Raw genomic sequence first — 72,089 nt, forward strand, 5'->3', positions numbered from 1 at the left:
TTCGACTCCCCCGCCCGACACGTGGTGCACGCCGACTGATGGAGATGCTACCTCCACCACACGTCCAAAGCTCATTAGCCGAAGAAGTGCTCTGATTGCTTCTCGCGCATGCGGCCTCGATCAACGAATCGACGCACGTTCAGGACGACACATGATTCCTACGAACATTAAATGTTCCATCATAATATCGGTCTCCGGTCCGAGCTGACCCAAAACTCTTAACTCCTTAGCATCAACACAGTTGACGCAAGGAGTAAGGGGGCTTACTGTTGGGGAAAAATATGATAAGTCTGGAGACCCGGTTATGGAATGGACTAACTTTACTGACGCGGCCAGGATTCCGAGGCAATAAACCTGACCGAGGCAAAAGAACTAAATGCCCCAAGGAGAGACTTAGCTCGGATTACAGGGAATAAACCTCGACTGAGACTTATAAAGTCACGAGCCAATGACAAAGTATATAAATGTATGAAGTTGACTCGGAAGACGAGGCAGCAACATCTAAAAGACCGATTAAGGCCTGAAGCTTAGAAGCCACCTGACCGACCATAAAACTGACCCAATTAGGTAGGTTATAAGGTCGGCTAACAAAATAAGAGAGAATGTCGATTACGGATCGACTCCATCTCGTTTGACAGATGGCGAGCAAATCGATCCATAAAGCTAGCCTAGACTAACTCATTATTGGAGTCGGTCAGGACTGGACCGAGTAAGGAAAAGAAGGCGTGAATGAAAACGTTGTCCCGAAAATCTCGTAAAAGGATCCCCGATCTCGAGGATCTTAGGATCAAATGGAAACAAAAAAACGGATTGAAATCAAATCTCCAAGATATCAGGAGAAGAATCCTTGCACGATGGGACCCTTGTATTCCTATAAATACAGGAGAACTCCAAGCTCAAAGGTACGCAGAAAATTTCTCACAAAACCCTTCCTATACGGTCCTATCACTGACTTTACCATCGAAGGGTCCCCGGCTTTAGCCAGGGTCTCCTTTGTTTCTTCCTTTTGCAGGTGGTAGGACGGCAGAGGGTGAACCTGTTTTTTGCATCAACAATTCCCTTTAAAAATATTGTGGTATTTCACTGTCCAATCCCATATTTGGGATCAAATTCTTCCCTTGGGAAATACATTGTATTAAGTAAAATCTGCATTTGGTGGATGATGAAAGTGTAATTAATAGACCACATTTCATAATTAATGTCGGTTATATGTACACATATGCAACTTGAATGTCATGTGTAAAGGGCACATATGGATGGGCGACATGGATAAAATACATGCATGAATGTATAGCTCACTGATGTAGTGGATTTCGATATCAAGTAGAAATCCTGCAGTATCCACTATTAGCTCTTAAATATATGATATCGGGATTAATCCAATCATTCATGTTATTTCCAACCAATGGATGGAATTTAATGAGACCAAATGCCCATACCACCTAATCTCATATAATACCATACACCAAACAACCCTTAAGGCCTGTTTGTTTATAAGTTACTGCTCGTAAATGTAGGTAATTAAATAATCATTATTTACTATTGTAAATGGTATAAATTTTCTCCATTTCGCCTATGATATTTTTCATATTTGATTTTAAAAGCAAATGTTAAAATTAGTTATCGTTGTTAATTCCCAGCATTTGATTCTTGGTTAAAGGTGGGAAATGCAAATGTTTTCCATGGTATGGTACTCCGCAGACCATCCGCTAATGTCGTTGAACGAGGCATATATGATTGGTCCTTGCCGAGATCTTACGCCAAACCGATGCAGCCATGTACACGGTTTGGCTGGTGAGCTTGCCACTAGCCAAGTGGGGTACTAGTCGGTGCTCTTAGGGCTTCACCATGATGTATGTGTTATATCCATGTCGGAGGTCCATATTTCCAAATCATTTTAGGGCTTGCTTCCAAAAAATGGAGTAGATCTAAATCTTGGGTGGACCAGACCATAAGAAAAACGTTTGTGGCCTCCAAGAAGTTTTTAATGGTGAGCGTTCAATCAGCATTGTTTCTTGTGATGTGGTCCACTTGATTTGGATGTCACTTAACTTTGGGCTCATATCATAAAATAATATGAAAACACGATCATCAAGGTGGGTCCTAATATATAGGCGGAGGGAGTTCGATTTTATTCGAAATCGTTTCATTTTTACATAGGTCTAAATGAAGAAGGACGTGGATTTCTCCTGAAATCATTCATATTTATTCTTTACAGTCGGATTTTCTCTGACTACGTTGAGATCATATGAGAGGCCCACCATGTTGTGTCTAAACGTTAAACTCACGATCACAGTACATGCGACAATAAGGAGAGGATTATTGACCTATTTCGTTTTCAGAGCTGCCGCCCATAGTCAATTAAAACTTCCAAAGAGAACACCAATTTGTGGCTCACGATCGTCTACAAAGAAATTGGATGAGAACAGAAGAAGGAAGAGGTTTAGTACAAATGAGCAAGCTGACATGAGCCGAAGAGCTCCATTTATATGTAAATAGGTACTTTAAATGGAAACTACAAAAAACTTACTAGGCGTTTGATGACAATTCAAACGCGAGAAGAGTAAACCCCTTTGGCACTGTAGATCGTCTGCTGAGAAAGAAGAACAACGACATAAAGAAGAGAGTTAGTGCCAGTGTAAATTTGCATCTATCGATCAAAATAAAGAAGATGGAGAGGTGGTGCATATAATTTGTGTGGCAACAAAATCTACTGTAAAGTCACCCGAGCATAGATGAAGATGAGTAAAAAAGAAATAAACTTCTTAAAAAATAATCGTTAGGTGTGTAGAGTAACAATTCAGGTGCGTGTTAAGACTACCAAAGCTGTAAAGACGTCTTGTCTCAGCCTCGAGAACCGAGTGGGATTTCTCTTGAATTTCTAATGAAAATCAGAAAGATATCTCCTGCCAACGACTGTAAATACCAGGTTGAAAGTTGTAATTATGACCTCTACCAAATGCTTTCCATTTGCAATAAATTATGTAGTTACACCTTACATTTAATTCCCACCATTTATAGTAAAATAAACACCCCCTTAGTGAAATCTTTAATCCAAAATTGGATAGAATGGGAGTTGTAAATAGCTTTAATAAGTTTTTACCTTTTATAGACTTTTGTGAAATATATTAAGCTATGTCTAAAGCTCGTATGTGTGTATAAGCCCGGCCCGATAGAAAAACATGACATGAAAACCTTTAATCGGGTGCCTATCAAGGCCCATCTGAGTTCGATGGGCCTTGATGGGCTTAGTTTTACCCAAATTTAGAAATATTTTTTTATTCTTTGTTTGATCATAACCGTTAGATGTGACCCATTTGATTATGTTGTTTTCACCATGAGGTACTTTTGTTATTGTGTGATATCAGTGTTGGGATTCTTGTAGGTAGTGCATGCTTTAGAAAATTATTTACTGGGGCGTTGTATCCTAGGAAATAACATGTCAACGACCTTTTATACCGGTTCAGCATACCAAGGGGTGTGAACTATTTCAAAGATAGCGACCACAAGTGTACCTCGACCCAACAACTATTTCGGATTATCGTCATTCGAGCTATTGTTGCCATCATAGATCTCAAGTGCAGGTATTTAGTTTCTTTATTCCATTTCATTACATTTGTATATTTTTCATTTCCATTGTTATAGTTATAATGAATTTGTGATATGTATGCCCTCTGCCTTCAGGAAATTTGAGTGACAAATCTGTTCGCCGTAAATTTTTTTACAGTAAGCACATTAAAGGGTGAAAGTAAAAAAAATCAATTTTTTACCTTACCACCCTTAATGTTGTGTATATCATCAATCAGCCTTAATCGTCAAGTCTTCTCAAATTAAGCCGTCAGTGGTTTGTTAGAAATGAGATGAAGATAATCATCTATGCAAGAATTATATTTTAAGTGTCATGTCGAACTAACGGTATGATCTTTATTGCGACTATGATACATCTGCTGAAATCTTGAAAGCTTTATAAAAGAAGTACAAAACCAAAGAGGCGGGTGTGAAAAATATATTGTTAATCAATACTTCAAGTTCCAAATGGTTGATGACAAATCGGTGGTACAACAAGCATATGAGTTTAATCTCATAACCCATGAGATTATGTTCGGTGGAATTAAGTTATTCCAAGTGACTACCATTATTGAGAAACTACCGCTCATTTAGAAATATATCAAAAACTCTTTTTAACATAAAATTAAATAGCTAATGATGGAGTAACTAATTGTTTGTATTTGAATTAAGGAAGAGGCGAGATTCTATAATAAATTAGAAGATAAGAAAGACGATGTATCTAATGTTTTAATGATTAATGAAACACATAACCAGAATCAACATAAATGAAAACTCAAATTTAATAACCTAAAGTCAAACTAAAATCAGTTAAAAAAGAATTTCAAACCCAAGGCTAAGAAAAAAATGATGACCAGAATAAATCACTCAATTGCTATGTGTATAGCAAATTAGGTCGTTTCACAAAAGAGAGTTATAAATGAAAAAAACCAACACTTACACCTCACGCAAAAATTGGAGAATCTGATATTGTGACTATGCTCAAGGAAGTTAACATAGTTCACATATAATCGTGTGACAATTGGTAGATTAACACCGGTGCTAGCACACAAGTGTGTTACAATTACACTTGGCTTAAAAGTTATGAGGAGGTTCCTTCGGGTAGAAAAGTCCAAATGAAAAATGTTGTCACAACAAATGTTATAGAATAAGGAAAGATTGAACCTGTGTTCACCTCTGAAAATATCATTAAACTAGTTAATACTCTTCACGTGTTATATATGTAAAGGAACCTATTTTGGACATATCTTTTAAAAAAAGGTGAGTTTGAACCAAGTTATCGAGTCAGACCAAATCATAATAACTTAGAATGGCTTCTTTGTACATAAATGTTATGATGATCATGGTTATGGCATGTTTAAATTGAATGTGGAATCGAATAAAGCTTATTGTTCTTATGCTTACATGTTGTGTACTGCTTCATTATGGCATGATATACTATGCAATGTGAATGTTAAGTATATTAGAAATATGTTTACTAGTGGTATAATACCTCATTTACAAATTAGTGAATTTTAAAAATGTATATCCTCTTCTTAATATAAAATAATCAAAAAATATTTTCATATTGTAAAAAGGAATTCTAAGCTGTTAGGTTTAATTCACACTAATATATTTTATCTTAAAGAAAATCTTATTAGAGAAGGTAAAAAATATTTTGTTACCTTTATAAATTATCATTCTAAATATACATATGTATATTTGCTAAGATCTAAGGACAACGCATTCTTCAAATTTATAATTTGAAAAAATGAAGTAGAAATTCAATTAAATGGAAAAATTAAAATCTCCAAAAATGATAAGAGATGAAGAATACGCTTTAAAGGATCTTGATAATTTTTGTGAGTCGAATGGTATAATTCATGAGGTTACTGCTCTATTCTCTCCTCAACAGAATATAATGGTAGAATATAAAAATAGGACTCTTATTAATATAATGAATGTTATGTTGTTAAGTTTTAGTATTCCTTTCAATTTTTAGGGTGAAGTCTTGTATTCAACTTATTATATCTTAAACAAAGTGCCTACAACCAAATCTAAAATAATTCCATATGATTAATGAAAGGTAGAAAATCAAATTTAAATTATTTTAAAGTTCGGAGTTGTCTTGCGTATGTCAGGTCAATTGATCATAAAAAACCTAAATTAGTATATAGAACTTTTAAGTGTGTACTTGTAAGGTTGATTTCATAGTAATGTTTATAGATTCTTAGATATTAACGAAAATTTATTGAATATATAAATGTGGCATTTCATAAAATTATTTTTTCTTATAAAGTAAACAACAGTGAATGTCAATATAATAAAGGTTCCTCCTCTATAAATATATATGAACTTTCATACTCTCACCCTAAAGACTTCGAAGATTCTATGTTTGAATTTGGGATTATATATGAGAAGTAAATGATCAAGGATTGTCAAAAACTTTGGTCTTTATTTTCAAGTGTTTTTATCCTAATTAGAAGGTGATCTTATAATATTTAGAAAGGTTATGTCTACCATGATGCTACCTTTTGGAATGAAGTAGTCATAAATGTAATATATTCTATTAAAACTAATAACAATTGTAAATTAGTCGACCTACCTCATGAGAAAAAAATCTCGAGCTATAAATACGTAATTAAAAAGAAATGAATGGTTGATGGTTCAATTAAGAAATATAATGACATAATAGTAGTCAATGAGTTTAAACAAAAGGAATGAGTCAACAACTTTGACACATATTTTTCTATTTAAAAAGTGATATCCATTTATATTTTATTTGTCATCGTATTTGTAAATAATTATGTAATTCACCGAATTGATGTTAAAATTGTTGAAACTTCAAATGAGGAGAGAAAAAAGAGAATTGAGTAATGCCCTCAATCTCTATATTATATATACTAAAATACAACCCTTATCTAAGAAGAAAATAAACTAAGATAAGAAAATAAATGAGAGATAAGGAGATGAGGATGAGCTATGTGGAAAGATATGGATGATCTACGTTGAGAGATAATGAGATAAGGATGAGCTACGTAGAGAGATAAGGACGAGTTACATCCCCGATGGATGATACGTCCCTTTGACTGCTTCTCCTTCAATAAAAACTGCATTCCTGAATAGTGAATTGAAATATAAAATATATGTGGAGTTACCTAAATAGTTTGTTGAATCAGGATAAAAACATAAAGTATGTAAGGTTTTCAAATTTTTATATAGACTTAAGCAAATTTATAGACAATGGCATAAAAAATTTGACCAGGTGATGATGTTCAATAGATTTATATTCAGTAAATGTGAAAGATATCTATTTTTTAAGATGTCTGATGACTTTAGAGTTATAGTGTATGTTTTTTTTTTTTAATCTTTAGTACAAATATTGATATTATTAATGAGAATAAATATTTTCTATATTTTCACTTTGACATAAAAGATTTTGGAGCGTTAGATGTCATTTTAGTAATTAAAATAATTAGGTATGAAAATGGTATAACCTTAACTCAACCCCATTATGTAAATAAGATATTTTGAAAATATAAACTCTTCAATTATGGATATGCGTGTATTCCTTTTGACCCTATAATTAAACTAGAACAACATACTAGTGAAGGAATATTTCAAATTGAGTATGCGAATATTATTGGTAGCCTGACCCATGTTATGAATTGCACTTGACTTGACATTGCCTTAAAAGTTAGCAAACTTAGTAGATATTCTAATAATTCAAGTGAAATGTATTGGAATCCTATATATAGAGTTTTAATGTATCTTAAGAGGACATTGAATCTTGGTTTTTATTACCAAAGATTCTCAGTGATAGCAGAAGGATACAATGACGCTAATTGAAATTCTGGGTAAAATAATTGTAAATCTACTAGAGGTTATATCTTCACCATGGCAAGTGGGGTTGTTTTATGAAAATCAAAAAAATAAATCTCATTCAACAATTGAATATGAATTACTTGCTTTGGCAATAACTGGTAAAGAAGTAAAAAAAAAGATAAATACACTATAAATAGATATATCTTTCTAGGTGAAACTAGTATGGTCTATATCAATTCACTACAATATTTTAATTGTCGTATGAATAACTAATAACAAGTATTATAATAGAAAATCCAAACAAATCCATATAAAATATGGTTGTGTGAAACAACTATTAAAAAAATAGTATAATAAATTTAGATTTTATATGATCCAATGTAAATATTATGAATCCTTTAACTAATGATCTAAGTAGAGAAAAAGTTTGGAAAATATTGAGGGAGATGATACTTGAATCCATAAAAAAATGAATTATTGTAAATGATGACCCAACCTAAGGATTGTAGATACAAAATTTAAGTTCAATGAGAAAATATAAGTTTCACATGATTCTTTAGTTGAACTACATTACATGTTGAAGATAAATTATTTCTTTATGTCATTCTTTATAGTGTCAGTAATGTGAACCTCTGTAATGTATTAAGGTTGGGTGAATCCATTTATGAGTTTATACACTTGTCTTAATATGGAATGATGAATGTTATAAAGATACTCTCGATGAACTCACCTATATGAGTGTGGAAGTGGGATCACTTCCTATGAGAATTGTGCTAATTCTCTAGAGTAGTTATGAAATAAGGATAATGCATATAGTTGTAACGTGCAACTCTAAACATATTGGAAAACACTAAAACTACCATGTGTGTTTATTTTATGATCCACTTTAAAAGAAATTTAGTTCAAGACTTAATTCACTAATTTCTTGTTGTCCAAACACGTTTCACCAAGTGAGGTTTAAAATATTTTGTCGCTGTTAATTATGTATAGTAGCTATTCTTTTGCATGATTTTATATTATTTGAAATAAGTAGAGAAATGTTATATATATTTTAAAAAAATACAAAGAAAATAAAAGCAACTTTGTATTAGTTTTTTGTCTCTAGTGAAATCTTTAGTCCCATATTGGATAGAACATGAGTTGTTAATGGGTTTATAAGCCTTTGCCTTCTATAGACTTATGTGAAATATGTTGAGGTATGCTCAATCCCGTATGCTATGTAAATCCGGTCCAGTAGGAAAACTTGGCATATGTAACTGGGTGTGTACACACGTGCACACTTTTGTATACTCATGCCCAAAGGTGAAAGGGGGATCCTCCTTAAGTTGAGTCTTAACGGGCTTGGTTTTGCCAAACTTATAAATCTATTAAATTTTTTTTTTTTTAAAATTTTATTGTGACCGTTAGATGTGTCTTACTTGATTAGTCCGTTTCCACCATGAGAATGTGCCTCTTAATTCGCAGTGTATTTAAAATGCCACGACATTTTTTCTCAATGGGGCTAATCACATTTTTATATAAGAGGATTAGGATTAGGGTTTTTTACACAACGAAAATTGCAATTATTCTTTCCTCCATAATATGCTATTTCCTCCTCTTTTTTATTTTATTTTATTTTATTTTTTTGTTTCAAACTAGATTTTTCTCTTTTGAGCTTAAAGAAGGAAGGTGGTGTTACTATTGTATGTAATTAGCATTGGGATTCTCACAATCAATGTATGTTGTAGAGAATCGTTTGCTGGGGTGTTATATTTAGGTAGATAGCACGTTTTCGACCTTCAGCACAAGTTCTACGACCGAGAGATGCATACTATCTTAAATATAGTGACCAAATGTGTAAACAGTATGTGTCTCAACTTAGCGGCTATTTTGTATCATCATATCTATTACTGCCATCATAGATCTCCAATCTAAAGTACTCTAGTTATTTTATTTCATTTTGTTATATTCATATATTTTTCTTTCCCATCGCTACAGTTACAACAAAGGCCTCACCAAACCAAACTTAGTGGTTCCGTCGCCGGTCAATTCCTTTCCTTTGAAAGGGATTTTGGATTCCATAGTGCCTCCTCCAGGTGTTCTGATAGGTGCTGGCAATGCTCTCTGGGCCACCATGATGTAAATGTTTATTCAACATGGTTCATTCATTTTTTCAACTCATTTCAGGGTATAAGCCCAAAGATAAGATAGATCCAGATCTCATGCAGACAAGATGATAGGGAACGGTGGTGATTGATTGCCCACAGTTAAATTTTGTTGGAGAAATGTTTTGGATCAATATTTGTATTTTCCATTCGTCCAGGTCTGCCTGACAACATTACAGTGGGCCCCGGAAAGTTTTTAAAGTTTAGCGTTCAATCACCACTATTTCCTATGGTGTGGTTCACTTGAGATTTAGATCTATCTCATTTTTGCGCTAATAGCCTGAGATGATCCGGTAAAATGGATGGACGGAGTGGATAAAACACATACATCTTGGTGGGGCCCACAGCAACTGGAGGGGTCACTACCGAGTCCGAGTCCAGTTTTAAGCGCTGCGTTTGAAACACGCAACCAGAGTATTAAATGTGCCCCTCGCCACGCCTCCGAAGAGCAGTCGATGCAAGAGAGAGAGAGAGATGGCAAAAGGAGAGGTACAGTCGTACTCGACCGTCGTCTGTGATCTTCTGAGCTTCCTCAACGCTTCTCCAACAGCCTTCCATGCCGTTGGTAACCCACCTATCTTTTCCTTTTCTGCTCTTCCTTCTCTCTCTACCACACCTGGTTCAGTAGTCCGCGGGCCATCCGAAATTCCACTCCAGCCTCATCCCCCGTCAACCTGGGCTGCAGCACCATGACCACACCATCCTCACTATCAAACAATGGACCTTTGCTTCTAGAATGCAAGCGTGCGATGGGCGTGATGCCTTTGACAGCCTATGGTCGGAACAGATGGCTTTGATGGAGGAGGGTGAGCCATGCGTGCGGAGGAGGGCTACAATTTAATTAAAATGGAATGAAAATAAATTGAAGGGAATTTTACAAAAAACTACCTAGTTATATATATAATTAACATTCCGGTGCCTTTTTGAAAATGGTTTTCAATAAGCTACCATTAATCTTAGGGGCCATTTGGATGGGAGTAAATGGGGGAATTGAGAGTAAAAGGAGGTAAATGGCATTTAAGGTGTATTTGGATGGGAGTAAATGCATGTAAATGAAATGGGAGTAAATGAGCTGAAAATGGAATCCTCTCTGTGATAGAGGATTTAGAAGTAAATGGGGTGAAATGCCCTTTTGAGCTCCCTTGGAGAGTGGCACGAGTAAGCAAAGGTGCCGCTACGCACATGTCCGCCATACACGTGGCATGCTGATGACACTCCAAAACAATCCAATTATCGGCCACATTCCTAAAATCACACCAATAGAATGATCCAAACCGTGTAAAGGTTGGCCATCTAAATGGACGGTAAAAAAATGCCGGCAAGTTGCTTGTTTGTGATACTTACATTTGTGGCCCACCCGAGGCTCAAAATTTCCTCATTTTTGGCTATAGTATATATTTCAATGTGCTTATTGCAATCATTCTATTAAATATCACATATGTACACTAACTTGGGATATTAAAGTTGATTTGGTATACCACATATGTTCCTATGAATATATTGGAAAATTGAAAATTTCCAATTCTTTCCAATTCCTCCCGTTTACTCCCAGCTAAATAGAATATTTGAATTTCAAATGCATTTCATTTACTTCCATCCAAACACAACTGAGTAAACCATTTACACCCAATTCATTTACCTCCAATTTCATTTTCCATTTATCTCCATTTACAAGCTCCCAAACAAGCCACAAGTAATTATCATTGGAGCACCTTACATCAAGCAGAAGTTGGGGTTGGTCGTGTGAGCAAAGGGGTTGGTGGCTTGGGTGGGCCCCACCGTGATGTTTATGTGAAATCTAGTCTGATCACTAGGTGCTTCACCTCATGTCAGGCCTAGGGCCCAAAAATCAGCTCCATCTATCCTTTAGGTGGACCACATGATTGGAAACAATTTACAGGGCAATGCTCACCCTCCAAATTGTTCCTTAATGTCGCCCACGTGAATCACGGATGAGCCTGATTTTTGGTGCTAGGCCTAAATTTTGATGTTGCATCTTATGGTTGGAGTGGATTTCATATAATCATCAAGGTCAACCTTGTAAAAATCAAGGGTGTACATTTCTCTCCCGACTATTCCCTTTGATGTGGCCCACTTGAATCACATGTCAACCTAATTTTTTATTTTTTATTTACCTTGGGCCCTAATAGAGGATTACACGTTTAATGGTTAGACTGGATCTCACACACATCACAGTGGGCCCTACGAAAAATCAAGGGGGGTGTCTTATAAAATTCCCTTAATATATCAGTGGAAATTTGGGAACAGTTAGGAGAGGGACGCTCACCCTTGATTTTTTAAGGGGCCCACAGTGATGCATATGTGAAATTCACTCCCTCCATTAGGTGTGTAATCCCATGTTAGGCCCAAGGCCAAAAAATCAAGCTCATTTGTGATTCAGGTGGACCACACCAAAGGAAACAATTGAGAGAGAGAGAGACGTCCACCCTTTATTTTTATATGGTTCACTGTGATGATTATATGAAATCCACTCCAATCATTAGATGTCACACCAAAATTTAGGCCTGGGGCCCAAAAATCAGGCCCATCCATGATTTAGGTGGGCCACACCAAAGGAAAGAGTTTGGGGGTGAGTGTGGCCCTATACACTCTTTCCAACCATGTGGTCCACTTGAATCACAGATGGGGCTGATTTTTGGTCCTTAGGCCTAACATCAGGTGATGCACCTGGTGGTTGGTGTGAATTTCCCATAAACATCATGTTGGGGCTCACCCCAGTTGCCGACCCCTTTGCTCACACGATCACCATTTCCGTTAACGGAAGGTACCGCAATGAATGATAATTACTTAAATTAAAGTTGGTAGCTCATTGAAAACCTTTCGAGTATGCTGCCTTGTTAGTGTGATTCTTCTTCTTTGGCTCTAGCCACTTTTGATAGATCCTTGGTAGGTGAGGATCTTCTAAATTTGGAAAATGCCTTTGCCTCCTCTTTCTGAGCCCTTGAGCATAAATTGGTTCTCAATAGTCAACCTTCTTCATGAGCAGTGGCTCCTTCCTTTCTGCGTGCATATCTTAGTCCAACCATATAGTTGTTGCTTTCTTGTTGGTCACATCTTTTGCTACCTTAGCTAGTATCACCTTGTCAGTGCTTAGAATGTCCTTGGTTGCCACAGAAACAATCTTCATGCCATCATTCTTTTGGGGAATGCCATTTTTCATTGGCTCGAGAGTGACATCTCTCACATCAGTTTCCCGCTCGTTAGATGAGCTAGTAGAGACAGTGTAGTCTGTGTGAGTGATCCAGGGTTCAATCCTTGGTGCTCTTACCTTTAAAAAAGATGTCTTTCTCATCACACAAACAAAAATCTAAGTATTCGAAAACCCCCCTGTTTTATGCAGGGACCATACATCCATGGTTGGCCAAGTAGGAGGTGACAAGCTCTTATTGGGACAGCGTCACACTACAATGACTCAATATAATATTGCCCTAGAAAGCACGTAACTAGAGATTGATAGGTCACTCGCATGATCTCACTGCTTATTCCAGATGGGGTCATGGGTATTTTTCTGCTGGCAATTGTAATTGGTCAACCATTCTCTATGGAATGAGGTTCAAGCTGCTGCCATTGTCAATGATGACCTTGATGGGCTTTTTCTCATACATACCCCATGTGTGGAAGATTTGGCATGCAACTAGTCTTCTTTTTGCTCTTCTGTAGGCATTGTCTTGTTATGCCTAACAAAATATGAGTTGGACTTTCCTTTAGGCCATTAAGTGATAACTCAACATTTCCTTCACTTGTTTGCTCATTTGGTTCTTCCTCATTGATAGTCTCCTCACAAATGTTGATATTCTTTGTTGGGCACATGGTGGTGAGGTGGCCCATGCCTCCAAATTTGTAGCAAGTGGAATTATGATGGTTGCCTTTCGATGCCTCTTCTGATTCTTTTCCCACCTTAGGGCAGTTATTTTGTAAGGTCCTTTGGTGGTCACCTAGGATGATAATGAGAGACTGTAGATGGTCAGCAACAATTCAAGGCAATCAATGCCCTCCAAATTGATAGTTATTGAACCCATCTGTTATCCATCTGTGATTCTTTTTTGCCCGCAGTGCAATGTGATACACTTCAACTACATTCTTTGGTTGAACCGCTATCATGTTCTTTTGAATATTCTTCCTAGCGCTTTGCAACAATGATCTACCTGCTGTACTTCTAGTTCCATTAAATCACACCTCAACATCACCTCAACATCAAATGATAATACTTTTGAGTGTAGTCCTTAACATTTAGGCTATCTTGTTGCAGATCTAAAAGCTCTTTGAAAATTTTAGATTCATAACCTGATGGAGGGAACCTTTGCCTCATCTTGGCCTTCATTTTTAACTCAACTGAAATAGGTGGAACGCCATAGTGCCGTGGATCTCTAACTATCGAGTTTCGCCATTTCAAGGCTGGACCTTTTAGTTTCAGCACAACAAATTTTATCTCTACTTCTTCGACCACCTGAAACCTTTTGAAGTAATTTTTGAATGATTCTATCCAATTGTGGAAAATGTTTGGGTCTATGCTACCATTGAACTCATCAATCTCCACTTTTACGTGCCCTGCTGGATCTTCAACATGAGGAGGTTGGACGTATTCATGATAATCACGTCAATTACATGTAGGTCTCCAAGATCCTTGCCTAGGTTATTGGGGTTGCTGATATCTTTTATGAGTGTCTTGCTCATATCTGTGATCACATCACCTTTGCCATTTATCTATAATCCTGGATACCATGGAGATTGGTTTCTTGACTCCTGATAAGGATTAGCTGTCTCGTCAATTCCCCATAAAGTAGTCACTCAAGTGCTCATCTTGTGTTGTTCTTCCTCAATCGATGCCAGTTGGGTGTTCATTTGCCCCAATTGTTGTATAATTTATTGAACTCCAACAGAATGACCTTCTCCTTCCATCTTAGGATTTTACGAAGCCCTGCTTCTTGTGGACATAAGCAAGTGGTATCTAGGTGGGCAATAGATTGCATATTTGTATTTGGAACTTGGGGCATGATCAATGGAAGGGATGATTGGGATTTAGTTTTTTTGTTCCTCGATTTGCAGCTGTGAATGAGATGAGGTTTGGGACAACTTAGGATTGTTTTGGATGCAAAGTGGGGGTCTGATTTGGCTGGGGAAATTGGACATATATGGGGAAAAAAGGAAAAGAAGAATAGAGAAAGAGAAATTATAAAGTTCTCCCAAGATCAGAACTTGCTTTGATACCAAAAGTAATGCAACTAGAATAAAAATAAATTGAAACTGATTACAAAAGTAAGACCTGCATACTGGATTGAATAAGCAACACATGCAAAGATTCAAAAGGCAACATGAGCCACCATTATTTTATTTTTATTTTTATTTTATTGTTTATTTTTGAGAGACAACAAAATTTATTGATAAACCCCCAAAAAATAGGAAAAGAATACAATGCAAAGCTAATTAACCCAACTAGAGGAAACAGAAGCAACTTTTGCTACATTGACGTATGGAGCTCAACTCTTCACGAAACCTTTGACCCTATCACTCTTTCCACCAAGGTCCCGCAATTCCTAAAACATCGCTCATTTCTCTCCTTCCCATGGTGTGCCGTAAAGGTCATTACGGGGCCGTAAAGGCCGCTATGTAAAGGTAATGGTAGCAACCGTTAACAGCCCCATAATGGACCATTACGGGACCAATTCAGGTATTTCAGATTTTTTTTTTTTTCAACAAAAAAAGAGGCCGTAACGGCCTGCTACGACCCCCCCCTAACGGCCATTATCCCCTGCATCGTAAAGGTAATGGTGTTGACTGTTACGACCATTGTTACTGTTACGGAATACCTCCTTCCAAATTGCCCAACAGATGGCCATAGTGATGAGACCCCCAACAACTTTCCCAGCTGTACTGGCACCGCCACAATGCCACGCTCATAAAAAGCATATCCATGGATTTTGGCATGACCCAAGATAGCTGAATCTCGGTCAGGGACGAGTCCCACACCTTGTGGGTGAAAGGACAATGGGTAAACTTTTCTTCCTTTCTTAATATTCAAGCTCTAAAAAATCACATGATCCATAGTGGACATTTATAACCCATAAAAAGTAAAAAGGTCGATAAAGAAAAATATGAAAACAAGTATTTTTCCAATCAGCCCTTAAGTGAGGGTATTTAGACCTTTTTATATTTATTTTAACACAGAGACCAAAATAAAAAAGAAAAACAAAAATTCCTTCTCGTGGACCCCATGTTGGGCTCACGTGTGACCATGTGCGACTCACAGTTGTGATCAAGTGGGTACACGTGTGAGACTCAAGATCTACTCACATCACAATTTTGGGCCCATGGCTACTCGATGTCCCTCCCTTCGTTACTGTAAAACTAGTCTCTTCATTTTCCAGATGAAGCCAAGAGGCGTTTGAAGGATGCTGGGTTCGAGCATGTGTCGGAGCGAGAGGATTGGAAGCTTGAAGTTGGGAAGAAGTATTTCTTCACCAGGAATTACTCGACCATAGTCGCATTTGCGATTGGAAAGAGGTAAAAAAGAGATGGAGTTCTACGATTTTGTCATTGCCATTAGAATTTTGTTTAATTTGCTGTAATTGTTGAATTTTTGGTAGATATGTTCCAGGCAATGGATTTCATATTGTTGGGGCACATACTGACAGTCCGTGCTTGAAACTCAAGCCGGTTTCGAAGGTATTTATGTTTTTTTAATCTTTTCTAAAGTTTTGGTTTTTTTTTTTTTTTTTTTTTTTTTGAAATTTTTTCTAATTTTATTGGAAGATCATTCGTGGGTTTTATTCATTAAATTCAGATTTACTGTAAAAATTTGGGCTAGCTTTTTCTTTCATCATGACATGTATCCAATGCATCATCGATGAATTGTGAGGAAATGCCAAGGTTAAGTTTTTGAAATTCATCGATATGAAGTGGTTGTTCTTCGTTACTGATCTAAAATGTGAGGAAATATACTCCAGTTAAGCAAAACTGCAATGAACAACTTCATCGTTCTTTGTTTCTTTCGTTATGTTTTGGTTGGGAACTATACAGGTGGGAGGCACCTGTTAGGAGTGCAACTCGGGTGGGTTGGACCAGGTTGAGGGTCAAATCAAGCCCAACCTGACCTCAAGAGGACCCAAACCGCAACCCAACCCAACCTGAATTCCAACCTGAGGTGCCAACCCAAATCCTCTATGCTTGACCCCACCTGACCCAACTGAACCTGATCCAACCTGATCTGAGTAGACGTGATTATTCCCAAACTGACCCAACTCAACCCAACACGAATTTGCTCAACCTGTATCCAAATGGGGTTGGTGTTTTCCAACCTGAACCCAACCCGAGGACCTTGACAACCTGACCCAAACTTGGGTAGGGTAAATTGAGTTTGGTTTAACTTGAACCTAAGTTGCAACCCTAAGCACCTGCTCCCAGTCTGTTCCTTCAAATGGTCTCTGAGATGAATGAGCTATGTGCCAAAAATCTCTTACACCTGAGAATTTGTGGCTTCTTCTTTTTTCTCATTCCCCGGCCAAATATGCATCATTGGCTAAGTTATTGCATTGTCCAATGGAAGATGTTTTTGAGACATGGCTTGTGCATGATGGGGCCCACCACATGAATGCCCGAGATAAGAGGTGGGTGCTACCTGTATGGGTACGGATGTTGGGTAAAGCAAAAAAATGCTGTTTTCTTTGGTTACATCACATGGTATCTGTCCTGAGATTTGATTACTGTCAGGTAGCAAAAGGGGGCTATTTGGAGATAGGTGTGCAGACATATGGAGGCGGGTTGTGGCATACCTGGTTCGATCGCGACCTGACTGTTGCAGGGCGACTGATCATAAAGGAAGGGAAAGATGATTCTATTTCCTACTTGCATAAGCTTATCAGGATTGAGGAGCCGATTATGCGGATACCTACTCTGGCTATTCACTTGGATAGGTTTGTTGAGGGTTGTTTTCAACATCTTAACTTGGATTTGCTTAGTGTAAGGCTGTTTGATTTCAATCTTCTGAGGCAAAAAATATAAACTTATTAACATTCTAGATTAGTTGTTGCTAAATTAGGGCCAGGTTGGGTTTGAGCCTGTAGCTCAATGGTAACAATCTCTGCTTCAACACTCAATGTAGATAGTACCATGTGGCCACCATGGCTCCACTTCCATAAAATGATGAATCCATGTTTTTTTTTTTTTTTAAAAAAAGAAAAACTGCATTGGCTCCTCCTGATATGCTATATACAGGCTGTTTGGGCACCATTATGTGGCCAATATGGCAAGTATAGTGATGCAGGACATAGAAAATTAAATATGATATGCAAGATTGCAGGCTTAGATCACACCAATTCAGAAACAATCACACAAATTCCACATCCCACATGAAAATCCAAACATTCAATTAAAGGGGAATCTATGCGGGTCCAAGCCGACACAGGCTAGGACTGGACCAATAAAATTATAAACCAAACAATGTCAAAGGGAAATAAAATCAACTAATCATGCATAAAAATCAGTCCCTAATCTAAGGGATTCCCTAATTTCAATTCAAGGAACCCTAAGGTGGTAAAAAGGGGCAAATCAATTAGGGATCATGTAATATAGGATTAGGATTCATGAAAAAATGACTATGAGAGGATAAAGAGGATAAAAACCTGAGCCAAAAGATGATCCCGCGTGTGGACAACAACAATGGCCCAAACGGACGTGCTTGTGATCCCGGCCGCACGTGTGTGGGGCCCACTATTCAGAAAAAGGCTACCTTGGCCCTGGTCAGCCAGGGATGGACTCCAAAACCTCCAAATTTCAGCTCGATCCGATGTACGGTTTGTGGGTGGTGCTCCTCCAAAGTTTCAGCTCGCCTGCGGGCCGAAATCTGGAAACCTGCTTCAATGAAGAAATCTGATGTAACAAAAGGACATTTAAAGTACGGATGGTAGGGGAAGATGAAAAAAAAGATGATGGAAGATGGGGGTGAATTGGGATCGATGTGGCTTCGCACCATGGTAGTTAGCCCTTCGAAAAGGGAGGGCTTCGCACCCACTTTTGAATTCTTCCACAACTCACGAAGAGAGCAGAAAAATAAAGCAGGAATTTTTTATTAACTTCAATGAATGAAAAGAACTACAAGGGGTGCCTATTTATAGGGAGAACCCTGTACCTAAAAACTCGCACCATGTGCGACACTTATTACTTGGCGATGAAGTAAACTAAAATAAAAATCAAACGAGAAAATCTAAAGCGTTCACGATGTTCGAAATAATAACAATAAGCAAAACCTAAAATATAAAACCAATCTGACGAGTAGGCCACGATCATGAGATCCCATGGTGAGCTTTTCTTGACTATCGGGCTACTTTCTGAACCAAAACTTGACTTCTAGTTAAGAGGCCCTCCCTGGACGTCGTCATCGAGCCAGATCGATGGTGGGGTCCTCCTTCTACGTACGTACGTGCGTAGGGGGGGCGGCGTGAGTGTGCGTGATGTCCCCATCAATTCTCCCCGGCTGCAAAGATTTCGCCACTGGCGAAATAAAACTCCTGAACCGATAAAGTTTTTGAAGCTCCTCCTCAGTGAGCCAAGTGCTGTCTGAAGTTGGGCGTGACTTCCATTTAACCACGTACTTCTGAAACCCGCCGTCTGACGTTGAAACTATCTGATGGTCCAGGATATCCTCTATTTCCTTTTTGGGTGTGTGAAGGTTAGGTATGGGAGATAGAGACTGGGAAAATGAGTCGGAAAGGATAGGTATGGGAGGTAGAGGCTGGGAAGATGGGTCGGGACGGGTAGGTATGAGAGGTAGAGGCTGGGAAGATGGGTCGGGACGGGTAGGTATGGGACGTAGAGGCTGAAAAAATGGGTTAGGAAGGGTAGATATGGGAGGTAGAGGCTGGGAAAATGGGTCGGGACGGGTAGGTATGGGACGTAGAGGCTGGGAAAATGGGTCGGGAAGGGTAGGTATGGGAGGTAGAGGCTGGGAAGAAAGATTAGGAAAAGTAGATATGGGAGGTAGAGGCTGGAAAAATGGGTTGGGAAGGGGCCATGGTTCAAGGGATAAATATGAGGAATCGGGATGGATGGGCGAAAGGCCGGACAAAGTATCAGTGGTCCCCTGAAAAGTAACTAAATCATCCACATCGGATGTGAAACTAATTTCCATGGAAGGTGGAAGATCTACCTCATACACATTGAGACCATTTCGTTTTATAATTTTGACGGGTCCAGCGCTACACGTGTGTAACTTACGAACGGCCCTCGAAGGATACCGCTCGGGCCTGATGCAGACCATCACAGAGTCCCCAATATTGAATCCTTTGAAACATTTATACTGGTCTGTATAAAATGTGCAATGTTCATTATTAGTCATGATCTTCTGCCTGATTTCTTGATGCCATGAATGAATGTGATGCGCAAAAGACTTTGCAGACTCTGACGGCCTATGGGACAGTGACATAGGGACAAGATTAATAAGTTTCCTAGGTTTATAATCAGTAACGACTTCACAAGGACTTAGACCTGTGGACCTATCGACAAACTTATTCAACGTGAACTCGGTTGTAGGTATTACGATGTCCCATATTCTGGTGTGCTCTATATCCTTCATAGGGGATTCATCCGGTAGATCATCAGGAAAAATATCACGTAACTCATCCATTACCGGAATGGCCTCAGTGGGTAACTCTACACTAGCCGCTGGTGCACTCTCTCCAGCCACAAGGCCACACATGTTGTATCCCTCAAAATAGTGGTCTTTATGTCTCTCATGGGGTGGGTGTCTAGGTGCACACCCATAATTGATTCCTTGACCAACTCCATTCATTGGTGTATCCTCCAAGCCACCTGCTTGAGATTGGACATCTACCCCAATGGTGGGGTTTGTCCTAGCGATGGTCTTTAGTCGGGTAATGCATATATCAAGCTGTTCATAGCATTGGTCCATTTCCAAGCGCTTAATCATAGACTCCAACGTCTGAGATATCTTGTTTAGTGACTCTTGCAATTGTTCCATGTTTAGTGTAGGGTGCAAACCGAAACCGCGACCCGTACGTGTGGGCATACACTGACTTGCTCAACCTAAAGACCTTCTATGACAACTATATGCGTCTAAAAACTAAATGACCCTACGAGACTCTATATGAAGGAGACTACACACTGTTACTAAAATTCAGCTATATATGATGGACTGAATGCATGAAGGACTCAAACAAACTAAACCCTAAATATGTGGTAAATTCCCCTATAAGAACCCTAGGCTCTGATACCAAATTTGATGCAGGACATGGAAAATTAAATATGATATGCAAGATTGCAGGCTTAGATCACACCAATTCAGAAACAATCACACAAATTCCACATCCCACATGAAAATCCAAACATTCAATTAAAGGGGAATCTATGCGGGTCCAAGCCGACACAGGCTAGGACTGGACCAATAAAATTATAAACCAAACAATGTCAAAGGGAAATAAAATCAACTACTCATGCATAAAAATCAGTCCCTAATCCAAGGGATTCCCTAATTTCAATTCAAGGAACCCTAAGGTGGTAAAAAGGGGCAAATCAATTAGGGATCATGTAATATAAGGTTAGGATTCATGAAAAAATGACTATGAGAGGATAAAGAGGATAAAAACCTGAGCCAAAAGATGATCCCGCGTGTGGACAACAACAATGGCCCAAACGGACGTGCGTGTGATCCCGGCCGCACGTGTGTGGGGCCCACTATTCAGAAAAAGGCCACCTTGGCCCTGGTCAGCCAGGGATGGACTCCAAAACCTCCAAATTTCAGCTCGATCCGATGTACGGTTTGTGGGTTGTGCTCCTCCGAAGTTTCAGCTCGCCTGCAGGCCGAAATCTGGAAACCTACTTCAATGAAGAAATCTGATGCAACAAAAGGACAAATTTAAAGTACGGATGGTGGGGGAAGATGGAAAAAAAAGATGATGGAAGATAGGGGTGAATTGGGATCGATGTGGCTTCGCACTACGGTAGTTAGCCCTTCGAAAAGGGAAGGCTTCGCACCCACTTTTGAATTCTTCCACAACTCACGAAGAGAGCAGAAAAATAAAGCAGGAATTTTTTATTAACTTTAATGAATGAAAAGAACTACAAGGGGTGCCTATTTATAGGGAGAACCCTGTACCCAAAAACTCGCACCATGTGCGACACCTATTACTTGGCGATGAAGTAAACTAAAATAAAAATCAAACGAGAAAATCTAAAGCGTTCACGATGTTCGAAATAATAACAATAAGTAAAACTTAAAATATAAAACCAATCTGACGAGTGGGCCACGATCATGAGATCTCATGGTGAGCTTTTCTTGACTATCGGGCCACTTTCTGAACCAAAACTTGACTTCTAGTTAAGAGGCCCTCCCTAGACGTCGTCATCGAGCTAGATCGATGGTGGGGTCCTCCTTCTATGTACGTACGTGCGTAGGGGGGGCGGCGTGAGTGTGCGTGATGTCCCCATCATATAGCCAATGGCCATAAAAGGCTCCCTTTCATTTTTTTTTTCTTCTCATTTTTCTACCTTCATTTCAAGCATAGAGGAAAGCTTAGAAAGACATTGTTGGCATATTTGAGTGAGATTTGATGAATCAAAGAGGCATGGACCATTTTGGAAAAAATCAGGAGAGAAGGGGTATGCCGTCACCTTTTTTTCCTCGTTTTTCATATATATTTTTTATTGTATTTCAATGTATTGTGTTGGAATACGACCTATTTGGTTAACTTTTAGCAGGTCAAACCAATAGACAACGTTATCATCAGAGAATGATATGATACCATTGAATACATGTAAAAAACACATTAAAAGATAGATCCCGGTGTCTCACAAAATTTCCTATTTTCCCAACAAATTTTAAAAAATTTTGGCCTTTTTTTTTTCCTATGGATAAGGGTCCAATATACCCCATATCGTATTTTCTTTTGGGCCCTGCTGATGTACTCTCTGATACCTGTATTTAGAACTTTGGATGGATTGGAACTGATTGTGTTCCATTCTCATCTAGGGTATATCCAAAGCAACCCCAGCCATGTAAATGAAATAAGAATGATCTTTCTGATACTTGTTGGTGTATCTCATTTCTTTAGTTGCATTACAAATTCCTTTCTCACAATTGAGGTTGTGGATTTTCAAATCTACCATGTAATTGAACAAAAATTTCATAAACTTGTGAAATTTAGAGTTACTTGTAACTTAATTTGTAAAATTTTCTTATATTCATTTCAATCTTAGGGCCTGTTTGGATTCGTGGAAAAACATTGGAAAAATGGTGTTTTTCGGGAGACACGGTTTCTAAAGAACAACGAGAAATAAAATGCTGTTTCCCTTGATTATTTCTCAACAAGATTTTCTTGAAATTTTTTCTTCATCTACTCAAAAGACAGAAGGTGACACATGTATTTGCTAAAGATGAATAGTAGAACATATGTCACATTGTCACACATGACAAATTGACACATGTGGGACATTGGCACTTGTGGGATGCTTAAAGATGGATGGGGGCACATGTTGCATGTGCGACACACGTGGAGCGCTTAAAGGTGGATTGGCGCCACATGTGGCAGAATAGCACATGCAGTACATTTGCACCTGTGGGGTGCTTGAAGATGAGGGTTGCCCATTATATGTTGCACATGTGGCACATTGGGGCATGTGTCACATTGACACACTTTGCAATGGGTAGTTGTACATGCCGCACACGTGGCACGTTGGTATGTGTGTGGTGCTTTAAGATGGATTGTGTCACATGTGGCACATCGGCACATTTGGGGCACTTGAATGGATGTTTGCAATCTAGGGCACTTGAAGGTGGTTTGTGGCATGTTGCATGTTTCGCACATGGACACGGGTTGTGCATGCAAAGCGCCTAAAGATGGACAACAATCATGTGACCCGGTAAGGCATTTAAAGATAAGAGTGGCACATGCTGTGCATGGCATATTAGGGTGTGTAGTGCATTGAAATGTGGGTGGCCAATGACACATGTTGCACATGTGGCACGATGGTGCATGTGTGATGCTTTAAGATGGATAGTGGTACATGTAGATATTGGCACATTTGGGGCACTTGATGATGGATGGTTAAACACGTGGGATGTAGGAGATGGGCAGTGGCACATGTGACTACCAGTTGGGGCACTTTACAAAAAAGGGGTCATTTTCTCCTATTCCCCTCAATTTCTTGGAAATGGTGTTCCTCAAGTCTTGGCAAGGAAATGAAAAAGGGGATTTTTTCAAGAAATGAGAGGGAAATAGAAATGGTGTTTCCAATAAATTTACAAAAGCAAACAATGGAAACACCATTTTCATGGAAATGACTTTTCCTCAGTTTATATTTCAATGAATCGAAGCAAGCCCTTGATAAATTTCCTCACATGTTCTGTTTGATTAAAAAAAGAAAAGAAAAAGAAAGAAAGAAAGAAATTCATTTCTTCTTAGAACGTTCTCTTTGTGTTTTGCAGGGATGTCAAGGATGCCTTCAAGGTTAACACACATAGTCATCTTGTCCCTGTTCTAGCGACATCGATCAAGGTGCACACTCATTCATGAATACTAATTAAGATGGCTTTTACTTCCTACTGTAGCTATTAGTAGATTTTTTTCCCCCTGTTTTATGATGAATAGCAGGTTACTAATAAAAGAGCAATTTACTTCTATTTTTTCCATAGCTTGTCTGATTTCCTCGTGGTGATTCTGAATTTAAGGCGGCTTATTTGAAGCTTGATGAAGTTCTTTTAGTTATCTTCAAAAGTGTCACTGGGTGCTGTTGATGGAGTTTTTTTTTTTTTTTTTGAAATTCCCTTTCTTCTCATTCACATGCAGGCAAACCCTCACTGCATGATTTGGGAATTTCTCCACTTCCCTTCATTTTGGTTCCCCTTGGCGGAGATTGATGAGCTGATGGATAATGAAGTGTTAGAGATGGGTGTTGTAATCCTCAGACTGTCCTAGCAAATACAGGCTTTTAAGGACCAAAGAGGCATATGTGAAGGTAGAAAAAAAAGGGAAGAGGCTCTTGGCAACTGGCGAATTAACCTTTTTCATGTATGAGCAACAAGGTTAACTGGATCATGGATCGCTCCAGTATGGTGTATAGGAATGGGTTGCTAGTGGTAGGATTGTGTGGGTTACTTTATTACGTACACTTAAGTATGTGCAATCTTGTATTATATATGAAGTGATATTTTAATTTATATATTAGCGTTATATTATTTTTTTGAAGATTAATATTAGCATTATATTAAATTCATGCTGCTACATAAATCAAGCACAAATGTCTACTTTCAAAATTGAAATTTATATTTCAACTTAATCAACAGGAGTATTAGAGTTACAATTTCAGGTTCAGTAAAAGTAATGATCAAGATTGCAAATTATTCTTAATCCAGATTGTGGGATTTGGTGCAGAAAATGTAGTGTGTTTGGTGATTTAGGTATACTTGAGAGCTAACTTGAAAATCACAGGTGATCAACAGAGTAAGTGGGACCTCTTTGTTGGCAGGAAGTGAAAATCACCAGTGATCAACTTTGGATGCTCTCTACCCTTGGTTGGGAAAATCCTTGCTGGCATGGCCGAACCCTGTCAGGAATGAGAGGTCAGTGCAATCGGAATTGTATGCAGCCAATATTGTGATTTGGATTCTAGGTGGCCATCCCTAGGTTCCACTGATGGGCATATTGTGAATCAAAACTGGTTCTTGGTCATTTGTTCAAAACCTGACTAAAATAAAGGAAGGAATTAAGCAACTCACGTCTTGCCATCCTAACCCCCAATGGGAGAACTGCACGAACTAAATGACTGTTCTACTTGGTCCACTCTTGGGAGGAGCCCCTCCTTCCACTCCACCTTATTGAGCCAAGGGATGCAGTGATGTACAAGCTCTATCTATGAAAAAAGAAGAATCCCTTTGTACTTGCCGAATTAAAAGGACCGAGCAGCGAGTCGCTCATAAGTAAGCACAGAATGAGCCCTTATAGTTGTGAGAACTCCATGAGAAAAAAGGATATTCAGTAGATATGGATGCGGAACGAGCATATTCAATAGAGAGTTCTGTTCAGGAACAATCATATTCAATAAAACAAGTGGAGTGCTTTAGCATGTAGTGAAGCTAAGGGAAGCGAAGGTTGCTAAGCTGTAGCTATAATGCAGATATTTGCTTGGTCAAATAGAAATATACTCTCTCTGAAGTATGACATAGAAGATAGAATGTGCTATGTGAACATTAACTGTCCCAACCCTTTGAACATTTATGAATAGCTGATATTGGTTGCTATACTATGAAATATATCTACATTCTACAGTTAGGTGCAAGAGCATTTGAGCCAACGCCAATGGGAATTACCCGCTCACTTCTATGAAGAAAATTCAAAGAAGTGGTTTGCAAATCAATGTACTATGTCAACAATCCTGTTGGGGATTGTGATGTGTATGTTCAAGAACAGATCTGGTCTCATCATGATTTGGTCATACAAAGTTCCCAAGAACTATGTCATATTCAAGAAAACATTCTCCGCCAGATTTCTGTTGCATTTGAAGCCGTATGACACCAGAATTGGCCTGAAAAGTTCTCCACAAAATTCAGGTATCTTCCACAACAAGCTCTCTAGGATTTTTTGGGGATTCGTGTGCAGTTCCAATATGAGAAAACATAGATATATTGATTATAACAGCTGGTGATAGGATTTGGGCATCTTTTTTTTTTTTTTTCCAAAAGTTGTTTTGATCTTTACTGGTTATAAATTTATTTTTTCTATCGGCGGTTCTTGTGTATCCTTCATTCCTTATTCACCTATTCTATGTCATATGAAGTTAAGCTTATTTCAATCTGTGTGTGTGTGCGTGCGTGCGCGCTCGCGCGTGTGCAGAGTAATTTTTTCCTTCTTCATCTTAATAGGATAATATTTGCAGGCTGAGCTACAAGAGGTGGCGATAGAAAATGGTCCAGTTGAGGACGGAGTTCAAGGTGATGGAAAAGAATCACATGGAACAAGGAATGGCAATATGAAGAAGCATCATACTACTCTATTACAGGTGGAGTAATATTCAGTTCTGGGTGCCTCGTTTCAATGATAATTGCACAGATGAATACATCTCAACAGTTAAATAGTTTTTTTTTTTTTTTTTTCAAATTTTCTTTTACATAGATTTCATCTTTTGATTTTGAATATGAAGTTATCTGAGTGTTCGAAATATCGGTATTGTGTTACGTATTGCATCCTTGGGATACGGATACGTATCGGTTATCTTATGGGATATATCGGTTGTATCACGTAATGTATTGTTGTTGTTGGAAACATGGGGATACATTAGAAATTGGTCGAATTTTTCAATGAAATTTTAGTGATTATTAAAAAAGACATCAATACACACTTACAAATCAAAACATTACAAGAAACAATTGCACATAATAGGTATTCTTTATATGGGGTCCTAATCTATGTGTTGTCTAACTGAATTGATGCAAGTATATTCAAAGTATATTCATATAATTTATAAATGTAAGAAGACGTGTGGAAACACAAGTAATACATTCAAAAGCAAAAGAAGAATCAGTAAATCAGGTTACATACATGTTTGATTTTATGTTTGGACACAGAATGCAACCGGTTTGCAAGAAATTGGGAAAATTTTAATTTTTTCAATTTTCCGCAACTTGATCATTCTCCTCCAAATCTCAAAATCGAAGCTCTCAATCCATGATTTTTCCATGCAAAACATGAAAAAACATGGATTTGTAACATTTTGACACTGATTTAACATGATTTACAGAAAAAGAAAATGATTGAAAATAAAAAATGCTCACCGGATCGAACATGTGGGATATATCCCACTATTTGCGTGTTTTGTATCGTACAGGTGGGATACAAGAAATATCGTGGGATACATCGGCCGATATCATCAATATTTAAAACACTGATCTGGATCTTGCCTGATGGTAATCTTTTGTTTTTGTTTTTTTTTCCAGCTGCTTGCAGATCAGGCTTGCTGCCAACCAGATGAAATATGTGATTTTGAGTTGCAAGTCTGTGATACTCAACCAAGTATTGTAGGTGGTGCTATGAAGGAATTTGTATTTTCAGGAAGGCTCGATAACCTATGCATGTCGTTTTGCTGTTTGAAGGTCAGTAATATAATTTAGTTTATAGAGCCAACTGAAAAGCTTTGGTACAGTTCATATTGTCTATTGTCTAGTGGTGTGCATTTCCTGCAAGAAGTGGGAGAATCTCACAATACAAAATATAAGCCACGTGTTCATTTAACCTCGCAGTCTACAATACAATGACAGTGTTGCATTTACATTCAATTCTGGTTGGCGCCCTTATGAGTTAGTAGTCCTTGCTAATGATGTATTTTAGAGAGAGGGGTTCAAGCCCGTAGCTCAATGGTAGACAAGGCATGTTTCAACATTGAGGCCTTGGGTATGAGCTCAGCTCACCTATCCACCACAAAAAAAAAGTATTATTTAGAGACGAGGACCATGCAAAGTACATTGCTCATTATAAGAATGGTGCTTTTTTTTTTTTTGGGTTAGAATGCAGCACAGAAATGCTAAGATATGATTCTCAGTTCTGAAAAATCTGGTTTAAACTTTAATAAAGAACTAGATCGCATGAATGCTGTTTAGGTCCAAAAAGCAGTATGCACGAGGAAAATTACCTTTACAACATATATGTGATGCATCATGCATGGGCTGTGTTCTTTTACATCTCCCTCAATACAAGGGATCGTGAGAAAATATTTGGGAATGGGAATCACTATATGAGAAAAATGGCGAATTGGCGACCATACATGTCATATAGTTGGAATTTTTCTTCAATTCAGGCTCAAATTAGAAGTTTAAAGTTAGCTGAATGAACAGTTACTCAGAGCTCCATTTCCCTTCACAAATACATGTTTTCCTGTCTTTCACTTTCTCTGTGTCTACTTCACTTATCTGGTACCAGAAGATGTCAAATGAGATGTTTTCTGCATCATTTCCTGCATCTGCTTCTTTGACTTCTAACCATAATTCATTTATTTTAATCTCTCTCTCTCTCTCTCTCTCTCTCTCTCTCTCAACCAAAAAAAAATGTTTCTGTTAGGCAATTATTATTATTATTATTATTTTTGAATCTAATTAAGCTTTTGCTGTACTATTTAGCATAATTTGCATCCCACATCCAGTGGCGCTGTGCATATCCATGTGCTTTTCTGTCATTTAGAGATGTCAATAGCCATCTGGGATTATCTTGTCAAAGTGTCTGTGGACGTCCATGATTGTCTTGCAAAGGTGTACGTGGACATCCATAGACTCCATACACCATCCTCAACCTGAGAATATGCATAGTATCCTTGAACCTTGAGTTTTTACATGTGGGCACATGCTTCCTTAATCCAGATTGTCAATCCAATGGGCTCCACAGTGGATAGACCATTCCCAGAATCCTACTTAGCTGTATCATTTTCGTCAGGCTATAGTTTCGTTTTTAATGATTGTGCAGAGAAAAAACAATTGTTTTGGCCTTTTGGCCATTGTCAGTGTATAATTATGCTGCATGCTTCATCCTTAATTTTAATTTACGTAAACTCAATTTCAGGCATTGATAGACTCAACATCTTCTGAAAATTCTCTTGATAATGAGCCTGGTATAAGGATGGTGGCTTTGTTTGATCATGAGGAAGTGGGATCTAATTCAGCACAAGGAGCTGGTTCTCCTGTAATGTTAGATGCTCTATCAAGAATAACAAACTTCTTCAGCTCTTCAAATTCCCAGGTAGAATCGATACTTGCTAAAAAGTTCCAAGGTAGAATATTTTAACTTTCTGTTTCTGCATCTAATTTTGCAATCACATTTTTTTTTTTCATGCATTTTGACGTGGAATACGATGCCATGAGTATGCGCAGAAGCTTGGTGGATCTATAGAATGAATGTCTATGTCCTGTGGGGTGGGTTGTAAGGACTAAATAAAATTAATTATGTATTTCAACACACAATTGCTTACTTAAACTAAGGCTTTCAAGCCAATAGAGGGTCCAATCACATAAAATACTAAAGATATGCCAATTATGCAACTAGTTTATAATTGATAGTGTACATGTGTGTGGGATGTGCTAACTGTTTAAATCCTAGCATTCATCTAATCATGCATACATTTAATTCAACAAAATAATCACATAAGCGTAATTAGAAAAGTGCTCAAATGACAATTCTAAACACAAGCATGTATAGTGGTTCAGTTTCCCTACTCCACTCCCGGCGGACGCACTCTCCCTGAGTGTACCGGATTTCACTATCGTAGGTTTTAAACCAGGTTCACTTTTAACCTTTATAGCCCTACACAAGGACCGCGATCCTACATAAGAACCTATCTAGCGTACACTCTTGTTGGAGGCTCCCGCAAGAGACTTTTAGTTGGTTTTCTATCGGCTAACCAACAACCTCAGTCCTAGTCCAATGACATACGTTCACTCCTGCCGGAGGCTCTTACGGAGATTAACACGTAAACACTCATGTCCGGTGAATTTGGCTACACAAGAGCCTAAGTCCTACGCTAGAACCTATTGAGTTTGAGTTACAAACTCTCACCCTCAATCCTACACAAGGAAAGAGAGTATGGGCTCTTTAATTGACACTTGTCGAATTGAGCCCCTTTAATGCGTCGTCTCAGGTTACTTGATCGATGCTCTCCCGTGCTTCATTTAGCTCTCATTTTATTCCCCCGATCGTTGATGTCGATGCTTTGTCAATGCTTCAGCTCCAAGATCAAACACCTTGTATGCGATACTCCATTGAGGTGACCAAGGTGGTGGGAGGTTGGGTGAATCCCCTATTACAACACATGGAAATGTTATAATTCATAGGGGATTCACGTAAATGAGTGTTCTAGAAGATTTAGACAAAGATTTTACTATTGGTTCAAGTCTAATTTCTAGAACAAGGAAGATGACTTAGATCTCATGAACAAGGAGATCAAGTTCATCTTCTTCAACGAGGTTAGATTCCTCTTTCAAGTGATGAATCACAAGGAAGATGACTTAGATGTCATGGACTTAGGTTATGAATGTGGGATATGAGTGTGGAATCTCTTAAGCTTCTATTGCACCAAAAACTTATCATCTTACCCAAGAAGCAAATGCCATTTTATAAGAAATAGATCTTCAACGGCTATAAAATGGCTAGTTAACGGCTTTGTCGATCTGATCGAAAGGCCATTCGATTGGATCGAAGGTCCTTCGATTGGATTGAACAGTCCGTCGATCCCATTGAGAAAATCTAGGAATATATCTATTGGGTTGCTGGACTAATTCTTTGATCGGATCGAGTGGTCCTTCGATTCCATTTAGTCCCATCGATAGCCTGTCGATGGGATCGGGGACCACTTGAAAGCTGCTGTTTTGGGCTGAATTGTTTACAACAACTTTGCACCTCCTTTTGCCTTACTTATCATGTTCCAATTGGGCTTATAAAGCTAAGGGATGATCACCATGGCTTTACCTATTAAGTTAAGGATCATCTAGAGGTGTGGGTTGTATTGAGTCAAGGTTAGGGTCACCAAGGCACCTCATTTACTTGCTCTTTAGTCAATGTTCCACGTCCTCTTGTGTCTTCGATCTTCAGCTTCTAAGGGCTCAATTGATTACATGACACACAGACTCACGTGATTGATAAACAGGGTGACACAAATCAGTGCACGAACACATTTTGCTGGCCATTTATTCCTGCTGATCCAGAAAAAAGTCTCCCTAAGTGAGCTACTTAAGAAATCCAGTACAATTACTGATTTTCAGATCAGAAAATATATTCTAGTTTTTTTTATTCTTCCCCCTTTTGCATTTGTGCTATTTTTCTAGGACCGACAAAAAGTGTTTTATCAAGCTTTAAAAGCTTGAAAAATCTTGTGAGATATCTGTTTTGTACTTGTCTGGCTATCCTTTGGGCTATTAGGGAGGAAAGGAACACTTTTTATGGTATTAGTGCACTGGTCTTGGACATCATCACCAAAGTTAACCGACTTGTTTGCTCTTGGGCGGAGTATCGGGTTTCTTTCCTTCAAGTTCTGGGGTTGAGCTCCTCTGTTGGTGGGTTGTTTGGTGTAATACTTTCGCTTTGTAATGGGCCCCTAGGGCTCTTTTTTATTTTAATAAAGCATTAACTGACGATACATACATACATACACATATGTATAGATATATATGAGGAATGACCCAATACAGTTGATTGGTTTGTAGCTGTCTGTCTGGGCCTCACTGATGCATGCATGACATCTGAGCCAATCATTAAATGTACCCCAATGAATTAAGCGCAGGGTCCATAATCTGGCCAATCTGTGATTCAGCTGGTCCACGGCACAGGGAAACAGTTGGGAGGTGATGCCCTCCCTTGATTTCATTGGGTCCCACCTCCTGTGCAAAATGACATGGTTTTTCGGGGACACGAATTGCCTGTAGCCTGACAAAAAAGCACGACGTGTGTGTCAGAGGTGGGGCCTGCAGTGAAAAGCGAAGATTCCTTTGAGTCGAATGATGTTTTTGCTCTTTTGACTGTGCCCCCCCCCCCCTTTTGAGACGTGCACTTGGGGCTTTTTCATTGGCCTATGTCAAAGGTTAGGGAAGATTCTTGTAACACCTTGTTACAAGCGATTCACTTCCGATTTTTGGCATGCCCTTTATCTAGTGCAGAGGAAAGGGCTGAATAGCGCATATTCCACATACACAGCAGGGTGGGCCCATACAAGAGCAAGGATGGGATCCCCTTATCTATTGCTTCCCTTCATGCGGTGAACCTGATTTTTGTGCCCTGGGTAATATGAAGGGATACCCATGATGGTCAACTTGGATAGCATACACATTGCAGCAGGGTCCACAACTGTCAACTGGATGGTAACCTTACCATCTGGCTGACTGTATTGGATGATTTGGATCATTCCCTATATATATATATATATATATATATATATATATATATATATATATATGTTTATGTACATATATATTTCATGCACTTGATCAGTTTTGCTTTTGCATACCTGAGAGTTTCTCCAGTGCTCAATTGAGATTTCAAGCGTTTGAGCTTTTTGAGTACTCGATCAGTTTATTTTGGCTGGTTTTGGTAAAACCATTCACCACTTTAACTTAACCAATGACTTGATCGAGGGGAGCTGACTCACTGAGTTTCTTTGAGCAATTGATCAAAAATTTTAAATAATGCTTTATATTCTTATTGAATGAATCCATGCATGTGATTCCTGTTTGTTTTGTCTTCATTTTTCTTGAGTTGATCCATAACTCTGATGTTTTAGGCTTCAGTTACTTTGTTATTGCCATTATACTTCTCTTTTATAATAAAATGCTTGTTGCATCCAATGCTGTCAGCTGCTCGAGAAAGCGATACAAAGGAGTTTCCTTGTTTCTGCTGACATGGCACATGCCTTACACCCCAATTACATGGTATGCCATGTCCTTATTATTGTTGTTACCACCAATACTATTATTATTTTAAATTTCAAAGGTCAAATGCTTGGAATTTGCTCTCTTGATGCACCTCCCCCATGTCAGGACAAACATGAAGAAAATCATCAGCCGAAATTGCATGGAGGCCTCGTCATCAAACACAATGCTAACCAGCGCTATGCCACGAATGCTATCACTTCTTTCATATTTCGGGAGATCGCTGAGACGCATAACCTTCCTGTTCAGGTCAGTTCTTATCTCATATTGGATTATCTTGTGCCATTGTCATTGTGAAGCCTCGTTCTGAGAAATATGAAATCAACCATAGCTTTGAGAACTGGGGAAAAGAAATCAAATCTAATTAGTTCTCATGATTTTTGGTTGCACAGTGAAAGAAAATGATGAGGGCCTTTGTGATTGACCATTATTTATATATATATATAAAAAGAACAAGATGGATGTCATTTGCCATCACAGTTGAGAGTATTACCCTTTTGGTATATTTTTGGAACCTCTAAAAAGGTGCATGCATGAATGGGCATGCACTCTTCTTCTTCTTCTAACAGCTAAAAAGGTGCATGTGTATAGGCCTGCACTCTTCCTTTTCTTCCCATCTCTTGGAAGCTTCTTTGGTCTTGGGTCTCATGAAAGCCCAACCAATTACCACAACAGAAATTTTCCTTTGATAGCTTCTGCCGTCGAAATTGTCCCATTTATTTCTTTCTGCAAGCTGACATCATTTAGTTGGTATAAAGCTTTCATGATGATTATGATTTATCTTTCTGCACCCTTCACAAAATGGGAAGTAGCACCATTTTCCATAAGATTTTTCCTGTTTTTGTCAGAAAAAGGCCAAGTTGACCAGCCCTTAACCATTGCCCAGATGACCAGAGTTGTTGATCAAATCATTCAGGATCCCATATGTAATCTTATCAACTCCAAAAAGCTCAAAACCTAATCGACTCTGAAAAGCTCCAAGAGGTGGTTAACACACATATAACTCAATCTATGATGCATCACAAAAGAAAGATTCTGAATTTAGGACAAACTGAATCCAAGTTAGTAGATCAATTATTGGACATGATTGGCAACTCAAATAGAAGTACTGCTGGTAGTGACAATGGATGGAAGTGGTATTGGGACAGACATTCTGCATAAAATTTCTATTTTCATGTGGAGATGTGTTACTCTTGTGTGGCTCTTGACTTAGCTGTTTAGTGTATGGGCATTGATGAGGACATCGTGCACACGCACACCCGCACACCACTACCCCTACGCATGTACGTACGCAGAAGGAGGACCCCATCATCGATCTGGCTCGATGACGACGTCCAGGGAGGGCCTCCTAGCTAGAAGACAAGTTTTGGTTCAGAAAAGTGGGCCCGATAGTTAAGAAAAGCCCATAATGGGATCTCATGATTGTGGCCCACTCGTCGGATTGATTTCATATTTTAGGTTTTACTTATTGTTATTATTTAGAACATTGTGAACGCTTTAGATTTTTCTGTTTGGTTTTTATTTTAGTTTACTTCATCGCCAAGTAATAGATTGCGCACATCTTGCGAGTTTTGGGGTATAGGATTTTCCCTATAAATAGGCACCCCTTGTAGTTCTTTTGATTCATTGAAGTTAATAAAAAATTCCTGCTTTATTTTTCTGCTCTTTTCGTGAGTTGTGGAAGAATTCAAAAGTGGGTGCGAAGCCCTCCCTTTTCGAAGGGCTAACTACCATGGTGCGAAGCCACATCATTCCCAATTCACCCCCATCTTCCATCATCTTTTTTTCCATCTTCCCCCACCATCTGTACTTCGAATTTGTTCTTTTGTTGCATCAGATTTCTTCATTATAGCAGGTTTCCAGATTTCGGCTCGCAGGCGAGCTGAAACTTTGGTGGAGCACCATGCACAAACCGTACATCGGATCGAGCTGAGATTTGGGGGTTTTGGAGTCCATCCTTGGCTGACCAGGGCCAAGGTGGCATTTTTCTGAATAGTGGGCCTCACACACGTGCGGCCGGGATCACACGCACGTCCGTCTGGGCCATTGTTGCTGTCCACACGCGGGATCATCTTTTGGCTCAGGTTTTTATCTTCTTTTATCTTCTCATAGCCGTTTTTCATGAATCCTAACCCTAGATTACATGATCTCTAATTGATTTGCCCCTTTTTATCACCTTAGGGTTCCTTGAATTGAAATTAGGGAATCCGTTGGATTAGGAACTGATTTTTATGCATGAGTAGTTGATTTTATTTCCCTTTGACATCGTTTGGTTTATAATTTTTATTGGTCCAGTCCTAGCCTGTGTCGTCTTGGACCCGCATAAATTTCCCTTTTTAATTGTATGTTTGGATTTTCATGTGGGATGTGGAATTTGTGTGATTGTTTCTGAATTGGTAGGATCTAAGCCTGAAATCTTGCACATCATATTTAATTTTCCATGTCCTGCATCAAATTTGGTATCAGAGCCTAGGGTTCTTGTAGAGGAATTCACCACATATTTAGGGTTTAGTTTGTTTGAGTCCTTCATGCATTCAGTCCATCATATATAGCTGAATTTTAGTAACAGTGTGTAGTCTCCTTCATATAGAGTCTCGTAGGGTCATTTAGTTTTTAGACGCATATAGTTATCATAGCAGGTCCTTAGGTTGAGCAAGTCAGTGTATGCCCACACGTACAGGTCGCTGTTTCGGTTTGCACCCCACACTAAACATGGAGCAACTATAAGAAACAATGGCCAAGTTAGCCCAGCAAGTTGAGTCCTTGAATAAGCATTTGGAACAACATATAGATAAACGCCTCAAAGAAATAGAGGCCTCCTTCAGGGCAAACCCCACCACTGGGGAGGATGCCCAATCTCAGGCAGTTGGTCAGGAGGTTAGACCAAGGAATGGAGGCGGTCAAGGAGCTGGTCATGGGCTCGTACCTGTGCACCCACCTCGTGAGGTACATCATGATCAATATGACCCAGATGCACAACTCCTCAAGGGAGTTACGGTAGATGCCCCTACTTTTGATGACCACTTAGACCTTAAAGCTTTTTTAGATTGGTTGGCGGATATGGACCACTATTTTGAGTGGTATGATATGTCGGATGCTCGACGAGTTCGATTCACCAAGATGAAGCTTGTGGGTCAAGAAAAGAGGTTTTGGGTGACGGTTGAGCGAAAAAAAGAAAGAGCGAGGGAACTCCCAATAGTCCATTGGGGAGAAATGAAAGAAACGCTGAAAGAGAAGTACCTCCCTTCCTTTCGCATGCGGTTGATTGAGGAGTGGCAGTCTCTTCGACAGGGTTCCATGAGTGTTGCTGAATATATTGAGAAATTTGAAGAGTACTCGACCCGCTGTGAGGTTGATGAGGACCCCGTACTCATCCTTGCTCGTTTTAAAACAGGCCTCCGTCCTGACATTAGGAGAGAATTGCTAGCCAAAGACATAGATACTATCGAACAGTTGTACAAGTAGTGTTAGATGTCGAGCAATACCTTAAAGCATCTGTGGGAAGGCGGTTTGACTTTCGCGAATCCGGTACTAAGGCCAATCCCTCTGGGGCTAGACCTAACACGGGATTCCAAAACAAACCTTCCCCTAATGTTCAGCTCAGACCTAAGGATGATAAGGGTAAAGAGATTGTCAGGTCTAGTTCACGTGGAAGTGGGGCCACTAGGTGTTTTAGGTGTCAGGGGTTTGGTCACTTTGCTCACTAGTGCGGCACGAGAGAGGGCACCAAAGTACTCCTTATTGATGGGCAAGTAGAAGTAGTGTCCCCAGATAATGATAGTGAGGAGGAGGAATATGAGCCAGTCGGAACCCCTAGTGATGAGGAAGAGGGAGCACAAGAGTCTGTGACCCTCGCAATTGTGCGTTGCGCCCTGACTCAAGCCAAGAACACTGATGACTGGCGTCGTAACACGATCTTCTACACTTATGCAAAATGTAGGGAAAAGAGCTGTAAGATGATCGTGGATAGTGGTAGTTGTGCCAACGTGGCATCGATTAGCACTGTGAGTCGTTTGGGCTTGAAGCTGGAAGCCCATCCTCAGCCCTATAGAGTCTCTTGGGTTGATGAAACATCCATTCCAGTCTCGCACCGCTGTCTTGTTCCTATTCAGTTCGGATTTTATAAAGACACAATTTGGTGTGATGTTGTTCCTATGGATGTGGGCCATGTCATTCTGGGAAGGCCGTGGCTCTATGACAGGGATGTTATCATATTTGGTCTTTCAAATGTGTGTACATTGTGGTTTGAGGGCAAGAAGGTCAAGCTAAATCCTCTGCCACCCAAGAATACAACTGGAAAAGAGTTCACCACACAGAGTGGTATGAGCGGCCCAAAAGAAGTGAATGAGTCGAAGTACAAGTGCAAACCGCTCCATATTTTGAATGCCAAAGACTTTGAGCGAGAGACGGAGGCGGACTCGATGATATATGCCCTTGTGGCTAGGGAGAGTGTACCAGAGACTAGCGTAGAGTTACCCACTGAGGCCATTCAGGTAGTACATGAGTTTCGTGATGTTTTTCCTGATGATTTACCGAATGAGCTTCCTCCTATGAGAGATATACAACATGCCATTGATTTAATCCCTGGGGCAACTCTACCAAACCTCCCACATTACAGAATGAACCCGAAGGAGCACGCTGAGTTGAAGAGGTAGATTGATGAACTCCTAGAGAAGGGTTTCATTCGAGAGAGCATGAGTCCGTGTGCCGTGCCCGCCCTTTTTACACCTAAGAAGGATGACACATGGAGGATGTGTGTTGATAGTAGGGCCATCAACAAAATCACAATCAAGTATCGATTTCCCATACCACGTCTTGATGACATGCTAGATGTGATGGCTAATGCTACTATCTTCTCAAAAATTGACCTTAAAAGTGGGTATCACCAAATCCGTATACGCCCTGGTAATGAGTAGAAGATGGCCTTCAAGACGAAGGATGGGCTATATGAGTGGCTAGTTATGCCTTTTGGGTTAACTAATGCCCCATGCACTTTCATGCGTGTGATGACCCAAGTGTTGAGACCCTTCATGGGGAAGTTCCTGGTCGTATAATTTGATGATATCTTGATTTATAGCATGACTAAGGAGCAACACCTCAACCATTTGAGGCAGGTTTGTGGGATCCTTAGGGCCGAGAAGTTGTACGCTAACCTAAAGAAGTGCTTGTTCTTGTCTAGTAGTGTGATCTTCTTAGGTTTTATTGTGTCAGCTGAGGGCGTATCGGCGGATCCCGAGAAGGTCAAGGCCATCGTTAATTGGCTTGAACCCTGTAATATTCATGAGGTGTGCAGCTTTCATGGCTTAGCCACTTTTTATAGGCGGTTCATTCGAGGCTTTAGTTCCATTGTGGCTTCCATCACGGACTGTATAAAAAAGGGAGAGTTTCAATGGACAAAGGCTGTCTCGAAGGCCTTCAAGGAAATAAAGGTCAAGATGACCGAAGCTCCAGTCACGCGACTTCCAGATTTTTCAAAAGCTTTTGAAGTTGCATGTGACGCGTCAGGAGTCGGCATAGGAGTACTTAGCCAGGAAGGGCACCCTATCGCCTTTTTTAGTGAGAAACTGAATGAGGCGAAGCAAATATATTCCACCTATGATAAGGAATTCTACGCGGTAGTGTAATCACTACGCTATTGGCGACATTACCTGTTACCGCAAGAATTCGTCTTATTCTCAGATCACGAGGCCTTAAGATACTTGAACTCTCAAAAGAAATTAAGCCCCAAGCACGCGAAGTGGGTTCAATTTCTTCAAGAGTACACTTTTTTGCTTAAGCACAAGGCCGGTGTAGAGAATAAGCTTGTCGACGCGTTGAGTCGTCGAGTCGCATTACTCAACTCCATGAACGTTGAAGTTACAGGCCTTGAGCGTATCAAAGAAGAGTATTCTGAGTGTCCAGATTTTGGGGTTGTGTATATGTCTTTATTAGAGAATCCGTCAAGAGCTAACAGTGAGTATTTGATTTTGGACGGATATTTGTTTAGGAGTGACCGCTTGTGCATACCACGCACCTCCCTTCGCGATTTTCTTGTCTGGGAGTTACATTCAGGGAGGGTTGCAGGTCATTTCGGTCGTGACAAGACCATTGCCCTAGTGGAGGATAGATTTTATTGGCCAAGCGTCAAGCGGGACATGGCCAAAATTATAGGGCAATGCCGTACTTGTCAACTGGCAAAGCAGATGAAACATAATACAAGATTATATACACCTTTGCCAGTCCCATTCATCCCTTGGCAGGACATCAGTATGGATTTCATGCTTGGACTTCCCAAGACTATTCGAAAGCATGACTCTATATTTGTTGTCATTGACTGTTTCTCTAAAATGGCCCACTTCATTCCTTGTTCTAAGACTTCCGACGCCTCTCATGTTGCCAAGCTGTTCTTTAGTGAGGTTGTCAAACTGAATGGGTTACCAAAAACCATAATGTCTGATCGTGATGTGAGATTCATGAGTTACTTTTGGAAGACACTATGACACATGATGAATACTAGGCTCCAGTTTTCTTCTGCCTACCACCCTCAGACCGATGGCCAGACTGAGGTGGTTAATAGGAGCCTAGGGAGTTTACTTCGATGTTTAGTGGGGGAGCATACTAGGACATGAGACGCAGTACTACCCATAGCCGAGTTTGCATACAATAGTTTTGTCAATAGGTCCACAGGTCTAAGTCCTTTTGAAGTCGTTACTGGTTACAAGCCTAGGAAACCTATTGATCTTATCCCCATGTCATTGTCCCATAGGCCATCAGAGTCTGCAGAGTCTTTTGCGCATCACATACATTCATTGCATCAAGAAATCAGGCGAAAGGTCACTACTACTAATGAGCATTATAAATTTTCTGTAGACCTAAATAGATGTTTCAAAGAGTTCAATATTGGGGACTCTGTGATGGTCCGTATCAAGCCCGAGCGGTACCCTCCAGGGGCCATTCGTAAGTTACACGCGCGTAGCGCTGGGCCCTTCAAAGTTATAAAGCGAAACGGTCTCAATGCGTATGAGGTAGATCTTCCACCTTCTATGGGAATTAGTTCCACATTCAATGTGGAGGATCTAGTTGCTTTTCAGGGACCCACTGATACTTTGTCTAGCCCTTCGCCCACCCATCCTGATGTCCCAACCTTACCCTTTGATCCATGGCCTCTTCCCGACCTTTCATCTCAACCTCTGCCTCCCATACCTAGCCATCACACACCCAGAGAGGAAATAGAGGATATCCTGGACCATGAGATAATTTTCACGTCGGATGGCGGGTTTTAAAAATACCTAGTTAAATGGAAGTCACCCCCAGCTTCGAACAGCGCGTGGCTCACTGAGGAGGAGCTTCAGAGACTTGATCCCGACATCCTAGAGCGGTTCAGGAGTTTTATTTCACCAGTGGCAAAATCTTCGCAGCCGGGGAGAGTTGATGAGGACATCGTGCACACGCACACTCGCACACCACTACCCCTACGCACGTACGTACGCAGAAGGAGGACCCCACCATCGATCTGGCTCGATGATGACGTTCAGGGAGGGCCTCCTAGCTAGAAGACAAGTTTTGGTTCAGAAAAGTGGGCCCGATAGTCAAGAAAAGCCCATCATGGGATCTCATGATTGTGGCCCACTCGTCGGATTGATTTCATATTTTAGGTTTTGCTTATTGTTATTATTTAGAATATTGTGAACGCTTTAGATTTCTCTGTTTGATTTTTATTTTAGTTTACTTTATCGCCAATTAATAGATTGCGCACATCGTGCGAGTTTTGGGGTATAGGATTTTTCCTATAAATAGGCACCCCTTGTAGTTCTTTTGATTCATTGAAGTTAATAAAAAATTCCTTCTTTATTTTTCTGCTCTCTTCGTGAGTTGTGGAAGAATTCAAAATTGGGTGCGAAGCCCTCCCTTTTCGAAGGGCTAACTACCGTGGTGCGAAGCCACATCGATCCCAATTCACTCCCATCTTCCATCATCTTTTTTTTTTCCATCTTCTCCCACCATCCGTACTTCGAATTTGTCCTTTTGTTGCATCAGATTTCTTCATTACAGCAGGTTTCTAGATTTCGGCCCGCAGACGAGTTGAAACTTCGGCGGAGCACCACCCACAAACCGTACATCGGATCGAGCTGAGATTTGGGGGTTTTGGAGTCATCCTTGGCCGACCAGGGCCAATATGACATTTTTCTGAATAGTGGGCCTCACACGTGCGGCCGGGATAACACGCACGTCCGTCTGGGCCATCGTTGCTGTTCACACGCGGGATCATCTTTTGGCTCAGGTTTTTATCTTCTTTTATCTTCTTATAGCCGTTTTTCATGAATCCTAACCCTAGATTACATGATCCCTAATTGATTTGTCCCTTTTTATCTCCTTAGGGTTCCTTGAATTGAAATTAGGGAATCCCTTGGATTAGGGACTGATTTTTATGCATGAGTAGTTGATTTTATTTCCCTTTGACATCGTTTGGTTTATAATTTTTATTGGTCCAGTCTTAGCCTGTGTCGGCTTGGACATGCATTGATTCCCCTTTTTAATTGTATGTTTGGATTTTCATGTAGGACGTAGAATTTGTGTGATTGTCTCTGAATTGGTAGGATCTAAGCCTGAAATCTTGCATATCATATTTAATTTTTTATGTCCCGCATCAGGCATCTAGATGGTCTGGATGTGCTCTTGCTGTGAAAAGGATAAGCACAATGAGTTTCAACATCACCTGTTCATTTAATGATGATTTTTAACAACCATGCCCTAGTGACCTTAAGTAAATGATGATTTTTAACAACAATGCCCCAGTGACCTTAAGTAAATGATGATTTTTAACAACCATGCCCTAGTGACCTCAAGTAAATGATGATTTTTACGCTCTGCCATGCCATTCTATGGTGGTGTGTGAGCACATGAAGTTTGGTGAAAAGATGCCATTGGATAGGAGATGGGAGTCAAAAGTCATGTGATGCATATTCCCTAGCTTTGTTTGACCTTAGAATACACACTTTAACATTAAAATAAGTTTGTATTTGCATATGAAATTCCTTAAAACAAGTGAACACCTCAATGATCCTTCATCAAATATAACTATGTCATTCTAGAGCAATCGTTCACAAAGATAACAAAATATTTATAATATGGTAAACTAAAAACACACACTATACCCCAAACATTAGAATGTATCAAATAGAACAATTTATCACTTACTTTATGCTCCCATCAAATATAACCATGTCATTCTAGAGCAATCATTCACAAAGATAAAAATATTTAAAATTGGATAAATCAGAAACATGCACTTGGCCCCAAACATTAGAATGTATGAAATAAAACAATTTATCACTTACTTTATCCTCATGAGGGAGGAATGACACTTTCTGATGCTTGCTTAACTTGCAAGTGATGCAGGATGGTTTTTAAACCTAGGATGATAGATGAAATCAGATTTTCAGTTTAAAACATGAGTTCAGCAACCTCATTATAAACCAAACAATAAGCAATTACATGTAATTCTAGTCTACCACATGCTCGTACAAACGAACTAGTAAGATGTTAAATCGAAATAGGCCCAATGGAATTAAGAAATTCCATCCAAAACATGAGGGTGGAACTATTTTAAAGGGAATCAATCACCTAAATTCTAAAGGGATTCTAAAGATTTTAGGTTTAGGGAAATTAGGGTTAGGGTTAGTGTTTGGAAATTGGGGAAATCTGAAATTAGGGTTTATTTGAAAGAGGAATCTAGGGTTTTAGGTTAGGGTTTGGTTAAAGAAAGAAGAATAAGGATGTAAGAAAAGGACTGAAGTGAGGTTCACAAAAAAGTACATACGAACTGTTCGTACAGTCGTACGGATTCACATGTATGGCTGGACTTCTTGTTCAACTATGGGTTGGGATGGTTTGGGTTTAAGAAGAAAGGGGAAAAAAGGAGAAGAAGATTTGAGAGGAAAAGAGAGAAGAGATGAGAAAATACCTTTGGAGCTTGAGAAGAGAAAAAAGATGGATGAACAAGGCTTCACACTAAGGTAGTTTTCATTTGGATCACACTAAATGGGGTTTCACACCACATTCTCTATAAACACAAGAGAAAGATAAAAGAACTTCATGCTTTTTGATTAACATCATATAAAAAGGCTAGGGTTAGACGTCCAAGCCTTTATAGTATAAAAGTTGGTCTTTTACAAAAAAGACAATTAATGAAAAACTTGTTTGCTTTTAACCGCATACTTTGTAAATTACAAATACCCCCCACTCGGTAAAAGCATAAAACCAATAAAACATGTAAATAAAATCTTAAAAGTAAACTAAGTGCTCAAAACAAAAATAACTATTATCCTAAGAAATTAAGACTATCAGTTGAACTTTGAAGATGTCCACAATCACGGCAGGCCACAATCAAGTCACATCCAACGGTCTGATCGTGAAGTCCTCAGTGATCCAAAAGCATCCTCTACGCAATGCACATGCTATGTGGGGTCTCGGCTCCTCAGTTCTCGAACGGGTACTCGCCTAGCCACAAGGAAACCGGGGCTCAAACCCTCGTCTGATATGTACATAATGATGTCCGTAATGTGATGTCCCCATCAACAAGCCTCACACTCTAGCCTAAATACATAAGACAGAAGGGACAAGACTCTTTAAATCATTTAAAGAAGGATGGCCAAGCTTGGAATGCCACTAATGAGGAGAGACTTCAGCCCGCAATGTAGTTTCAGCTTTAGATATTCCGCTATCGAGGTAATAGTGCTTATTCACTTCATGTCCTCCAATCATCCTCTCCGTCTTTAGATCTTGGAATTCACAATAGGAGGATAGAATTTAATAGAACAATTTGAATATTTGGTTAGTTTACTTACTGACAATAAACTTAGAGAAAACTTAGGAATGTATAATATTGATGATAATGAAAGAGTTGGAGTAGGATGAACAACCCACCCTAGATACATGAGTTGAAGTACTATAAGCTATTGTTAAGGAAGAAATAAGTGAAGACTAAACTGACTGAGACAACACACTGTGCTTATGGGTCATATGATCAGAAGCACCAGAACCAATTACCCAGGGAAACTTAGGAGTGAAACAAGCTATGCCTGACTGGGTAAAATTAGATATGGAGGATGAAGTATGAGTGGAGCAATCTTTTAAAGCTTGGCATACTCTTTCTTGGACAACTTGATTTGCCCAAGCTAGTCTTCCAACAAGATCCCAACATATGTCAGCTGTATGATGGGATACACGAGTTGAAGTATTATCAGCTAATGTTATGTAAGAAATGATTGAAGATTAAACTAACTGAGACCACGCACTGTGCTTCCCGATCGTATGATCGGAAGCACCCGAACCCATTACTCATGGAACCTACTTGGAAGAAGTGAAACAAGCTATACCTGAGTGGGTAAAATTAGTTGTGGAGGATGAAGCATGAGTGGAGCAATCTTTTAAATCTTGACATACTCTTTCTTGGACGTAGTAACTTTGTCAATTGATGTACTTAGCTCAGTATGGGTGGAGGCAGACTTGGAGACAAGTCTTGTAGCCATCATCCAATGAGCGAACTCGATTTGCCCAAGCTAGTTTTTCAACAAGATTACATGTGTCAACTGTATGATTAGTGAGACCATTTATAGCCTGTTGATTATCATGGCCATTTCCACCACCAAAGTTTGTGCCAGGACCACCCCATATACTCCTGCCTCCCAACTCAACCTCCTCTAGAATCTTTACCACCAAACCGTCCGCCACGACCATGACTACCTATGTTCCCCCCATTTCCTCTACTAGACATAAAGATAAATGCCGATTGATCAAATGAGGATGGACCTTGCAAATTCATATTGGCTGTATGTTGAACTCTAATGAATGCTTTTCTGACGGATGGAATTTCACTATGTCCTAGGATCTGAGCTCTTTCAAGCTCAAACTCAAACTCAAAGCAGAGTCCTCAGAGGAATTTATCAACGTGAAATTCTTCTTTTTGCTGTCAGTCTTATATTCTGTTGACAAAGGCTGATACACATTTAGTTCTTCCCACATGCCTCACAACACATAGTAATACTCTCACACACTCATATCTCGCTGCTGGAAGGAGAAAATATTCTGGAGTAATTTATAGATATGACCATACAGGTCAAGTTCGTCTTACTTGAATACATCTCCCTCAAGTTTTTCCAAACTTTTTCCAGTCCTGAAGAAGATATTTGCATTGATGTGGTTTCATGCAATTCCACAACAATGCTTTGATCAGAGCATCTTCTGCCACCCAATGTTCATACTTTGTTGAAGTCAGTGTTTTAAATATTGCTAATGTGTTGCATAGCATTCAGCCCTCTGTAGTGTGTAGTGTAAGTAGCATCGCGTGTAGCTTACGCTACACGACACTTCTATTTTTAATTTAGAAGTAGGAAAAATATGATAAATAGTAAGAAAAGACAAAAAAAGCCTGAAAGATGATTAAGTTTTTCTAGTATAAGCATGTTCAAACAAATTATTAATTATCATTTACCAAAAGCCAATCCACATACAAATCAAATCAAATCAAATCATTAGCACATCAACAACTTTCTAAGCAAACCACTTAAAATTAATAATGTCTAATTGAAACCACAAGTTACAAGTATGAAAATAAATTAAAATTCTACAAGTTGAGAATATCAAGTACTAAATACAAAATACAATTATCATTTATAAAAAAGTAACTTATGCTACATTCACTATGTGTGCACTACATACGCTACATACACTACGAGTATGCTACATACGCTATGACTCTTGTAGCGTACACTATAGGGGATTTATGCTATTTGCTAATGCTACGTAGCATTGTAGCTACGCTATGCTATGCTATGCTAGGTCTACTATTCAAAACACTAGTTGAAGTTTCTATAGGTTTGGAGGAAGTTAAATACTTTAACTTTCTCTTTCCTCTAAGAAAGTCTTCTATAGATGTGGCCCACTGTAGGTAATTTGCTCCATTAAGTTCTGTTGTTGTGATTTGCAAAATCATTGACTCAAATGGAGACATGATATTATTTTTTGTCTCACTCGTGATATTCATATTCCATTAAATAAGAAACTTGAACACACACAGTGGGAAGAGCTTTCAACTTAATTTTACCACAAACAAACTTCCAAGATGATAGGTATCCACAAACACAATCACTTAGAACTTTATGTGCTGTATGGCTTTTATTCGTGCACTTGCTCTTCAATCATGACCATTAAAAAACTTAGCACACAACTCATCTTCAAATATGACCTCTTCCACTTTGACCCATCACAATGGTAGAATATAAAAGTGGACCTTACACACCTTTATAGAATATATGATTACACAACCCACCAAGTGGTGGTACAATGAGGGAATGGATTTAACATTGGTAAGCTCCAAACACGTCAGTGTTTCACGACAAGGGGAAGAAAGAAGTGAAAAAAAAAATGGAAGCGAGACAAGATATCGGATCAATCATGCTCCGATACAAAGAGGCAAAGTAGAGAGGACAACAAAATAGCCCCTCATGCCCCCTATTTATATTATATTTAGGGCTCCACCAAAAGATGTAAAATGATAAGCATACCCCCGCACTTAAAGTTATTACAATACCAATGGTCATGATCATTAATGGGCCCCAAATATTAAAAACAAAAAAACACACACACACACACACACACACACACACACACACACAAAAACCCACGAGAACCAAGAATAGCTCACACAGTCGCACAAGGGACACATGTGGACTCCATGAAGGCCATCAACAAATACTATTGGCCTCATATTCGCTGTGACATTAAATAGTTCATAGTATGATGTTGGTGATGCCAAGTGTCATAACGTCGTGTGTAGAATATTGGCCTTTATGCCTTGCTTCCCATTCTGGTCACACCATGGGTGGACATTTCTATGGACTCAATTCTGGGTTTTTCTAAGGCTTGAAGGGGAGCAGATTCGATTTTTGTTGTGGTGGATGATTTTTCGAAGATGTCACACTTCATTCCATGCAAAAAGACAATTGACACTTGCATATTGCCAACATATTCCTCACAAAAATTGTATGACTTCATGGGTCATTGAAAGCAATGACTTTGAAATGCAATTTGAAGTTTGTGGGGGCACTTTTGGCGCATGTTATGGAAGTACTTGGGGACTAGGCTTTAATTCTTTAGAGCATGTCATCTTCAAACAGATGACAAAATTTAGGTAGTCAACATGAGCCTTGGTAGCCTCTTGAGGAGTATTGTGAGCAACAACCTATCTTAGTGGGACTTGGCCTCCAAGCTGAGTTTGCCTACAACAACTCAGTAAATCGTACCACCAGAAAAATTCTCCATTTGGGATCGTATATGAGAGAAGTCCACATCATGTACTTGATAGTATCATTATTGGTATGAGATCAAGGGAGCGATAGGCATTCTAAATTTTCCGAGTTTGAGTTTTCTTAAGTATTGTAAGAAGAAGTTCGATATCATTAAAGTTATTTCTTCCTCTCTACTCAAATATTCTTGTGGTCGTACTCTTGTCCATTTCTTTGTGATCCAGGTGTTGAGATCTCATTGATTCGATAACTGGGTTGCACTAGAACACGATGCATATGAAGGCTCCTCAAGAACTCCAAAATAAATCCCTAGGAGTATTCAACACTCCCACTCCCATTAGCTCTTCCACTCTCCCAATTTCGGCATCCTTGAGATGTCAATACCATGATGTTCCAGACAATCACACCCTCAAGGTTTCATGGCAATCTTCAATAAAAAGCCCCTCTGCAAATGGATAACAGCCTACATTTTTAGAAGGCAAGGTAACATCTCTAACCCAAACATCCTCCCATAAATGAACTTTGTCACCAGCCCTAATCCTTAAGTAAACACCTCTAGGGAAAAGGAAAAAGGGAGAAGAAGGGGGTGGGGGACTCCCCACCTTGTAAGAATGATCCCTACCACCCCATTAGTAAAATCTCCTATTTACTGATCACTTGCCACATCTCCAATCCATTCTCATTAGAAGGCAATTGGGAGCCATTCCCCATCTGCACAGCATCGTATTTTCTAGTGGTCAGTACCTTCATTAATGCCTTGTTCTACGGCCAAACCACCACCACCATTTGCCAAGGAGAGCCCAATTCCTTTTCCTCACCCAAACCGTCTCGATATCAATATCGTTTCCTTTTTCATAAATGAAACATCTCTCTAATTATTTTAGTGACACACCCCTGCCACCTCACAAGAAATTCCTTTGGGTGTGCTCAATCTTCTTAGTCACAACAGCCTACATTTTTAGAAGGCAGAGATAGTACACTGTAAGATTCGTCACTGTTGATTTAATCAGGGAATTCTTCCCCATGAAATAAAAAAGCCTGAAGTTTCCAGCCTTTTTTTTTTCCCCAATCCTTTCAACGATCCCCTTTGATAACCCATTACCAAGATAAAGGATAGCACACTCCTTTTGCAACCCAACCTGCTGCTAGACAAGGAATTGAAACCAGGTGTTCAACACTCGGTAATTTATGTCGACTTCAGCCCCATAATAACTTGGTTGCCTTGCTGAGTTGGGTAAGACTGGCGACTTGCTGTGATTTGTTTTTCTGAAGAAAAGGATGAAAAATAAATTGAGCAAACAAGGGAATTTATCGAAAGTAATAAAAAAGTACTAAATGTTTGTTACATAGTGTACTCTTTCTAATTTTTATGTACCGTTTTCTACGCTATTCTAATGAAAGTTTTTGGCTGGAAAAAAGTTCCCACAAGTAGCGAGTCCAAAGTCATTTACTTGAGGGTTGATAGGGTGTTATGGTAATTATGCATTTGCCGTGTAGTGGGAAGATATCACTAGCTTTCCATGAGAAAGTCAAAAATCAAAAGAGAATGTATTGTACCCCGTAGCATGTAACGAACTGTACACATGCACAGTCCTGTGGACGCCATTTTAAACTGTCAAAATCATTGATCCTGTTATAGATAGACTCGTATCTAATAAATCATAATAGTGGATCACCCTAATTACTAATTGGTAGCTATCAAATGAAGGGTTAAAGTTGAAAATTTTCAACACTTCCTAGTTCGACAATAAATGAGCAGTAATAAGAGATCATGAATATTTATTCTCCATCTGAAAGTTTCTGTCCCATCTATACTGAGGCTGTGATCTGAACAGCTTGGATTGACTTGTGCATGCTGCATGTACAATGCCTATATGTAGGCACGCATATATTAATGATCTGCCAGTGCTAAGAATGCCCATGGATGGTCATAGTAATAATCGTAACAAAGTCTTTGTAGAGAATGCCCTTCCCAAAAAAAATGTAGAAGCTCATCTCCTAAGAGCAAGAATACCCAAAACAAAGGAAGAAGAGAACAAAAGAACTTGCCTTTTTTTTTTTGAAATTACCCGACAATGCTCGTGTCTCAGCCATGCATTCGTTGCCCAACTCAGACTAACTCGTTGGCATCCATCTGATTTCGGTTGGTACACAAAGCTGCCTGGATACTTTTTCTGAGTTGACTTGGATCATTCTTGAATGTTTGATTGATTTTCTTTTTGTGGGCAGCTGAGAATTTATCTGTTTCTATTTTGTTATTATATATTTGCAGGATTTCGTGGTTCGCAATGACATGCCTTGTGGCTCGACCATCGGTCCCATACTTGCAAGTGGTGTTGGAATCCGCACCGTAGATGTTGGCGCGCCGCAATTGTCAATGCATAGCATAAGGGAAATGTGTGCAGTGGATGATGTAAAGCATTCCTATGAGCATTTCAAGGCATATTTCCAAGAGTTCTCTCAGCTTGATGCCAGGATTAGTGTGGACTGAGATAGCTCCCTACAATAAACCCCACTTAATGGTGCCTACTCATATTTTAAGTTTAGACCAGTAACTTATCCGCAGATATTCATGAATGCTGTTGTGCTTTTTTTTTTTTTTCCAAATAATATAATTAAAGATTATCTGAACGGTTTTCCTAACTCGTTTCATGTGGTTTACGGCCTTAACATGTGGCCTCAATTGACATTGGACTTGGCTCACAGGCTTGAGATCTATACCTTGTGGTTTAACATTCTTCCAGACATTTTATGTAACTGATTCTTCTTTTTCAGTGGGAACTAAACCCATCTGCATTTGAGTTGGCTCCGAAAACTGAGACTGCATTAGGCATGTTTTAGGTCTCGTTTGGATGCAATTTCCATAAAAGGCGTTTCTCGTCGACCCATTTTGTCTTATCACCCCATGGTCACTTGAACCTTGACCTGGTGTTCAAACTCTTTTGAGTCTACACCAGGGTAAGTACCCAGGTTCCTTGTTATTATTGATATTTCTACCATATATAAAGCATATATAAAACGAGTTGCTTTGGACAGTCTCACCCATGCAATTAGTAGGAAAGTCGCAAGCTTTTAGGTTTAAGGGGACATCAGATGGAATTTTGAAAATGGAAAAGGGTGTTTGGATCATCCATATTTCTGTGCGCTTTTCAACTTATGTTTTAATTTACGACTGCTTTGTGTCACGACTCACCACTGGTTTTTGATGCTCCTTCCCTACCTCTGCTTTTCAACTTATGTTTAAGTTTATGACTGCTTTGTGTCACGACTCACCACTGGTTTTTGATGCTCCTTCCGTGCCTCTGCTGGTAGCCACCCTTCTCTCCCTCTCTCTCTCTCTCTCTGCTCACCTTGGATGTTGGCTGTTCATGACGTAGGATGTTTTATTTGGGTTGTCTATCATGTGGGGCCCACCTTGGATTTGGCCATCCATCATGTTGGACATTGGATTTGGGCCGTCCATCATGCAAGGCCCACCTTTAATGTGGGTCGTCGATCATGTAGGGCCCAACTTCGAAGTGGGTGGTCCATTATGTGGGGCCTGCCTTGGATGTGGGTCGGTCATCATAAAGGGCAACTTTTGATGTGGATGCCCGTTATATGGGCCTACCTTGATGTGGGTTGTCCATCATGTGGGTCCAACATCAATGTTATTGTTGATCATGTGGGGCGTACCTCTGATGTAGACCGTCCATCATGTGGGCCCCACCTTCAATGTGGGTTGTCCATCATATGGGGCTTGTCTTGGATGATTGTTCATCATAAGGGGGCAACCTTTAATGTGGATCGTCCATTATGTGGGGCTTACCTTCAATGTTCACTGCATCTTGTGGAGCCTACCTTCAATATCTACTATCCATTATGTGGAGTCTACCTTTGATGTGGACTGTCCATTGTCTGTTCATCAATGTATCAGGATTATACTAAAAGCTTTAGATTTGAGGATGATTGATTTAAATGGCTTATGCCTGTTTGGAACATGTGATTAAATGGTATGGATTTGTGTTATATGGAATTAACACAATTATTGTACAATGATTGCATGTCTATAAATACCATGCTATTTTAACCGTCCATTCCCAAGTTTGAGATCAAATTCTTCCTTTAGGAAAATATGTTATTAAATGAAACCTGCATTTGGTGGCCCATGTAATTATAATCATTGGACTAGATTTCACAATTGATCCAGTCACTTGTACACATATGTAAACTCAAATGTCATATGTAAAGGGTGCATATGGATGAACAACATGGACAAAACACGAGCATCAATGTGGTTTTACAGATGTAGTGAATTTCACAATATTTATTAGATGGACTGGATGATATGATACTTTGCTTAATTCAATTCTTCCCATCATTTCCAAACGTAGGATGAAATTTGAATGAGACCAAATGCAATACCATACCACCTAATCGCATGTTTCAAACAACCCCTTAAATGAAATCTTTTTATTTTTATAATGATGTAATGGTCCAAATTGAAATCATGACAGTTGGATAGCTTATTTAGGTTTAAGATTGATAATAGTTTAAGTGGATAATGATATGTAAGGTCGGGAAGTGATCTATCCAAAAGGATGACAATCCTAAGTGTAAGGTTGCGATGTAGTTTTAGCTCAATAAGATCCAGATCGAATCTACAAGGACTTATATTTGTGCGTTCTCTAGAATACTTTAGAATCATATGTAGAACTAAAATTAATTATGGAATTGGATTTTAAGAAGTAATGATTGAAACTAAGATAATTTTGAAGGAAAATCAATGAAGTAAAAGACTAGAGCGTTAAGGATCCACTTATATTCATTCTTAATGTCTAATTCACTTAATTCAATTAAATAACTCAATCGGAATTGAAGTCGTATCCTATCCGGCTAGATAATAAAATGGTTAATTTATTATTCATAAACCAAAATAGATTTGAACTTCAATCGATTCAATTCCCACATGAAATGTCAAAGTATTGATAGCATGGAATTCAAAGCATTTATTATGTCATTAGTCTATAATAGATTAATGAATTTTACAGATTAATCCCTTGTAAAATAGATAAGTAATCACTTTTAGTGTTTTTAAGCATTTAAAGTGCCCAAAGCCGACAATGTATCAAAGTAGAGTAAAATTAAAACTTTATTCAAACCAATATCAATGAATTGTTTAACATTTAAATCAAACTTGAAGCAAAGTAAACTAGAACATTAAAAACCACTATAAGTTTCACTTCTTAGCCCTGGCTAAGAAATTTAGCTAACCATAGACATAATTGAACTAAACTCAAATAAAATCATGAAAAAGAAATTTAGAACCGAAATTTTAGAGAGGAAGAACGGCTCTGTAAACACTTCACAATTCCTTGTTTTTTCTTCCAAACCCTAAATCCTACTTACAAAAGTTTAAAACATTCATTTAAATAGACTTGATTTACATTGACTTCGAATTGAATTTGAATTTGCGCACTTTTATTACACTTCGGTCTCACCAACAATAACTTTTAGTCACACCAAAGTTGCACTGATTCCAGTTGAATATTCATTTAGCTGTAGCCGAATTTCATCAAAATCTGTTAGAAGTCTCTGTCTCCTCTAGGTCGCACCGAACACTCCTTTGGTGGCACCGAACATCACTATTCACAGAGACTTATATTTGTGCGTTCTTTAGAATACTTTAAAACTAGAACTAGAGTTAAAACTAATTATAGAATTGAATTTTAAGAAGAAATGAATGAAACTAAGATAATTTTGAAGGAAAATTAATAGAGCAAAATACTAGAGTGCTAAGGATCCACTTATAGCAATTCTTAATGTCCAATTCACTTAATTCCATTGGATAACTTAACTGAAATCGAAGTCTTATCCTATTCATCTGGATAATAGAGTGGTTAATTCATCATCCACAAACCAAAATAAATTTGAACTTCAATTGATTCGGTTGCCACATAAAATACCAAATTATTAATTGTAGGGAATTTAAAGCATCTATCGTGTCCTAGGCTATGATAGATCAATGAATTTTACAAATCAATCCCTTGCAAAATAGACAAGTAATCACTCTTAGCCTTCTTAAGAATCTAAAGTGCCCAGAGTCAACAATGGATCAAAGTAAACTAATATTGAAACTTTATTCGAACCAATATCAACAAATTGTTTAACATTTATGCATCTCTTTACTACAAGAAACAGATATAGTTATATCTTTTCAATATAGTTATAAGATCATAAATACAAGAAATAAAGAATAAAAAAAAACAAACTAAGACCTATCTCCACTAAAAAAAGGGATCAATAGTTCTTACTCTTCTTTGATGTCAGCCTTCTGAAGCCACTGGACCAATGCCCAAGGTCTATTGAGGACTATTATACCCCTGAAATTGTTATGCAATTTCCAATTAAAAGAAAATCCTTATTTGCATGAGAGTTGAATGGAACAATTAGGCAGAATTAGCATTCATCATCAAACCAAATCATAACATTAACTAGGGAAAGAGATGAGTAACACGTCCTATGTGTAAATGTTCGGAAGCATGTAAAGACATGCAAACAACATAATCCACATAAAACATGATAGCAACATAAAACAAAGGAGATCCAAGCCAACCATTGGGTGGGTCTCATAGGCCGAATTTTTTGGCTAAGGCCGGCCAGTTCATCACAGGGACCAATCTGTAAACATTGTGCATCCTACACATGTGCACATTAACCACAAGATGGCCTTTATGGTTCAGACTTGAAGTGATGATGCATGGTGCCCACTTATGCTACCTTACCCAGTCTATTCAACTACCATTGTTCACAAACTGATGTGTTTAAAATCACTAGACTGAAAATCACTCAACAATATCATGTTTCCCTTCTTTCACAATGTAGGTGAAGTTCATGACCTAGGGATATAAAGGCATGTTCACTTACAAAGGAAATGGCCTTAGATATGATTGATTGGAAAATCAGGTTTTGTAAAGTCAGCCCCAAATAGTCAAGACAACTAACAGGGTTATAATGACAGTGGACATAAAGATCAGTTACCAAGTAAAGGGCCTTAGATATGATTGATTGGCAAAACAAGATTTGTAAAGCCGGCCCAAAATAGTTGGGACACATGCTTCATCTTAAAGAATGAATGTTTCTCTTTCTTATGCAGTTTTTGTTATACATCAGCTATCAATGGTAGCATGGATGGTAGCATATGATGTTCTTAAAGAAGAAGATGATCCTAAAATTGTGAGGCCAGATCAAAACCAATCGTAAAGCTGCAACGTAAGTCCTAAGAGTACTTTACTCTAAGCATCTGCATGTGAAACCTAAATATTAGAAGAAGTAATACTTATGGAACTAACTTTATGGGTTTTTTTTTTTTTTTTTAATGGAAAATTATGAAAAATAAGAATCCAAATTCAAATCACGACAACTAGGAGATTGGAATCAAATCTTAGTAGATAAACAAGTGAAGAGTTGAGTAAGATATGGTCAAATTCAGATAAATCACAACGAATACACTAAGGAATTAAAATCTAATTTGACTAGATCAATAATTTAAGACAAATCTTCAAAACAAGCAATTGTCTTAATTCCATATAAACCTATATCTACAACTAAGAATTAATACAATAAGATTAAACTCAATTATACAATCCTAACTCAAATCACCGCAAATTAGGTGTAGGAAACTAGAACAATCAGACAATGTGACCCACCACAAATTAGGAATCTGAAACAAACTAATGACTTAATCTGCTTTTTCATCATTCTTTTTTGCAATTACATTGGAGTTTCCAAGAGAGACTGAATCACAAATCTAATGTGCGTGTTCCTATTCCTATTCCATTCTTCTCAATTCCGGGTTCAATTGTGTGCTCCATGTTGTGTCAACCTGAAAAGATGGTTGATGAAGGGCAATAGTGGATTGACAGTGTAGCTATTGGAGTTAACTGTAGAATTGAGTATTAAATATACATCCTTTGAGTATTTGAAGTTCGAAAAGTCCCAATTCTTGATCTCCGACCATTTGCAACTTAGCCAACAGGTACTAACAACTATAGTGTGCCCTGTCTTAGCCAACAGGTACTAACAACTATAGTGTGCCCTGTCAACTAAAAATGAGTTGGATTGAGTTTGTTATGGCACCCAAGCATGTGCTTCTATTTCTTTCTTTCTTTCTTTATTTTGAGATGACAGAATTTTGTTGATGATAAAGAGCAAACATCAAAATAAGGGGAACAAACCCAAATACAAATGGGTGATCCATGGCCTGCTCTGGCCAACACATCAGCCATCTCATTTGCCCTACCAACATGCATAACTGAAATCTTTAGCTTTGAGAAAATGTCATGGATTTCAGAAAAGAAAATAAAAGATATCTTCACAATTCTAATGCCCACTTGAAGCACATTGAAGGAATCACTTTCCACCACCAAAGGCCCAAAGTAAGAACATTCTACGTGTAGTCTACAAACCATCAACAATGCTTCCAAAGCATCACCAAAAAACAGAGGCTAGAAAAGAACATTCAATTTTGGCATCTATCATCTACCTAGACTCCAATCTAGCATTGTGCTAGGTTGCCTCATTGAGGAACCATCAAAGTTTAATTTCCACCACCCAATCAATGGGCAAAACCACTTGACAAAATTGCATAACAAAAAGCAAGAAGCCCATTTCAAGCAAAATTAGAGAAATAAAATGAATATCACTTTCTTATGTTGCTTCCTATACATTGTGGTCCAGGTAAGCTTTGACAACTTCAACCGGTTGTGGAAGGACCTCTTGCATTTTGAATTTGCGAACAAGAAGACCTTTAACAAACAAGACAAGCATGTTCGGATTCATTAGAAAGTCAAGAACACAGAATATCCAAAACAAGGTATTCCATAACAGTAATGGCGGTCATAATGGCCACCACCATTACCCTTACAATACAGGCCATAGCGGCCACTATGGATTTTTTTGTTTTGTTTTGTTTTTGAAAGATTTGTTTTGATCCTGTTATGGGACCGTTATGGACCATTTTTTCTGTAACGGCTGTTTCGGCCGATAACCTGTAACAGTAACCAAGTCAGCATTCCATGATTTAAAAAATGGTCCAGAAGTAAAAGCAAAATCCAAACAATCAGATATTAGCCAAAAAATTCAGCCGACTCATGCAGATGTAGGCACGGATCATAGCTGTCCACAAAACCAGTCCTGGTTGAGGCATTTCATCGAACAATTGTCGCCCGCAATAAAAAATCCCCACGACAACATACAATCCTATAAGCGCACTTGAAACGAATTGACTAAATCCAAACACAAATTTCAGAAAGCATGCATGGATTTCTTGAACTTCTGTGACATCTGATCGGGCCGCCGCAAGAGCCTTGATCAAGTACATGAAAGTGTGACCATTGGGTCTGAGGCCGGTCTGGAGCATTTCTCTGTAGAATGAAAGTGGCGGCTCAGTGCAATTGGGACCATTGTCTGTGAATTTCTTGATCATGGTAGTCCATGTAAAGAGATTAGGATGGGGGATGAGGGCGAAGATCGAACGGGCGTAATTAAATTCTAGGTGGGCCGGGGAGGAGAGTAATCGACTGGCAGCAAATGGGTCTTTGATGATGCCAGCGATGATCATGTGGGCATGGACTTGATAGAGTTTGCGGACATCGAAGATGCCGTCGAGAAGATCAGGAAATGGGAGAGGGTAGAATTAGGGTTTTGGGAAGAGATGGATGGAAATCACGTAGAAGGGGGTAAAGCAGTTGCATGCATGGCTTCGGACGTAACATTTAGAAGGAGAGGTACTTTTGCTGCATGGTCATACTCATACTCATACGACTCGTTTCGGTAGTGACCCTTCCCTTACCAAGGTCGGTACCGGTCGGTGCTGTGGGCCCCACAATGATGTATTTATTTGCCGTCCATCCATTTTTATGGCTCATTTTAGGCTATTAGATGAAAAATAAGTTAGATTCAAATCTCAGGTGGACCACACACAGGATACAGTGGTGACTGAACAGCCACTGTGAGAAACTTTTTGGGGACACAAAAGTTTTGGATCAAGTTGATATTTTTGTTTTCCCTTCATTCAAGTCCATATGACCTAATCAACAAGTTGGATGGCAAATAAACGTTACAGTGGGCCATAGGAATTTTTAATCGCGGGCGTCCAATCACCACTTTTCCTGTGATGAGGTCCTCCTGAGATTATCCAAATCTTGGATTCATGCACTAAAATGAGCTGCAAAAATGGATGGACGGCATGGATAAAATACATACATCATGCTTAGGTCACCACCGAATCAGAGTCTGGTAAGATAATCCAGGCTCGCCGCCGGGTGGGCCCCACCGAGGATTGGTGGCTAGCCAAATATCACTTTGGTTGGATGTTATTGGTTTATGTAACAACCCGTGTACTGATTTTCATGCGTCGCTCCAATCCCCTGCAGGACCCATCCAGCTATGGTCAAACTATTAGAGCCGTCCGCATATTCAATGCTATGGTGGATGGACCAAGGGATCTGACCGTTGGTCTTTTCTTCTTTAATATGCATCGTTGGTTATAATTGTTTAGATCGTCTGGTCTTGTAATCAACAACGGGATTTTTTGGAGCATGTACCATGGACCATATATCCATCGATAGTGTCAAGTAAATGGATAGTCAAGATCATACAACAGCTGCATGCGGGTCCTATCATGCAAAACAATCTCCTTTAGCACCTAGGAGAAGTGGGCCTCTCTCTCTCTGTCAGTACAAGAAAACTGGTCTTTAGCGGCGGTCAAAACCGCCGCTTAAAAAACCGCCGGTAAATCCTTTACCCGCGGTCAGCTAACAGCCGGTAAAGCCTCAGTCAGTAAAGGCTTTACCGGCGGTCAGGACCTTTACTGACAATTGTGTTGGATGCTGCTAAATCGCCAGTTTTTGCTACACTACCAGAAAATCTGTCAAAAGCTACGGATAAAATCCGTAGCTATAGAAGATAGCTGACATTGCGACCGTAGCCATTGGTACCGACAATCTGTGGCAATAAAGAAAATCTTTCTTATCGAAAAGTTTTAAAAATAATAATAATAATAATGAAAGATGTCAGATATGCATGCTCATGTTGCACAAAAAAAAAAAAACCTGCACAACCTCGGCTGCTAAATTTTCTACCCAGGTGCCACTGTCACTTTGAATTGTGTTTTTGATTTGTGCTCCTGCTCCTGCCTCCTAGCTATTCATACTTGCTAACATTTTGAAGAAATAATGTGGGGTGGTAGTACAAAACCAAAACAAAATTCATGCAACGATTGATAAAACAATTCACGTTGTGTGATTGGATGATCCCATATATGCTGTCAGGTTCATTGATTTGTGTGACCACTGCAACTAGTAATTCAATATGGGGTGGTAGCTGGAAAAATTGAATGTAAGTTGGTGAGTCAGATCATGAACTTGAAAAAATCGATCAATACAATTTACCATTGTTAGTCATGAAAAATTTCCCCCGTACTTCAATCAGTCAAAAATTTGATCCCTATAATTTCCCTCACACATAAAGCATATAAAAGGTCAAGACCTGAAGTAATGTGGAAAAGGGGAAAAGCATAGTAGTTATTTCAATACTAACAGTTTCAATAGCAGTAAAAGGGATATGTTGGATTGCTTCCAAAAGCTAAAGCAGAACCAAACAGACCTGAATTAATCTGTTCAAGATAAATTTCGATATTGGAAATGGAAGAATCTCTATTGCAGTCCAATCCAATGGTGACAGATGTTCCTCTTGTAATCTTTTGCAGCCCACAAACTTCTTTGATCTCATGGTATAGACGGTCCTAGAACAACAATCGGAATTAGAAACATATAAAACTAAAATGGTAAATATGAAGAGATGATTGAATCTACTAAGAGAGCTACCTGATTCTTGGGGTTAGGCTCTAGCTGACCCTAAAATAAGGTTTTAAATATTAGTAACAGGCTTCAATCACTGATATGATACAGCCCCACATCTGCCTATATCACCCTACTGCCCCTTCAAATGGTGATATACTTTGCCACCCATCTTCATGCAGGTCCATAGCTAAAATTTTTGCATATTAATATTTGTCATATTACCTCATATTAAGTCAGCCCCATGTCTAGCTAAAGATCCACAAGAGAGAGAAGAATACTAGATTAGCTCAACCAATAGCTATTAAAAACACAAATGAATCTCTAAAAATATTAAGTCAGCCCCATGTCTGGCTAAAGATCCACAAGAGAGAGAAGAATACTAGATTAGCTCAACCAATAGCTATTAAAAACACAAATGAATCTCTAAAAATATTAAGTCAGCCCCATGTCTGGCTAAAGATCCACAAGAGAGAGAAGAATACTAGATTAGCTCAACCAATAGCTATTAAAAACACAAATGAATCTCTAAAAATATTAAGTCAGCCCCATGTCTGGCTAAAGATCCACATTTGTGTATTATTTTCAGATAGACATTCGCCTATCCATGGCTAAAGAGCCACATTTGTCCTTTATAATTATTCAAGCCAGATAAGCTCTAGTTGATTATCTGGAGGTATTATGTGCTTTGATTGGTTAGAGAGGACTCTAATTCAAGATTTTGCCCTTAGCATACAGATGTATTCTTCACTTGTTAACTCATCTTCAATTGTTGTTGTTGTTTGTTTGTTTGTTTGTTTGTTTATTTTTTTTAATGCTTTTTTCTTAAGACTATCTTCAACTGGATATTCAAAAGATTTTGGTAAACAGGAGAAACTTGGTTGAGTCAACTTTAGAAAATCACATTTGTTTTCTACTGAAATTGTACTTGGTTACAAATTTTCTATTCTTAACTTCTTAGAATTATATTTTCCAATTTCCACTTCACACTTTCTTTTGTCTAACCAATCCAGTTTAGACATGTTTCATTGGAAAGAGTTTGGTGACTGGTCTTCTTTCTAAGACATTGCCCCTGAAAAAAAGGCATATGAATGCACCAATTGGGAGTTCCTGATTTACCTGTTTGGGAACAGAATTTGATTTCACTATAAAAACAGTTGAATTTCTACAAAATGCATGGAATTTGATTTCACTATACAAACAGTTGAATTTCTACAAAATGCACGGAATCAAATGAATGATATAAATTAAAAGACTAAAGATCTCCTTTATCTTTTGATTACTATATTACAAAAATTAATAAGAAGGAAGAGAGGTAAAAGGCTAAAACGAAATATTCCTACATCAAAAGCAAACAAGAATGAAAAATGTTTACCTACTGGCCCAATCGAATTACATCACCAACATGCAACACAGTGTAAACCGTTTTCTTGACCTGTTCAATGAAAAAGATGTATCCATTGGAAAAACCACGACTTTATTATCAACAAAACTCATCAAAAACGAATCTCGCATTACTTTCTATATAAACACCCAAACCAATTGCCATAACCAGGTGCAATAGCAAATAAATCATCATAATCATCATCATTACAATGAAAATTTCCCATATTTTGCAGCGTTTTTCATATAGGAGCTAGTCAGTACCAGGGCATCACATTTCTGGACATGAAGCCCTTTGAAAAGGTTTATACACAAACATTATCCAAAAGCAAAGAGCTAGAACATGGTAAGCTGTGCTCATTTAACATAACATGGTAAGCTGTCGATAGCATGATACTCAAGTGGAACCCACGACTGAAAAGCATTTCAAGCAACCAGTAAGAATCTATATTTTGTAAAGAGATGATAGTTAAAAGAAGAACAAAATTCAGTCACCAACATCTGCTACAAAGAAATCTGCCATGTAGAATGCCTTCACTCCTGAAAAGCGCATGAAATGCAAATGTAATCAAGACCCATCTCTCATTTTCTGCAGGTAAGAGATTCAAATGAAAAAAGACTGAATTGGAATGCTTTTGATGTTGAAATCTGTAGTGATAAACTGATAATTAAGAGGATGCAAGTTTAGTAGTTCATCAAACTACCCAAAGTTGTAGTCTCCCACTGTACATTGAGTACATGTTCATCCAGTGGGCTCATGTACTGTAGATGATCACAGATAATTTATTTGCTGAAGATTATTAGACAATGGGCCACACAACTGATAGACATTAGTTTATGATTCAAAAGATAATAATTAAAGCCAGCCAACAAAAGTCAATTTCTTGTAGTGATGTGTATAACCCAATGGATGATAGATTGCAAAGGATTCATTCTTCTCTGATCAATGCTATCCAAATGAGATGCGACAGTTTCCTATAAGTGAAAAAGAAATTTATCAACTCCAAAAATAAAACAAACACACTCCACCTTGGAAAAGACAACCACCTGAAAAGGAAAGGTAACATGCACATGCCTCTTGTAGCAAGCCATTAGCAGCAATATTTTCCTTTTGTAGGATTATAATAGTGGGACCTAAAATAGTATTTGGCATGGCCCACTGACTTCACTGATGATCAGACGGATCAATTTCAAGTATCTTTAAATCATTCATTCCTTTTGTATAACCATGACCCATTTGATGATTGAACCAGGCCTATGGGTCCTTGAGCCAAGTTTAGGAGCCCAAGCCCTGACCAATGTATTGCCATCCCTAGCTTATGTCACTAGCTATTATGCACTACCAAATAAATACATTTTACCTTCCCAAGTCTATAATCTTCAATTTCTTCAATATCATCATCAGGAAAGCATTAAGATCAGGTTGGGTCCATTAGGTACCTTTTGGACAAAATCCAAATCAAACAAGAGGTAAAGCAATCAAAAGCAGAACATCCATATTGGAGACTGGAATACCTGAAAATGAAGCATGAGCACCTAAAATTAAGCAAACAGATTTAAATGTTAAAGCCAAAAACACCAAGCTCTTTGCCAAATGACCAAAACCACTAAATTGCATGAAGATATTGCCAAATGCAAAGGCAGTCTGAATCCAAGACAAATGAGTACAGTAGCTTAGTAAAATAGCTAACATTAAGAAAAGATATGTGATACGTTTGCAGTGTAAGAATATGCTTTAGGATTGAAACATTCTTTCAAAACATTCTACTTTCTAATTTTTGTAAAAGAACCAGATTTTTTTTTTTGTAATGTTTAAAGCCATGAAAACCGTGGTATATTTTGATCATGGTCTGGTTAGATGGAATTTCAGTGATTCAAATCCGACATCGAGGCATTTAATGCATACACATGGATTATAGAAAATTCAATAAGCAATACCAACTATATACAATAGCATGTTACTGTTAGTGACATTTATGGGGTGGAATCCTGATTAGACCTGAAATTATTAGAAGAGTCATAAATCTTAACCTACTGGGAACCGTCATGCACCATAATGCCTTACGGCAGAGCAGGTATGCAATTGGAAACATGTTCACCATAACTATTTGGGCTAAAAACATTCAAACAGGGGTGAGAATTCTGCTTTGAAGCCAATGATTATTTGGGCTAGGCCAGGGTTTTTATCTTCTTAATGGCCTAAGAAGCTCACCGGTCATGACTTATTTAAACTCTCCAAGCCTCTAGTACTTGCTAGTTGACTGAGTCAGGTCAAGCTCCTTAACTAGATAGACTGAGGCTGCAACATAATAGATCAAATAAGTAAAACACTAACAACAAGTACCATCAAGCATAAGCAAATAGGCAACAGAAATGAAACCAGAAATGCATTAGAGGCGCCACACAAAACTCCAAGACAATTTAGGTACAGCTACACTAGTCACAAAAATCTGAAAGCATACTGCTGTCAGAAAGTCCAGTTCCTGGAAGCAACAAGTAGACAATCAACAACTCCTTAAAACATAAAAAATAAAAAGAGAATTGCTTCCAAACAACAATTCAGAATAGGTTTTCTAAGAGGAAAAAAAATGTATGCATATATGTGTTTTTTTATTTTTTATTTTGCATGCATGTGAATGGACCTTTATGTATACATGGATGAGTTCAAGGTGCATCCCATAGTGTGGGTAAACCGATGACAATGTGCATTTCATTCAAGGTGCATCCCATAGTGTCGTCACATAAATTCTTCATCAAGTAGAAATCAATTCGAATGAGCATAGCTGTTCTAAAACACAACCCCAAACCAACAGGTTCTGACCCATTTAATGGAGGGCAAACCATTAGCGCATGGCCCACCTGTAGTGGAGGGGGAAATAGCTATTGAACATTTAACTGGATCCTCATTCCCATCAGAAAACCTCTAGTGTAATTTCACATGATTCATGAGATTTTTGTAAGATTGCGCAGCGACTTGATTCTTTTTGGTCATTCAATTACCAATCCATCTTAAAACGTTATTTTTGAGAAAGGCCTCCATTTTCAAGCCATGAACTCATTTCCTTGGCACAATACAAGGCTCTAGGATAGGTATAGAGAAGGGCATCATTGCCAACTTACCATTCGGCATCCTCAATAGTCATATTATTTGGTTTTTCAATAATCATCAAACCAGTGACTACCACAAAACGAACAAATTTTTCTTCTTGTATTACTTGCTCTTGAAATCTTGACCTTTGTTGCAAGAGAAGTTGCCAGTTCCCTGCTTTTAAATGAACATGGTCCTAGAAGTTAAAACATTAAAACATAAGGAGAAGAAAACAAAGTGGAATAAAATAATAACATGTTTCAGAAGCCTATAAATGTGTAGAAGGTTGAGTAATACCTTTCCTTGGGAACTATAATCTACCTCAGAAGAATCAGCCACTGGAATCACATGCTCATTAAGGAGAAGAAAACAAAGTTATAACACAGGCACTTTCAGCATTAGATAAACATTGTTATCTCTATTTCAGTTTCAGTAGAAACGCACACATTTTGCTGAACCATGGACCCCATTTATACAGAAATCCATCACTGTACAAATTTCAACTCGTGCATTGTACAAACAGTTTGGACCGCTGAACCCTCAACCCCATTTGTATAGAAAACCCATCACAGTACAGATTTCAGCCTGTGCATTGTATAATATCTTGTGCGAAATTACTTTCTGCCTATGTTAGACATACTCAATTCAATGAAGTCTGTCAAGCAGATGAAGAGCTCCACAACATGATGCATTTTATGTACCTAACTAACAAGCAACAAGTAAACAACCCCATCAAAATAGGAATGTTGTTTTACAATATGGAATTTTTATCCAAACTATCTGAATGAAAATTAGCAGAAGTTTCGAAACTGAAATTGACAAATCAGATAATCTTATACATGGAGAATCATCAACAAAAAAATAGCTGGTGGGAAGATGATGGGCCAGCTCACAGTAATTTCAACAAACACAATCAATGCAGGAATTTATCAAGAATCCGATTTCAGCCATTTTTCATATTGACTTTTCATTAATATTACAAGTGATCAATCAAACAAAGGGGAAGTCTAGGCTAAAAGGATTTGATGGCCAATTAAGGCATCTATGGTAGGAGATTTACTTACATCTGCACCTGCATTGAATATATTCGAGTAATGTAAAAGATTCTCAAACCATCAGATCCATCAGATCTCAAACCCACAAGACAAATAGGACAACTGACTATTCTTAAATGCAAATGAAGGGCCCAAGATCCATAAATTAAATCCTTAAACCAGACAACATGCCACCACATTGACAACAACAAAAAATTCCAGCAATGCTTTCAAAGCAATGAAGTACTAAAACTGAGCAAAAAAAAATCATGAATCAAGTCAAAATGAAATCGAATGGAAAAATAAAGCAATCATATGTGATGCATTGAAATTGCAAATGGCTTAGCATTTATGGCAAAATTGCACATCCATAGTCATAAGCATTTTTAATAGGCTCACTTTTCCACCGAGCAATAGGAGTTATTCAGTACACTTGCTGAATATAATGATCGAAACAAGTGCAATCCAATCGATCAAATTGCTCTGAGGAATTTCATCGAACACCCCATGTGCACACCCAATCACTTGGCCTGCACAAACGGGGCCCATGAGATTATACAACAACATGCTCTGCAGCGGCCAGCTTTCTGTCCTGGCATAGGAATCTGATTCCTGATTAGATCCATCAATTCCTTAAGGGAAAGGGAAAAAAATCAATTTCAAATACCTGTATATGCAACTGGAAACTATCTGACAATATACCTGGGAACAAACGCATGCTAAACCCAAAAAGGGTTTCAACAATGCAAATCCCAAAAATGGGATTTGACAATGCAAAACCCTAATCAGGTATTCTAAATTGCAGAAAGCAACAGCAAGAAGGGAAAAGGTTTACATCATACTTGAGAATCGAAGATTCACGAGCAGAGGAAGGTCGAACTGCAGCAGAGGAACGAGGAGAGAGAGAGAGAGAGAGAGAGAGAGAGAGAGAGAGAGAGAGAGAGAGAGAGAGAGATGACTAGGATTTTGAGAGGGAGAGGGAGAGTGAGACGGAGAGCGAGCGGAGAGGGAGAGGGAGATGGAGAGGCAGAGAGAGGGAGGTAGAGGGCGCGCGAGAGGGAGAGGGAGGAAGAGCGAGCGGAGAGGGAGAGCTTGAGGGACTTGAGAGCGAGAATCGGCACGCGGCTGGAGATGAAAGGGCGGAAATGAAAGTAGGGTTTTTGTTCTTTTTTTCTTCTTACAGGACCCTTTACCCGCAGATGTTACAACCGGCTGCCAGCAAACGGTAGCCCCATCAGTCGGCTAAGCTACACTTTCTTGTAGTGTCTCTCTCTCTCTCTCTCTCTCGCTCTCTCTCTCTCATATATTCGCAACGCTGCTAGTTTAACGTCCTAGTTTTATCATGGATTCCTCTTGAAAGTTGTATTTACATCTGTCATTCAATCGTGAATAAGTAATAGATTATATTATTTATTTGAAAAAATATATAATATTTGAAAAAATAAAAAATTAAATAATAAAATAAAGTAAGAAAAAATAATATATTTGTTTGATTCAATGTGTTATTGAGTCATTCGGCTTGAAATCAAATATGCTCTCCTTGAACCGCGTCTGGATGGGGATTTTCTCCTCATTGCTGGGTTCGATGAAATCGAACTAGCTTCGATATTATCGAGTATTTTCAGGATTTTTCACCCCTGGTCGCTGGACAGTTTTGGTCCATTTTCGATATCATCGAAGGACATTAGATGAAATCGAATGTTGTCATCGAAGGTTTATGCAAATTCGTTTGTGGAAACAGATTCTGTGATTTTTATTTCCTATTCCGATTCTACCTCTTTCTAAATCTATATAAAGGGGTGAATGCGAGATTGGGGTGGATTCCAGGGTATTTAAAGGTTCCCTAAAGGTACTCTAAAAGGGTTTAGGGCTATCAAAGGTGTGTGTGTGTGTGTACGAGAGAGAGAGAGAGAGAGAGAGAGAGAGAGAGAGAGAGAGAGAGAGAGAGGGAGAGAGAGAGAGAGAGAGAGAGAGAGAGAGAGAGAGAGAGAGAGAGAGCTTGTGGAAGGGAGATTCTGCTCGTAGATCAGGTGATCTACTTCGCAGTCCACGTCTCAGCGCTTCTACATCCTCGTAATCGGTGAGATCTCTCCGTTTTTCTTTTGTTCTCTTATTGTTTATCCACTCCTGCGTGAGTGAAGAAGGTTTGATCCAAGCGGTGTATGCTTGTAATCGGTTGTAACGTTCTGCTTTATAGTGGATTGTTGATATGGACGAAGTCCCGTGGTTTTTTACCTCTTTGAGGGTTTTCCACGTAAAATTTTCTGGTGTCGTGTGGTTTATGCTTTGATTTATGTTATTGCTTTATTATCCCATAATTCTGGCATTTGGGAGGCTAGATCCTAAGGTTTTGTGCAACGGCCCCCAACAAAGTGGTATCAAAGCTAAGTTCATTGAACAAAGTGAGATCGGTTCTGAATTATAGAAGGTGGCTCATCAAGGATGATCAGCCTCAATAGTTCTAACTGGACCATATGGAAGGCTAAGATGGAGGACTTGCTTTATTACAAGGACTTGTATTCTCTAATTAAAGGTATATCAGCAAAATCTAAGGATATGTCTGATGATGATTGAAAGAAGTTGGACCGGAAGGCGATGAAGTTTATTAGACAATGGGTGGATGATTTTGTGTTCCATCATGTGTCTACGGAGACCTCAGCCGCTAGCCTATGGCTGAAATTGCAAGGGTTGTATGAGAGGAAGACAGCCGGTAATAAAATCTTCCTGATAAGACGACATGTGAATCTCAAGTTCAAAGATAGTGGTTCTGTGGCTAAGCACATGAATGAGGTCTGCAATATAGTGAACCAACTCTCCGCTATGAAGATGGTCTTGGATGATGAATTATAGGCTTTACTATTGCTTAGTTCATTGCCTGATAGTTGGGAGACATTGGTGGTGTCTTTTCAGAGGTCTACTCAGCAAGAGGCCCTTGTGACACAGGAATGGGGGAGAGGAAAGAACAGGAAGGGCGGGAAGGCCCGAGATAAATCAAGAGGCAACTCGAGTACTAGGAAGGATGTTGCATGCTGGAATTGTGGCAAGAAGGGCCACTATAAGCATGAATGTCGTAAGAATAAGAACGATAAGAAAAGAAAAGGAAAGGAGAAAGAAGATGAATCGGATTCCACTGCGGTCGCTTTAGATGACGACGTTGTAGTTATTTTTTCAGCGAATCATGATATTTGTCTCACGGCTACGAGTCAGGACACTGACTAGGTGATTGACTTGGGAGCCTCTTTTCATGCGACTCCACGCAGGGACTTCTTCACAAGCTACAAGTCAGGTGGCTATGGGACTGTGAAGATGGGAAATTCTGGCGTATCGAAGATCGTAGGGATCAGTGATATTTGTGTGAAGACCGATGTGGGGCTACACATTAGTTCTCAGGGATGTGAGGCATATCCTAGACCTTCGCTTCTACTTGATGTCGACGGGAAGGTTGGATGATGATAGCTATGAAAGCCGTTTTGCTGGTGGGTGGTGGAAGCTCATCAAGGGTTCGTTGATCGCAGCCAGAGGAAAGAAGTGTTGAACCCATTACAAGGCAAGTGTCAATGTGTACAAGGGTGGGTTGAATGCAGCGGAAGATTCAGCTATTGACATGTGGCACAAGCGTTTAGGCCACATGAGTGAAAAATGGCTTCAGCTATTAGCAAGGAAGCGACCCTTTCAGACGTGACAGATATACCTCTCAAAACCTGTATTGATTGTTTATTAGGGAAACAATATAGAGTTTCATTTGTTAAATCTGTTTCTCATGTTAATAAAGTGCATGCATTATATTTGATTTATTCTAATGTTTGTGGTCCTATGAGGATAAAAACCTTGGGTGGGGCATTGTATTTTGTCACTTTTATAGATGATGCATCTAGAAGGGTTTGGGTTTATGCTTTGAAATCCAAGGACGAGGTCTTGCTGTGTTTAAATTGTTTCATGCTTTGGTCGAGAGAGAGACAGGTAGATCATTGAAGTGCATCCGCATTGACAATGGTGGTGAATACATTAGCAACTTTCATTAATATTGCAAGTCCCTGGGTATACGGCATGAACAGACAGTTTCGAAGACCTCCCAACATAACGGTGTAGTTGAGCGAATGAATTGCACCATTGTTAAAAGAATCAGATGCAAGTTATCTCATGCGAAGTTGCCCAAGATGTTCTGGGGAGAAGCAATACACATAATAGTGTATCTGATAAATAGGTCTCTATCAGCCCCGTTGAATGGAGAAGTGCCTGAGAAGGTGTGGACTGGACAACATTCTTCGTATAATCATCTCAGGGTATTTGGATGTAGGGCATCCGTTCAAGTACTAAAGGACGAGAGGTCCAAGCTCGATATGAAGATCAAGCAGTGTGTGTTTTTGGGGTACGGTGATGAAAAGTTCGGTTACAGATTGTGGAATTCGACCGAGAAGAAGCTCGTCAGGAGCAGAGATGTGGTTTTCTTTGAAGATCAGTGTATAGAAGACATTGGTAAGCCAGAGAAGAACCAGCCTAATCCAGGTGAGCTAGAGGACATGGATCCGATTATTCCTCTCGTGGTGCCTGATGACGGGGGAGTTTAGCAAGGTGCAGAGGACGAGGGAGTTCATTCAGAAGATGGACCAGGGGAGCAGCCCCCACTTGATCCACCTGTTGAGCCACAGGTGAGGAGGTCATCTAGGAACAGACAGCCATCCAAGAGATACTCGCCGCATGAGTACATTATGCTTATTGATGGGGGAGAGCCAGAAGATCATTCTAAGGCCCTAGCCAACGGGCATAAGGGGGAGTGGTTGAAAGCTATGCAAGTGAAGATGGAATCTTTGCATAAGAACCACACCTATGATATGGTGAAATTTTCTAAGGGCAAGAAAGTTTTAAGCAACAAGTGGGTGTTCAGAAAGAAGGTTGAGCAGAAGAATTCACAGACGAGTTTCAAGGCCAGACTTGTGGTGAAGGGTTCGGTCAGAAGAAAGGTATAGACTTCGTGGAGATATTCTCACTAGTGGTGAAGATGACGTCGATACGGGTGTTGCTTGGGTTGGCGGCTAGCATGGATCTGGAGATAGAGCAGTTAGATATTAAAACTACCTTTCTCCATGGTGAGCTGGAAGAAGAGATCTATATGCACCAACCAGAGGGGTTCGAAGTCAAGGGCAAAGAGCATATGATGTGTAGGCTAAGGAAGAACTTATATGGGCTGAAACAAGCTCCACGGCAATGGTACAAGAAGTTTGACTCGTTTATGTTACAGCATGGGTATGACAGAACGAAGTCGGACCACTGTGTGTTCACGCGCAGGTTCTCAGATGGTGATTTCTTAGTTCTGCTATTATATGTTGATGACATGCTCATCATAGGAAAAGACATCAGGAAGATTGATAGGCTGAAATAGGAGTTGGGCAAGTTGTTCACGATGAAAGACTTGGGCTCAGCTAAGCAGAACCTAAGAATGGAGATAACCCATGACAGAAGCAGCAGGAAGCTTTGACTGTCACAAGAATGGTATATTGAGAAAGTTATATAGCGGTTCAATATGAATGCAGCGAAGCCAGTCGGTACTCTACTAGATGGTCACTTCAGATTGAGTGACAAGCAGTGTCCCAAGACGAAGGCAGAGGTGGATGAGATGAGGAAGATACCTTACGCATCAGCGGTAGGAAGTTTGATGTATGCTATAGTGTGTACGCGTCCAGACATAGCATATGCAGTTGGTGTTGTTAGCCGGTATCTTGCCAATCTTAACAAAGAGCATTGGGCAGCGGTGAAATGGATACTGTGGTATCTAAGAGGCTCATCCAGGTTGAGCCTATGCTATGGTGATGGAAAACCTGTGTTAGAGGGCTATATAGATGCAGATATAGTAGGTGACATAGACTCCAGGAAGTCTACGTCGGGGTTCATGTTCACATTTGCAGGGGGAGCGGTCTCTTGGCAGAGCAAGCTACAGACGGTCGTAATATTATTAACGACAGAGGCCGAGTACATTGCTGTCACAGAGGCATGTAAAGAGATGTTTTGGATGAAGAGGTTCATACAGGAACTTAGCCTGAACCAGGAGCAGCATGTGGTCTATTGCAATAGCCAAAGTACTATATACTTTAGCAAGAATCCAAGTTAGCACTCCAAGTCGAAGCATATAGAGATTCGTATTACTAGATCAGGGATACTTTGGAACAGAAGGTGTTACAGCTTGAGAAGGTCCACACAGACGATAACGGGTCAGACATAATGACCAAGGCATTGTTCAATAGCAAGTTTGAGGTTTGTACAAAACCTGGCTGGCTTGAAGAAGGCGAATTCCTCTTGAGTCGAAAAAGGGAAAGATTTGATGAGAATTTTCTCCTCATTACTGGGTTCGATGAAATCGAACTAGCTTCGATGTCATCGAGTATTTTCAGGATTTTTCACCTCTGGTCGCTGGACAGTTTTGGTCCGTTTTCAATATCATCGAAGGACCTTAGATGAAATTGAAGGTTGTCATCGAAGGCCTTCGATGACATCGAAGTTTACGCAGATTCGTTTGCAGAAATGCAGATTCTGCGATTTTTGTTTCCTATTCCAATTCTACCTCTTTCTAAATCTATATAAATGGATGTATGCGGGATTGGGGTGGATTCCAGGGTATTCTATGGTTCCCTAAAGGTACTCTAAAAGGGTTTAGGGGTATCAAAGGTGAGAGAGAGAGAGAGAGAGAGAGAGAGAGAGAGAGAGAGAGAGAAAGCTCATGGAAGGGAGATTTTGCTCGTATAGGTGATCTACTTCGCAGTCCACGTCTCAGCACTTTTACGTCCTCGTGATCGGTGAGATCTCTCCATTTTTCTTTTGTTCTCTTATTATTTATCTACTCCTGCATGAGTGAAGAAGGTTTGATCCTAGCGGTGTGTGCTTGTGATTGGTTGTAACGTTCTACTTTATAATGGATTGTTGATCTGGACGAGGTCCCGTGGTTTTTTTTACCTCTTTAAGGGTTTTCCATGTAAAATTCCTTGGTGTCATGTGGTTTTTGCTTTGATTTATGTCATTGCTTTATTATCCCATAATTCTGGCATTTAGGAGGCTAGATCCTAAGGTTTTGTGCAACGGCCCTCAACACATCCCAAGTGCAATAAGATTTTTGGATAGTTGGCATCCGAGATACAACAATTATGACTCGATCCCAATGGTGCACTCATCATACATGGGCTCGAATCATTGTGCAGAACTTAAACCCGAAGTGAGCTGACTTAACAGTAAACTCAATTAGCAAAATATCAAACTAAAGACTTATTTTTAAAAATCAGAGAGAAATTTTTAGTTTTTGATGTTTTTATTTTTTTATTTTTTTATTTTTATTTTTTTTGGAAAAAAGGAGTACGTGTATATATAAACTACGAATAAGTACTTAAATCATCGTTTTAAATGGGTTAGGTCCATTGGGTTTGAACCCAACTGGTGTGATCACCTGAACAGACGGGTCCCTTGTTTGAAATTCGCACAAAACCGACAAGTGCGAGTATACTCACGGAGTGCGGAACAAAAATCATTGGCGCGATTG

At 39.1% G+C, this 72,089-nt stretch overlaps 1 protein-coding gene and 1 long non-coding RNA gene across 3 annotated transcripts; one reads left to right on the top strand and one right to left on the bottom strand.

Moving 5' to 3' along the window:
• The first annotated feature begins 9,921 nt into the window (after nucleotides 1–9,921).
• LOC131246301 (probable aspartyl aminopeptidase) lies at nucleotides 9,922–49,822 on the top strand. Of its 2 annotated transcripts, XM_058246267.1 has the most exons (11): nucleotides 9,922–10,080; nucleotides 15,902–16,037; nucleotides 16,121–16,199; nucleotides 17,244–17,446; nucleotides 23,971–24,040; nucleotides 26,418–26,540; nucleotides 27,475–27,630; nucleotides 29,087–29,263; nucleotides 32,863–32,937; nucleotides 33,046–33,186; nucleotides 49,495–49,822. In XM_058246267.1, the coding sequence occupies exons 1-11, from the start codon at nucleotides 9,990–9,992 to the stop codon at nucleotides 49,711–49,713; spliced, it is 1,470 nt and encodes a 489-aa protein (XP_058102250.1). In that variant the 5' UTR covers nucleotides 9,922–9,989; the 3' UTR covers nucleotides 49,714–49,822. The 2 variants fall into 2 exon arrangements, with proteins under 2 accessions (XP_058102250.1, XP_058102251.1); XM_058246268.1 differs by lacking the exon at nucleotides 27,475–27,630.
• A 10,994-nt stretch (nucleotides 49,823–60,816) lies between these two features.
• On the bottom strand, nucleotides 60,817–62,049 carry LOC131247388 (uncharacterized). Its single transcript, XR_009171693.1, has 3 exons — nucleotides 61,807–62,049; nucleotides 61,150–61,420; nucleotides 60,817–61,034 (listed from the first exon to the last, which is right to left on the bottom strand). It is a non-coding gene; the product is annotated as an uncharacterized LOC131247388 (long non-coding RNA).
• Nucleotides 62,050–72,089: the final 10,040 nt, after the last annotated feature.

Source organism: Magnolia sinica, chromosome 5 (genome assembly GCF_029962835.1).
Source record: "Magnolia sinica isolate HGM2019 chromosome 5, MsV1, whole genome shotgun sequence".
Taxonomy (NCBI): domain Eukaryota; kingdom Viridiplantae; phylum Streptophyta; class Magnoliopsida; order Magnoliales; family Magnoliaceae; genus Magnolia; species Magnolia sinica.

Excerpts from the sequence above, each read along its gene's own strand:
- LOC131246301 (XM_058246267.1), top strand. The coding sequence starts at position 9,990 with ATGGCAAAAGGAGAGGTACAGTCGTACTCGACCGTCGTCTGTGATCTT. Across the intron at positions 17,447-23,970 it reads CTGGCTATTCACTTGGATAG|GGATGTCAAGGATGCCTTCA; the intron begins GTTTGTTGAGGG and ends TGTGTTTTGCAG. Across the intron at positions 33,187-49,494 it reads CGCATAACCTTCCTGTTCAG|GATTTCGTGGTTCGCAATGA; the intron begins GTCAGTTCTTAT and ends ATATATTTGCAG.